The sequence below is a fragment of the Papaver somniferum genome, chromosome 3 (genome assembly GCF_003573695.1).
Source record: "Papaver somniferum cultivar HN1 chromosome 3, ASM357369v1, whole genome shotgun sequence".
Classification (NCBI taxonomy): domain Eukaryota; kingdom Viridiplantae; phylum Streptophyta; class Magnoliopsida; order Ranunculales; family Papaveraceae; genus Papaver; species Papaver somniferum.
In genome coordinates, this window is record NC_039360.1 from 421,826 (window position 1) to 493,914 (window position 72,089).

Sequence of the window (72,089 nt, forward strand, 5' to 3'; positions counted from 1 at the left end):
GAAGAGAGTTCGTTTGTTTCACAAAAAAATTGTAAAACCTCCATGTAACCGAACTCTAGGGTTAAAAACATAGAAAGAATTTTTTTTATACTCTAGAGTTCGGTTGGATCGCAGAAGCATCCAGTTCGCGATTCAACCGAACCTTATGCACTTATATCAAATTATTTTGTACGTAAAGTTCGGTTAGTTGCGAACCAACCGAACATAACGCTGAATGCCAGAACTTCCATTGATATGGAGTTCGTTAACCTGCGTTTTTGGATCAAATAACCGAACAACACCTTCAGATGAGTTCGGTTACTTGTTCATCCTCACAAAGGAACCGAACTACACCTTTAGGGGAGTTCGGTTACATGTTCTTCACATAATGTAACCGAACAGTTCGCAATCAGTTGGAAAATTATGATTTCTCGGAAAATTATGATACATTATCTAAGTTTGCATCGTACCTGTTTACCCAAATACTCATCTTCCGGTTGTGGTTGATAAAATCCATCATTTTCATCTTGAGTTTCACCTTGAGTTTCATCTTGAGTTTCTTCTTGAACAATACAATCACCATCTAAGAAATAAGCCATATCCGGATCATTTTGAAGATTTGCAAATATAGTATTAGAGGATGGAGATGAAGAATCAGATTCATCACTTGAATACTCAAATTGGGTGAATTGGAAAAAAATTTCATTTTTCATGTTTTTCTCATTCATCTTCTCTACCTCTAATCTCACAAAAATTCTACTCATAAAAATTCACTCAACTAATAATAAACCCATCTTTTAATTTAATCTCATTAATTGTTTTTTAACTAAATCATTTCACTAATCATAACCTAAAATTAATTAGGAGGGTAGATTAGGTATTAAATAAATATCTAGATAAGGGGTGACCTAGAATTACTTCCAATGTCTATACCAAAATAGAACCATGATCTCCCAAAAAAATCATGGTCCCAAAAAATGGTTAAAATTATACAAAAATCACTTATATAGGTTCGACCTAGCGATAAAACTAAAGTACTCCATCCACTGAACTGATTGTGATCTGCTGCTTTAATTAAAATATTGTTTTAATTGAATTTTATTTTCGTCCTCACCAAAAAATCATATTGCTTTCATTTGTTTTCTGGAGTATGCGTTAACAAGTCTCCGTTCTTTTTAGTGCACCACATATTTTTAATTTCCAAATAAGTATTAAAGAAAGATATCTATATTTACAAATAAATACTGATAATTAATATTATTGTCATTACAAAATTATCCATAAAAAAGAATTGTACCTTGTAAGAGGGCCCCCAAAAAAAAATTTCGCACAGGGCCCTCTCGGACTTGGGATCGGCTCTGGACTCAACCGAATCATGTAGTATCCAATCAGTTGTGGACAAGTTGTAGGTGAAATCTTAACCTTGTATGGCTTCTGGTTACACGGTTTTTATCCTTCGTTATTATGGCTCGTGTTCTGGCTTGGGACATCCAGCTGCATGGCAAAACAGTGTTTCTGTACTACACCAAGTATGTTTTCCTTTTTCTTCTCCTTCATATGATATTCTGTGACACTACCTGTGCTCTAATTATGCTTTTCGTGAGTGATACATAGGTGGACCTTTGCATTAGTCGTCTTCTATTTCGCGGTATGTGTTGTCTAACATTTTCTGTACTTCAGAATCAAAGTGCAACTTCCCGCATCTAACATTCATTTCTGCATATAGCTTGGCACAATAGCATCGGCACAAGGATGTTTGGTGAACTCGAGGAAACCTGTCAACCAAAAAAATGGAAAAAATAGTTCGGTAAAAACGAGTATGGCAGAGAGTAGTAATAAATCCAAAACAACCATAAATTTTTCGGCAAACAAAGTCAGAGCTACTGTCAAAGTGCAGAGCTATCATGAGCAGGACAGCATCAAGGAAATAGCTGGCTTTTGGGGATATCTGATGCAAACAGTCTATCAGGTTAGCCTGCCTAAAATACTTCTTTCCGTAGCAAGCCAACTAGGTGGCATTGCTTGAAATATGCAATTGATGCCAACCTTTCTCTTGCCAGACTTGTGCAGGAGCTGTGATCCTTACGGGTACCATCTTTTGGTTTCTTATAGTCCCATCTCTCGCTGTTGCAGGAATCGAATTGAACCTGGTGAGAAGTATAAGATTAACATATGTATACATTAAAGAGCTGCACACGTAAACCTCGTTATCTAGGATGTATGTAGTATCTACATGAGCTAATGCAGTAAACCTACAATTCAAACCTCATATATCACTAATTTCAAGTGTAATGACCTCTTTTTGGCAGTTAATGGGATGTATGCATTCTCTTAATGCAGTGTTTCTTCTTATTGACACCGCTCTCAACAGCCTTGTAATATAACAGTCATCTGGAGAAGGTTCACTCAAATCTGGAGTATATTTAATAAAACTGTGATAATGACTTGACTTACTTGTTTGTAGCCCTTTCCGTGGTTTCGATTTGCATATTTCTTACTATTCAATTGTACTTACGGCATTTTCCTATGGATCCTTCGCGCATGTGGTGGTTCATGGTAAGTAACAAAACACCTCAGCGAGTTTTCATCTTAACAGGAGACAAACAAAGCAAAAGCTTATCGTCTCGCTGAATTGATGGTTTCATTTCTTTTTTCCAGGTGGCCTTACCCATTCCTAGATTTATCAACTCCATGGGCACCTCTATGGTAAAACACTAAATCCCTCTTGAACTTGAGCTCTTCTATATATTCTGCTTTCGCGCTCCTACACTCACTACAATTTTTATCTACAGGTACTTCTGCCTGGCCCTAATTTATTCCCTTGCTATGGATTGTATGCTGTGATCGTAGTACTAAAGATTGGAGCATTCTCAAAGTGGTTCCCTCGTGCATTTGTGAGCATACCATAGAGCCTTGCTGTTCATGGCTTGATCAACTATTGAGCATAGACTGGGATTAATCACTTTTGTATATTCTTTCAGTGATAGGAAGGTGTTCTTGTGAGGGAATACTAAAACCTGATGCATTTGCTCCTCAGAATCCATAAGCCTATATGGAGTTGAATTCATAAATATTGAGATAGTTGTAACTGTCACTTAAAAGACTGACACTCTTGGTAAATGCTAATGGTACTATTGTCGTGAAATTTAAACTCAAAACTCCAATCCAATGACTAGTGAGTACAGAATCCAGCCAAATCAAAGACAATGATCATTTTTGTAATGTCCCTCCAATTTCGCAAAGACCCGTATTGGTGATATCCTTCCTGTGTCAAATTTATGATAGAACTTTCTAAGGTTTCTCCATCCACTGCCACTGCAACCTTCAAGAGTGAAGGTAACCGTAGTCCACCAAGGGACATATTGAACAAAAGCTATCACCCATGTAGACATGAGCCGAGACAAATAAGCTCAACTTACCAGCAGGTGGAGAATGGTGTGTAAGACAATGTGAGTATATTTGAGCTAACACTGAATGATGAACAGTTTTCTCCTTGTTTTGGATGCCAATTTGAGTTTTAGAATCAGTTCAATTGGTAAACCAGTGAAAGTATCTGGCGTAATCACTGATCAACCAAAACCCTTGGTAGTTGTTGGGCAAACAAACAAGAATTCTTGGGGTAAAGTTGAAAGAAACTGGAAAATTTTACAAGGATTTGAAACTGAAAAACAAAGTGAAGTTCTGGTTTTGTATTTTGTATTGCCAAATTATTTTTCCTTTGGGTAAAGCTCAGCCAAGTTTAGTCTCCGTACCAGCTGGGCTAATACAAATAGGTTGGATCGGGGGAGGCAGATGTTAGGAACCCTTTTTCTCCTACAGTTGAAAGTTAGGTAATTTGGTGGTGGGTTAGGAGAAGATCTAATTTATTTATTTTTATCTCTAGCAGTTTGTATTGCCAATTTTTTTTCTTCTTTTACTACAAACCGGTTATATTGTGGAGGGGCAGATGTTAGCAACTCCTTTTCTCTTCCAAGAAGGCTCACAGTTAAATCCAACTTGTACTGAAAACATTGACCCTCTTGGCCTTTTAATGCCACGGGGATGGACCAACTAAAGTATTAGCTCCAAAAACAACCAAACCTAATAGTCCACACCAACTAGCTCAACTAAGCTTTTCTTTGTTCATCACTCACTCACTAGTCAACAGCTTAAACACTAACCTTCACCATATGAGAGTTTATGATCACACTCTGATCTCTAAATTTTAGGGTTCAACGTTTAGATATCCTCTAGAGTAGTATCCATGACAGTACTAATTCACTGGTAAGACCTTCTGTGCTTCATCGTTGTAATCGGCTCTATTTTTGCTGCCATATGGATGCTCCTGCGCCATGAAGAGAATGATGATACAAGAAAATGTTCAATGAAATATGAGAGCTTATTATTGGTTTGGAAAAATTTTTGGTTGGTCCTGGGCCCATATAGTTATTTATAGTAGGGTCCAACCGGAATTTTCTTTTATCTGGAGGTCCAAAATTAATTGAAAACATTGAAATGACCATAATACCCTCTACTACCAAACGTGTCTGTGTCTACACCCTTATTATATTGAGTACATATCTGCTGCACTGCTTACAAATTTGAATACATATCTTATATACTTATAAATTCGAGTACATATCTTCTGCACTGCTTACAAATTTGAATATGTATCTTCTATACTACACTGCTTATAAATTCGAGTACATATCTGCTGCACTGCTTACAAATTCGACAATATATCTGTTGCTTATAAATTCGAGTAAATATTTGTTGCACTACTTACAACCTTATTATATCGAGTACATATCTGCTACATAGCTTATAAATTCGAGTACATGTCTGCTGCACTGCTTACATAAATTGAGTACATATATGTTATATTGCTTACAGAATTTGAGTACATATCAGTTTAACCTCACACTCAGGCGATCCAATGTCACTGGATTTTAATTTTTAATATCAGTTTCACTGCATTCAAATGGGCGTTCATACTGATATCAACACCTGCAACAATTCAATGAATTCATAAGTCAGTATTCGATGTATGTACTGCTAGATGATAACTTTAAGTGAATACAACAAAATCAAAGCAGTTGTTTCAGTACTCCATATATGTACTGGTGATAAACAAAGTAAAAAGCTATAAAAACTAGCACATATTTCAGTATTTTGCATACGTACTCATGGATCAAACAAAAAAAGTGTCAAAACTCTGAATAAAACAGAATCAGAAGAAGTTCTATCAGTACGTCATATACTTACTGCGTATTCATGAACTAAAAATCAACTGCATGTAAAGAAAAATTGATGAATCGATGAATATAACATAATCAAAGCACATATTTCGGTATTACATATACGTATTAATGGATCGAACCCAAAACCAGTGGAAAAACTCTGGATATAACCGAATCAAAACACATATTTCAGTATAATTTAATGAATCAACGAAAAAAATATAATCAAAACACTTTTATTTTAGTATCTCATATATATACTTCTGGATCAAACAAAAAAAAATGATGAAAATATAAATAATAACAAAATTGATTCAGCAGTTTTCAGTACGACATATATGTACTGCTGAATCATACAAATTAAGTGATGAATCCATGGGTAAAACAAAATCAAAGCCGATCTAAAACCTAATAAATTAATAAAAAACTGTAAATCATCAAAATCAGTTGGGAATACATCTATAACGATTACCAAAAAGTGATGAAAATATAACTAATAACAAAATTGATTCAGCAGTTTTCAGTACGACATATATGTACTGCTGAATCATACGAATTAAGTGATGAATCCATGAGTAAAACAAAACCAAAGCCGATCTAAAACACTAATAAATTAATAAAAAAACTATAAATCATCAAAATCAGTTGGGAATACATCTATAACGATTACCTAAAAGGAAAAAAAAAACATAAAACATCATGAAAATCGATTTGATCCTCATGATTCGGTCGAAAAAACAAATCAAAAAAAAAAACTAACAAAGAATCAAATAAGATGATTATAAAACATACCTGGAACAAACAATCTTCAAAAACAATCTTCAAAAACCATGTCGAGATTTCGAAGTTGCATCGAGAGGAAAGAGAGAAAAAAATGGATCTGAAAAAATCAGCTCTAGTAGAAATATGAAACTGATTATAAACCTCATAGAGAAGGGGTATTTCGGTGATTTTAAAAATTCACAGAAAAGGTCCCGCACGTGTATCGACCAGAGACTAAAAATTTGGGTCCAATTTTATTGTTTTCTTTTTATTATGGACCTCCAGTTACTGGGCTTTAGTGGGTGGACCTGCCACTAACTAAGAACACCATAATAGTACCTATAGGTAATTCCTACTATTCTCAACCCGATGAAGACAATGGAAATGTCAGTGCAGAGTGGACGCATCCTAATCATGTAGGATCTTACCAGTTGTGGACAAGCTGTTGGAGAAATCTTAACCCTGTGTGGCTTCTGGTTACACGGCTCTTATCTTTCATTATTATGGCTCGTTTTCTGGCTTGTGCCATCCAGGTGCACGGAAAAATAATGTTTTTGTATTACACTGAGTATGTTTTCCTTCTCCTTCTCCTTCATATAATATTTTGTGAAGCAATGGATAAACTATTTACAATGCAGTTTATATTCACTGCAATTGCAATGATCTAATTGTGCTTTTTGTGAGTGATATGTAGGGGGACCTTTATATTAGTCATCATCTATTTCGCGGTATGTGTGGCCGTCTAACATTTTCTGTACTTCTGGATTAATGAGCAAGTTCCAGAACCTAACATTTATTTTTGCATATAGCTTGGCACAATAACATCAGCACAAGGATGTTGGGAGAACTCGAGGAAACCTGTCAACGAAAACAATGGAAGAAATTGTTCGGTAGGAACGAATATTGCAGAGAGTAGTAAATCCAAAACAACCATAAGTTTTTGGGCAAACAAAGTCAGAGCTACGGTCAAAGTGCAGAGTTACCATGAGCAGGACGCCGTCAAGGAAATTGCTGGATTTTGGGGATATCTGATGCAAACAGTCTATCAGGTTAGCCTGCCTAAACGTTTTTTTCCATGGAAATACATTTTTGCTTAGCAAGCTAACTAGGTGGTTTTGCTTCAAAACTGGTGCCAACCTTTCTCTTGTCAGACTTGTGCAGGAGCTGTGGTCCTCACAGATATCGTCTTTTGGTTTCTTATAGTCCCATTTCTCTCCATTGAAAGGGTCAAATTGAACTTGGTGAGATTGCTAAATCCTTGTTGAGAAGTTAAGATTAACATATTATAGTGCTGCACACCCTAAACCTCCTTATCTAGGAAGTATGTAGTTTTTGCAAGAGCTGCACTTTGCATAGATTTGACTCCAATTGATCACCTTTGAGTTCTGCATCATGCAAGAGCTAATGCAGTAATCCTACAACTCAAAACTCATATATCACTAATTTCATGTGTAATGGCCTCTGTTTGGCAGTTAATGGGATGTATGCATTCTCTTAACGCTGTGTTTCTTCTCATTGACGCCGCACTCAACAGCCTTGTAAGTACAACAGTCAAACCTGGAGAAGGTTTACCCCGATTCTAGTTTTCTGTATCCAATAAAATTGCGATTCTGACTTGCTTCTTGTTTCTAGCCCTTTCCGTGGTTTCGCCTTGCATATTTCATACTATTCAGTTCTACATATGTCATTTTCCAATGGGTTATTCACGCATGTGGTGTTTCATGGTAAGCTAAACGAAACGCGGTAGGAGTTTTCATATTATCAGGAAACAAACAAAGCAAAAGTTCATCTTCTCATTGAATTGCTGGTTTCATTTATTCTTCCAGGTGGCCTTACCCATTGCTAGATCTATCAATTCCATGGGCACCTCTATGGTAAAACACTAAATCCATATTGAACTTCAGCTCTTCTATGTATTCCGCATTCGCCTACCAACACTAACTAGAATGTAATCTACAGGTACTTCTTATAGGCCCTAATTCACATCCCTTGCTACGGATTGTATTCTCTGATTGTAAAACTGATGAACGGAGCATTCTCGAAGTGGTTCCCTCGTGCATTTGTGAGCATAAAATAGTGACTTCCTTGCAGTATATGGCTTGATCAACTATTGCATGTACATAGAACGAGAGTTCTTAGTATTACTACACCTCACCAATTTATGAGATGAGATGAAATGATATCAGATGCTAATACACAAACAATCATTTATTTTTCTTATTATCATTGTGTGTACTTGCTATGAGTGTGACTCCAATATGGCAATTTGAACCCCAAAATCTAATGTGTAACTCCGTATCTACCGATCTAAATAAATCCGCTTATAACCACTTTAGAAGTTGTTTTTGACTTCTACAAACATAAAAGTCAGTCAAAAGTCAATTTGAGTATACAATTTTAGAATGACTTTTGGAAACAGAAAGTTAAGTTATTCTGAAGCAAAAATATTCTGTTTCTGACTTCTACTTATGGAGAAGCAAAAGCACAACTGTTTGCAAAAGTTATTTTTTGACTTCTAATAGTTAAAAATTTAAAACTCAGAAATGAATTTGGGTATTGAATTTCAAACGACCTCAAAAAATCCCAAAATTAACTTTTTGTGAAGCAAAAACATTTTGCTTCTGGTTTCTACTTCTGGTGAGGCCGAAGCACATCCTGTTTGGATAAATTATGAAAAGTTGTTTATGACAACTAAAAATTTAAAATCGTAAATAAATTTGGGTAGCGAATTTCAAAATAACTTCTAAAAATTAAAAAATTATTTTTTTGTGAAGCAATAAAATTCGGCTGAATTCTAGAAAAACAAAAACATTTCTGCTTCTGATATAAAATTCTCAAAATGGGTCACATAATTCAAAATGTAGTAAATGGACCAAAACCTGTCATTAGATGGAGCAGCAGCCGTAGATCTGCTTAGTGTCCCCATATTTCTCTGTTCGGTGAGCGTGAGCCAAAACTTACATTCGCTTAACTACTCAAAACAGGTCACGTTCCGATTCCAATAAACCAGCTAGGAAAATAGGGTTTTGGTTTTGATTGTTCAGATTACACTATGGAAAAATCAGCTTCAAGTTGTACGTTCTGGCTACCCAGGAAGAAACGGTTCTGTGCAAACATCCGAAGCCATGAATCTCAGTAAGACTCGAACCTCTCTCTCAATGTCTGTCCCTCCACTTTCATCATTATGTATTTGTGTTAACCTCTATTCTCCCTGTGTGTAGATTTTGTGGAAATCACAACCCCAAGTTCGAAGCTCAAAGAATCCCTTGCCCACTTGACCCATCTCAGTAAGAACTCTACTGTCTCTCAATCTCAGTAGACAAGTGTTTGATAAATTGTCTTAATGAATATTTTGACTTTATATATTATCTGTTTTTGGAAATTTGTTCTTGATGCAAAACCCAATACTGATTCTTACTTTGTTGTTGATTGTCTGTTCTTGTTGTGTGAAAAGTTTAATACTATGTGAAAATGTTGAAGCACATATCAAAGTCTGCCCATTTTTTAAGCAAGCACAGTCTTTGATGCTTCAACCTTTTTACAAAAAAGGTATTAATAGTGGTAGAGAAGAGGATGCTGTGTTGGGAAATGTGAAAGAGGTGGGTACATTAGTTAATGGGTCCGAGGATATTATCACATCAGTGATGAAAAGGAATGCTGTGTATAAAATGACCGTGTTTGAGTTTTATGAGCTGATTAGAAAGATTGAGGCGGTTTATGTATCGACATGTTCTGATATAAGAGAGTCATTTAAGGAACCGGAAGCTTGTGGGATATGGATGAACAGAGAAGAAGTAGACAGGTATAGTGTTTATATCTTTGTGTACTTTGAATGCATATGATGTCTATGTAATTATAATCTAATTTGGTGTTACTAACATCGTTGTAGAACATTTCAGGAATGTACCCTTTCAAGAGAAACATGTTCTGCAACAAGTCTCAGTTCTTGGAAACTTGGAAGAATTTGGGGTGTTGGAGAATCCTACAAAGTTAGACGGTGTCGTGTCATCTGAATATGCTAACAAGAGACCTGCCGTAGTTGAATTTGGAGCCGGTAGAGGATATCTGACCCAAACACTTGCGGATTGTTACGGAATAAACAAAATACTTTTAGTTGAAAGGAATTCCTGCAGGCTTAAGGTTAGTCATGTTCGTCAAGATTGACCTTCTCTCGTGTTTTTTTTCATTGTTTATTTGTTGCACCCTAGTAGCATAATATCATCCTGTAAACAAAGAGAGGAACCAAAACCTCAGAGGAATTACGGCAAACTAAGCAAGAGGCCTCTCGAGGCACAATATAGCTGACTTGGAATCTTGGACTCACAAGTCCCATCCTGGGATCCAACTTTGCCTCCCCCTGCTTTCTTAGAATTTCCTTCATGTGATGTGATATCAGTTTCATTATTTATTTGAAGCTGAAATCCATCCCCAACCATATTTATCTTTCAATTTGGCCTATACTTACAGATCATAATACTTATTTTAATGCTACACCGCTGCACCTGACATCCTTCTGCAATTTTAAAAATCAAAATTAATGATCAATGAAGAACAATATCACCATTTTTATTCATAATTTGCCAAATGATCACCGATACTAGAAATATCAGCAGGAAATGAGGAACGAATTTAAAAAATCATTTTCGCGCATCCACCTACTTAGTTGGAAATATTACGCTGTGCCATAAGTAATCGAGTAGTGTCATGCATTTCTTAAATGAAACAGTAAGGATTCTGAGGAGATTCAGAGAGCGTACCTGTTTTTTTTAGCTTTTTGTTAGTGCTCTGGTAGGATCTGTAATTTATTCCTAGCTTTTAATTTTTTAAACAAATGTAGGCAGATCGAAGTTTGCGTCAAAAAGAAAGTGATGTTGGAGCGATTGAGGATTGACAGTAAGTAAGCTTTTCAGAAACCCGTCGTTTCCAGTAGCTTTGTCGTGAACTTCTTAGTTCATCCAAATCAGATATCTACTATACCAAGCTTTCTCAGTCCATTGTTCGTTGTTCTTATATCGTGTTTCACACCCAAAATATACTCCACAGTAGAAGATTTGGACTTGAATGCTGTTGAGTCTTTGAAGGGGATTCCTTACCTTGCTATTGGGAAACATCTTTGTGGGCCTGCAACAGGTCAGTAGTTCTTTTTATGACAATATATCCCTAAAGGCCTAAAGATTCTCAATTATACTGCTTGAAGTTTGTTTTGGTCTTGTTCAGTTGCCTTTCTTATCCTACTCTTTGCATTTAGTTTATGTTTCCCCCTGTATTGTTATCTAAATCCTTTATATCAATGTAAATATATGGTGACTAGTTAATACATCCTCAGTATATGATATTTTGATTCTTACTCTTCGGTAGCTTCAGGAGTTATGACTGAAGAAAAACTACCCCATCATAACATTTCTCGTCGTTATATTCGTCAATAAGTAAGTCAGTATCCTATATTTATCTTACATTGTAATTCATTGTTACAGATTTGACTCTTAGATGCTGCCTCCCTAGGCAAACCATCGGAGATGTACATTCTAGTGATCCTTGCGACCTGAGAGGTCTTGCAATTGCAACATGCTGCCATCATCTTTGCCAATATAAACAATACATAAGTAATCATCAATCCTGCCACCTTGCAGTATATTTTTGGAGTTTCTTTTCTTTTGGGTTTGGTGGTATAAATTTCCTAGTGTGTGGATTCACTCCAATATGAATGAAACTAGCTTGTAATGATATTTTGTTCTGCAGATAAAAGCTATTTATCAGATTTGGGAATCAAAAAAGATGATTTCCATGCGATTACATGGCTTACCAGCTGGGCAATAGATGCGGATCACGGCTCAGATCTTTCTGATTTGGTGGATCAAGGATTACACTTGAGTTCCATGTAAGCAAACTTGTTTCTTTGTTTTTTTTTTGTTTCCGCTTATTAAAAGTTCTGATTAAACTGTTTGGCTTTTGGTTCAACACTGAGAAGAAAGCATGTGATGGGGTTGTCAGTGGTGTTGAAGAAATCGTAAAGAGTATGACAGCGATAGAGAGGGCAATACTAGGTTTGAAGTGCAAAGCTATTATCGATATGGGTAGGCTGAAGTGGGTTAAGCAGCTCAGTGGCTTCACATCAGAGCTTGTTAAGTATGTTCCATCTAGCATCTCTCCTGAAAACCATTTACTAGTAGCCAAGTACAGATAACACCTGCAAGTCATGTATTCAAATTTTACGACGTCACGAGTTCTCAGATTTGGTAGAAGTTAATTTTTGTCTGTAACGTCATCCATATTATTTCAGATTTAAAGAGTTTCTTGTGTGTAATCTCTATGATGCGTGTTCTCTGTTTGTTTGTCATTCAAACATTTACCTAAAATTATCATTTTAAGAAGATTGATATTTAAGATGAGATAAAATTGAAATTCAATCCGATTTTGCTACTTGTTCAGGCACTATTATTTCATTTTATTCTTTTTTTTTTTTTGGAATGAGAAGGTTGGAATGGATCATTACTGTATATCCATTTTATATGTGCACGTTTCAGTACAACAAGTGTTAGTGGGCACTGCAAAGCAGAAAATTGAATGGACAACCAAATTAACTCTAGTTTTCTAGTGTGCAACCAAATGAACTTCTGCAAAACAGTCACTCAGTGACAACATTTAGGTTTGCAGAGGTGACTAAAGCATCTTGCAAGGACCCGAGATTTTCATACATCCTACTGGTCGCAAGTTTTTGAATAACTAGACCAAATTTTATTGCCTGATTTGATCGGGCTGTTGACTAAACATACAGTTTTAAAATTTCCATCATTCATTCAATATTTTAATGAAATTCCACACTGAATCTTCTTTGAATTTCTTAACGGTATTTTTCCTTCATCCATGAATGTCTCCAACTCCCATTACCATCGCCATATGCCTTTTCTGTGTTTACATTTTTTATTCCCAAGTCCATCAGTGGCTTCTCTCTCATCATAATGCTTTTAAAAAAGGAAACTTCTTGCCACAATTACTACCATTATTAAGGAGTGATGATACACGTATCCCGCGGATCAAATCCAACGGCTGGGATTCTAGTTCTACCACTAGGTCTGATAGCGGGCTAGGGTTGGGAAACGGGGACCACTCACAGGGATAAACCGCGGTAGATTAATCATTTTCGATTATTAAGCTCTCATTCATTACTTCCAGTCTCTGCTGCCGTACTTTTTTTCGATATAAATTGAATTCTAGTGGTTTCTTCATCTATTCCACTGCCAAAATCACTATTCCTCCGATCTCTGGAAATGATTCTTGATTGGGTGTTCATCTTCTTAAACAACTCGACCCGTTGGATTTCGCTAAAACCGGATGACCCCTTCGAATCGTTCATGAATATCAGCAAACGTAACATCGAATCGTCCATGAATTTAAATCGATCAATTGACTCTGTAAGTAGTTTTATTTCTCCCTCTTTCTATTCTTGCTTCAGTAATCTTCTATTGGCTTCAACTAAGTTTCAACGGAGACATCAGAGAGACGGAGTTGGCTCCTGCAAATGGTTGAGTATTGGAATCTCATTTTGAAATCAATATCTTGAATCTTTAAATCTACACCAACACCCGAAAACAAAATCAGGATAAATACAGACCCATCAATTCAATTAAGTTCATAAACAAAAGGTCGAAGCTAGAGGGAAGTTTTAATAACGGGGAAGAAGTTGTAATCTGGTGATGAGTGGAAAACCCTAAAAATACGGTCATTGAAGTTGAGAGAGGGAAGTTCTAGAAACTATCATAAACCCGATTTCATTCATACATACGGTCTTCCAACTCAAAACTAATTGGCAATGAGGGAAAACCCGAAAAATTATAAACCGTAGGATCTTAAATGTCCAGAAAATATGGGACTAATAATTTCAACACATAGACCGTATGACTAGGAAATCAAAACCAACAATCATATCGATGAGAAGAAAAAAGGTGAAATTTTATGAGTTGCCGAAAAACCCGACAAAAGGTAGAAATGGGTTTTCAGTCTCCGGTGGTTCGGCAGAGAAACAGTGTCGGATTTGGCCCCTGCGAGTATAAAAAAAGCAAACAGAAAAGGTCAAACCAAAATATTGTTTTTCCAAATTTTTGTCGCTTCTTGGTCCATTGTCATTGAATTATGTCAATCCAATAGTGTGCCTGCATCTAACATTTTAGGCCATCCACATCCAATTTTGAAAACCAGAAAAGGGAGTGAAAACGACGTGTAGTTAAAAGAAAGAGACTTACTGTTACATCCTTCAACTTGTCCCCTTTATTTTGCCTTTGCCTGGCTAAATTAGGGCCTGTATAAATTAATTTGGGCCATGACAAAAATATTTGAAAATACTAAATTATCCTTTATACTAACTTTAATAATTCTAGTTATAGGTTTTGTTTTTTCAATTTCCATGATTATCAAAACCTAATCCTACACAACAATCCAATTCAATGATTGGGTTAATCCCTTTAATTTGTACCTTTAATCAATGACTTAATTATGATATTTTGAAATTTTCTCGTCATTTTTTTTTTCTGAAAATGACCCAGAATCGGTTGATGTATGCACTAACGTATACGAATTATGAATTGATGTATAACAAACAACAAAAATACCCTGAATCGGTACATATTACTCGTTACAAAAAACCGATTATAACAATCGGTAACTATTGAGGTACACATGTACCGATTCTTGTAATTTATTTATTTTTTCCTTATCAGAAAAATTCATATCCTATTATGGATGTTAAAAGTGACTGAGAACTTACATTTCTTCCATGTCTTTGATTTGTATACCAATTGATTCTGGTTAGACGATTCTAACAACTCCATTGTTCTCACAGATATACCTTTATTAATATTCCACTTGTGTTTTGTCTTTATTCTCTATAACCAAGAAACAATTAGAGCTTGTTTGGTTGTGTTTTCTATTTCAGAAAACACTGAAAACGGAAAACGGCCGAAAACGCGTTTAGTAGAGAAGTGTTTTTAAAAACTGTATTCAAAAACAGAATTTTTTTTACACTAAAAACGGAATACGAAGAAATATCGTTTTCATTTTCTGTTTTTTTCTTATTTCTTTGTCTCTTTACTCCTTGCTGACTGCCGGCAGCCAGTTTTTCATTCTCCAGTCCTCTCCTCCCTCTCTGTAACCTGCCATTGTTACTACGTACCATTCCATAGATATATAACTTTCCTATTCATTTGATCTTCAAGGTATATCATCATATTAAGTTCCATTTATAAGTTAGACCATAACTTACGAAGTCAATCTAAATCAAAAAATAAAATAATGTACAAGAAAGGAATGGTGAGTGGTGACTGTGAATTCTCCTTGATTACAGACCATGGAGTGCCTACTTAACTTGGTTGTCTTTGAACTGCTCAGTTCCACCTTTGTAAATAGGTGGTGTAGGTGTTTGATGAATTGCCACAACAAATACTCTGGTTTTTTAAGTATGTGAGGTAGCTACACAATTCAGAATTCATTCAGAAGGATATCCCTTAAGCTAGAACAAATATGCATGTCATTGTACTTGCATATACATACAAGAACATTACTCACCATTATGAGCATGATTGAATAGAATATGTTTTCAAAAACAATTTTCAAGGTTCATACCAAACACTTTTTTTAGTTTTTGAAAACAAACAAAACAAGAAAAAAGGGTATGTTTTAAAAACAATGAAAATGATTTTAGAAAACAGTTTTTAAAAACACAACCAAACAGGGTCTTACATTTTCCAGAACTCAATTCGAAACACAAAACTCATTTTGTCTTCATTCTCTATAATCCAGTGACTCCACTTTTTCATGGTCCTTTATTCACACTGACACATTTCATCATTAGTTTTTTCTTCTTCCTGGTTTAGATATTCCTTCCTTTGGGAACTAATCATCGATTAATCATCGATTCATTAATTTGTTGAGGGAGAAATCATTTACTACGGACTCGAAAACTAAAGAAGATTAAGACCCAGAATCGGTGTTGGATAATAACAATTAAAAATTAATCAAACAATTAAATAATATAAGAGGCACTTATCTGATTTTTTGTGTGTTCTCCTTAGTCAACTGTTAATGTCTTGAACATCCTGCTAAACATCATGGAAACAAGAAAACGGTAATGGTAGATTGAGGCGCATGTTCAACATACTGTCCTTAAGACAAGAATGCCCGGCTACACTCTAAAAAGATGATGCTATAGCCCTACGGGTACATCTGCCTCCAAGATACAACAATCTTAACAAGCTTGAATAGCACATTCAAACTTGTCCTTCTAGAACTTGGCAGCGGAAAACTCACGAATCGTTAGCACTGTAAACCCTCGTATCAAAGATCGAAAAAACGAAGAAGAAGTACTATTAACCCTTGGGGATATAAGAGAGGTTTTTCTATATATATGTGCAATAAAAAAAATTCTTCATATATATAAAACCCTAACCCGATAAAATTTGGAAGGTGTTTTTATTTTTGGAAAAACCTTTTTATTAGTAATTTTTTATTCACATAAAACTGTATTTTTTCCAACAATCCCCCACATGAATAAAAATACAATAAAACACTGAAAACAAGAAATATCATGAATAGGCATAGGTGTCCATAAGGTCTTGAACCTTTGCTTAGTGAGAGGTTACCTGAATTACTTATTAGCCAGTGTCCATTAGGCCTTGAACTGTCTAACATTTGGTGTAACTCGCGATAACAACCAAACATGATATCTCCACGGTTGCTGCCAAGCTCCGCCGTTGTGTCCATTTTGGCCCTGGACGTCTTGTTTCTCAGAATGCTCTAGAGAATCAGCTCATATTCTCATAGAAAGCGACCCACTTCCTCATTCAGATAGGTGAGTTCCATTAAGAGTGTTCACTGCTACACCCCACTTCAATCTTAAATTGAAACTATGGAACTCATTAAGACTTATTAAAGTCACCCTTCACATGCAGTCACACTATCACATCTACACCATAGGGAAGGGACAGAGAGAATATAATTCTCTGATAGTGTTTACCTTTACCTACCATAAATTAGTTGTCTCATTCGAAACCTTGATCTTGGGATCTCCAGTCGGCAAGGTTGAGTATCCTTCATGGCAAGTTTATTTTATATGAGCTTAAGTCCCATTCCCCCTCGATGTATAATTACGAACTATCTCTTTAGAAAATCCTTTCGTCAAAGGACCACTAATTTTTCTGTTGACTTCCCTAAGTCTGTGAGGTTCTCTTTTGACTTTACATGTCTACTGAGACCTCTTTTTGACTTCACGAATCAACTAAAATTACTTCATTAAAGAGTATAGTTGTCTTACCGAATTAGCCTTCTTCGAGTATGTCTAGACTTTGTCATTGCTCATTTACTTTAGACTCACATAGTCAATTGAGTTTCTGCAATGATGGCCACAGGCTTCGGTCACAGAGGAATATCTTCTAAGAAGCATCTTAGTAATCATTCGTCTTCCTCTTATGCTTGAATTAAAGCACACGAACTTTGATTTCTTCAATATACAAGTTCATCTTGTCTGTTTTAAGGACTTCCTTAGACAAACACTCCTTAAGAGGATACACACATAGGCTAAGATTTTTCATCGCCTGAAACAACAACATCTCTTAAGGTCAGTACAATATGTATTACATACACAATTTAAGATGTACCTCAAGTATGACAAGTCATATCACAAGTCTCTGATCAGATTATCCCAGTAATTCTTTTGAGATACTAGTGTGTTTGTATACCTGCTATACTGCACATTTACAACACACATTAACCGCATCGAGTTTGACAAAGACTAATTTCCTTCAGAATATCTTCTGGTTCACTTAGATCCTTTAGATCATATCAATCAACTTGGTCTTTCAGTCAAATCGTAAATATCACATGTACTATTCACTAGTACATTCTTTATAGCTACCTCAAAATTAAGGTTAGTGCAATATATATCACATATTTGTAATTAAACATGTACCTCATGCATTCCAATCTCTCGACCTCTAATCAGAGCATCCTGGTGATTTCCCAGGGTAAACGCGGATATGCACATTGTTTTACAACACATAAACACGTTAGACAGAAACTATGTCCTCAAAATTTCTTTTGATTACTTACTGATCCTTTAGACCACGTTAAAACACATTAGTTTCCTGCCAAATCTTCAACATCTAAGATTTGTTAGTGGTTGTAAAATATATAACAATGGAATACCGAAATATATGCATTAATATCCAGCAAATTTTATATGTGCGTTTGCAAACAAACTGGCCAAAAGGCCTTGAACACGTTAAGCATTCCTATGACAGACAGCCCCCCACATTTAGATGATTTAAAATTAGTTAAGGCTTACCTCTTGCTTTGAGCTAGTGCATAGCAGCAATGGGTACAACAACTAATCATCACAAAATGATCCTCATCTCTTTTTTGAAATTCTCAGCACAAAACATCACTTTAAAGGTGTACAAACTTAAGTAACTTCTTAAAGATAGTCACATGATTGTTAAGCCTAACGTGATTTCCATAGCACCTTTGCATGAGGAGATGCATTGTAAATTAACTTACTCGTTCTGCCAGGTATGTTTTTGCATGATGGAGGACTCACTTTCATTGACACAATCTAGTGTTCCAGTTCCCGCATCCATCGCCTCATCTTTGCACGCAATTTATTTACCTGACTAACAAGATCTTATGTGGTTTCCTGTGTGGCACCTAGCATAGCTTATACAAGCACAAGTCAGGGATTCAACACAGAGATTAATTGTTAATTAAGCTGAAAAATCATCAAACAATTCATAAGGATAATTGTTGTTTCCAGCTTCAACAGTCCCAGGATACCGGTAGCCCGCACTACTACTGGGAACTGGATGCTCACCGTAACCTGCTTGAGTAGTCCCATATGGCACATGACCACCAACCTGACCACCTTGAGCATATCCAGGTGCTTCATGAGCAGTAGGTTGACTATAACCAGACAGGGCGCCTTGCTGAGCGTAAACATGAGGTGGTTGCTGCGTGTACTCATCATCAAAAACAGCTGGTGCTGCACCGTCTGGAGAATATGTTTGCTGTGATGGGTGAAGATACATTCTCCACCCTCCTACCCCTTCCAAATTGAGAATACTATTTCCGATGTATTGGAGCAACATTTCACTTATTTGCGTGAGAGACTAGAATCAGCAATACTATAATTTTCCTTTGAAGTAAATTCGCAAGGTATTCAATTATGAGAAACTGAAACAGAATTGTACCCCTTAAGTACATTCAACCTCACAAAATTTTTCGTCCTCAACTCGTATTGCATTTCCACTAAAAGGCAGTATATCACTCTCATACAAGTCGGTGTTTAAGGTTGCATCTAGGACAGTCCATGACCATCAAATGATTCTGTAAGCCGAGGACGCTTCAACACAGACAATAAACACATGCTCCAACAGCTTTACTGACTTGGGCCTCTCTCACCCTACCTGCCAATGCTATATAGCACCTGATGGCTCCGGCAATCGCTTTACAATAATATTTTTGTACAACCAGCAGGTCCGGAACCCTCAACAATTCAATATAGGCCTGGAGAGTCAATTTTTAAGAAGGATAGGAACGGACGTCGAATAGGTCTTCAGTCATTGCGTAGAGCTTCTCCACAGCAAAGAACCTTCTACTAGAAGTCTCGAATTTTTGTAGGCGGTAATAACTCTCTCCAGAAGTAAGCTCAAACCACATCGACTGCCTTAAGTAATGCAAATTATCGTGTCGATCTAAATCCTCTCCTGTACAACCAGCCGCCTGCTCAGCCAAATTCCCCTGCACAAAATCCTCTCCTGTATAAGCAGCCGCCTGCTCAACCAAATTTCCCTTCAGAAGCAAGACCAGCGTGCATCTCAGCAGTCATAGCATCAGCAACTACTCTTAGTTTCTCAATTGGTGTAGCCCAAATATCAAGTTCAAATGTTGATACACCTCTGAAGGTACCAGACATGTCGTAGCTTTCTGATAATCAATGAACCGAACACCAACTGGGAACAAAGCAAGGGATTCTCATCTTTCCATCGTGACTCGGCCTCCCTGACTTCATCTCGATCTCGTCATCACCACGATCAACTCCAGCAATCACCGGAAGTATACCAACATTACTGCCATCATGAACAGCATCCCTGATGAACCAACATCTCAACTGGCATAACTCTTCATCACGAGCTCCTATTTCTCCATGTTCTACTTCATTAGTCACCGGTCAATCTCCATCTTTAATCTAACCAGTATCAAACAGAAACCATGACTCTTTTCTCTCGAGTTTCATTATATGCCATCAGTATTGGCAGCACCACCCTGCCGTGTCATCACAAACTAACGACTCTTCATCTTCTCTGTTTTCTTACTCGAGATCTTTCCAAGACTCCATTGCTGACATTCATCCGTAAGGATCCTTTCTTATTAGGGTTCAAAAATTCAACTCATGAAAAATCAAGACCAACGCTTCACTTTAAAGTTCAAAAAGTTTCAATCCCAGTGCTCGCAATTCTCGTACACTATGTTGTGTAGGCTTTTTTTCTGCTCACCAGCAACACCCAAAACAGGTATAAGGCTCACATGAATGAGCCAGAAGTTATCTTGTCCAAAATAAAATGGCAGCTGTTGCAGAGCCTCAATGAATGGCATGGATTCAGTGTCACCTGAACAGTCTTTCCGAGATAATCTCCCCTCCTTTCTTTCTCAAGCACCGACTGATATATCTGAAAGTGTCCCATCTTGGTTTAGTACTCGACGTACGTACACAAACCACTTAGTATTCATTCTTAAGCGGATGGAAGTAAAATCCACAGACACGGACAGGGAGTATATCTTCTAGGAGCAAGAAGTACTTGCTCGTTTGTAATCGGATTCCAAATACGGAAAACCGATGGACCAAGTAGATCCAAGCTTGTTGCAGCCTTAAAGTTCTCAGCTGTACCATCAGTCCACTCCTTCCTTAAACGTGTGTGGAGGTGAAGTTTTGATAAAAATTGACCTTCTTGGCGTTGATCCAGTAGTTTGATTTCAACTGATGCCCTTAACTTCTCCAGGGCTAGCTAGCTCAATGAAAAAGGATACGTACTCCTCGCTAGCATGATCACAGCCGTCTGAAAAAAAAAAACGTATCTTCCAATCATAACCACCAACTGCGAATTTGCCACTAGACTTGTATTTACCAACTCCCATTCCTTTGCATGAGAATATCCGTTTATCTTAAACTCATGAGAACCTTGCACAGTCTCATAAAACAACTGCGATGAAGAAATCTCCGACTTTGAAACTCTCGGACTTTTGCTTCGTTAGGGCCATGATGATCTTTAGATATTGAAACTGACAGAGAAAAATTGTTATTAAAAAAAATTCTTGTCTTAAGATTGTTGGATAATAACAATTAAAAATTAATCAAACAATTAAATAATATAAGAGGCACTTATCTGATTTTTTGTGTGTTCTCCTTAGTCAACTGTTAATGTCTTGAACATCCTGCTAAACATCATGGAAACAAGAAAACGGTAATGGTAGATTGAGACGCATGTTCAACATACTGTCCTTAAGACAAGAATGCCCGGCTACACTCTAAAAAGATGATGCTATAGCCCTACGGGTACATCTGCCTCCAAGATACAACAATCTTAACAAGCTTGAATAGCACATTCAAACTTGTCCTTCTAGAACTTGGCAGCGGAAAACTCACGAATCGTTAGCATTGTAAACCCTTGTATCAAAGATCGAAAAAACGAAGAAGAAGTACTATTAACCCTTGGGGATATAAGAGAGGTTTTTCTATATATATGTGCAATAAAAAAAAATTCTTCATATATAATACCCTAACCCGATAAAATTTGGAAGGTGTTTTATTTTTGGAAAAACCTTTTTATTAGTAATTTTATATTCATATAAAACTGTATTTTTTCCAACAATCGGTTCATATGTTATGATATGTATCCCGATTCTGTTGTAAACGGACTATATATCAATTTATGTGTACCAATTTCGGATGTTCTTCAACCCAGAATCGGTTTACGATTATATGAACATCCATCGATCGTGGGTTGTTTTTCAAAATTTTTTATCATGTTTTGGCGATGAATCAAACACCAGTTGGTTTCTATATTAAAAAGATTTATCATTTATTAATCAATCAAATTAACACTAGTTAAACAAGGATAAATAATATTAAAAAACATAATTGGTTAAGAGGTGTTCCATTTTATTTCAAAATATCATTTTTGTCACGTAGTGATAAGACCAAATTAATTGTTATAGGTCATTTGTGTTAATTGGTTCTTTTGTGTCTGAAAGTTTTCAATAAAATTATCCAAAATATCGGTTCCTTAATTTCTCAAAGAAAGAACAAAGAAGAAAAAAAAAAAAAGAAGAAAACAATGGCTAATTCACAAAGGGTAATACTTTATGCTCTCTTTGCTATGTTATCAGTCTTTTTCTCTGTATCACGTTCATAATTTCATTCAAATATTTAATGTTTAGTTCGCAAATAAAGAGGAAAGAAAGAACTGGTACAAAAGGTTGCATAAGACTAAAAAGAGCAACAAAAACAACAAGAAAATGGTAGGGTTACCGCCTGCTTAACCTTTTGTTTTTTGTTCTTGGACTCATTGTTTTACTTTAATCAACTAAAGTCTCATTTTTTTCTTTTCCTACTGTTTGTGGGCACAACAATAGTTGGAAACATTTGGAGATTGAGAAAGGGTTAATACAAAGATTATAATATTCCAAACAAGAGAAGAAAGAGAAGATTTGATTTGATTGTTGTTTTTTTGGGAAGAACAATAATATTAGTGTCTTTTTTTTCTCTGACTAACTAGGTTGTTTTAATAATATTTGTCGGTATTACAGAAGGAATTATTAAAGGAACTGTTCTACTACAGTGATGAGGATGGCAAAGGAGTTACTTTACATGGCAAAACAAACCAAACCCTAATTTCTATCTTTCTATCTATACAAATATATCTCTCTCTCTTTAACACTCTCTGTATCTCTCTTACTTATCTTGTTTTTGTTGTTTTTCTTCTTAGACAGGTCAAAAGGCAAAAACAGACCGGACCGAAGACAAAAGTTCAAATCTAGCTGGGCGAACGGACAGGATGACATCATATTCCTTGATTTTTTAGATCCACATTTCGAATTTTGAGTGTATAGCACAATATATTCTTTTTATATCTCGTAAGAATCAACACATACTTGTTGTCGAGAGAGATTTGATTTCTACTGTAAAAAACACTATGGGTTCTTCAGATCATCATTCAATAAGAAAAGTGTTTAATTTATTTCCAGGAGTTTCATTTATTGGTGAGATGATTGTCTTCCGTTAAAGATTAAGGTTTCTTATGGATCGTGGTTTGAGGTTATAATCAGATATTTCCACTGGTTTGTCAAAATTAGCTTTTCTTATGGATCTGTTCATGAAAAGTAGAACTGAAGATCAACAAACGCGTTTACCATCTTTCAAAAGAACAAAGAAGACGAAGGAAGAAAAAAACAATGGCTAAGTCACAAAGGGTAAATAGTTTCTCCTCTCTTTTCTGTTATCAGTTCTTCTTTTTCTCTGTGTCTCGATCATGACTTTCATTCAAATATTTAATGTTGTAGTTTGCAAGTAAAGAGGACAGAAAGAACTGGTATAAAAGTCTGCGGAAGAGTAAAATGAACAAAAAACAAAAAAAAAAATGATACAATGCTTAATTTTTTCTTCTCTTGGACAAATATTCATTGTTTTACTTTAATCATCTCAAGTCTCACTTTTTTTCTTTCCCACTGTTTGTTTCAGCATAAGTGGGCCAATAATAATTTGAAACATTCGGAGATCGAGAAAGGGTTAACACGATACATCGGTTAGTTTCGTAGCAGGCATTTTATCAACAATTTATAGTCCTCTAAAATTAAAGAATTAATAGATGTATCTGGACTGGATAGGCTAGAATATTCCAAACAAGAGAAGGAAGAGAAGGTTTGATTTAATTGTTTTTCGGGAAGAACAAGATTGTTGTCGTTTTTCTTCTCTGACTAACTAGGTTGTTTTAATAATGTTTGTATTACAGAAGGAATTATTAAAGGAATTGTTCTACAACAGTGATGAGGATGACAAAAGAGTTTACGTGGAAAAACAAGCCAAACCACAACATGTAATTCCTCTCTCCCTATCTATCTATAGAAATATGTCTCTCACTCTCTTTAACTCTCTCTGTATCTCTCTAACTTATCAGTTGTTTTTTTTTTTTCTGATAGGTTAAAAGGCAGAAACAGACCGGACCAAAGACAAAAGTTCGAATTTAGCCGAGGCGAACGGACATGATGACATCATATTCCTTGATTTTTTAGATCCACATTTCGAATCTTGATGCTTCAGGGTATAGCACAGTATTTTCTATTTTTTGATATCTTACAAGACTGAACACAGACTTGTTGTTGTGAGAGATTTGATTTCCACTGTAAAAAACTAAGGGTTCTTCTTCATAAGAGAGGTTCATTTATTGGTTATCTCAACACTGTAAAAAACTAGTATCTGGTACATCATTAAATAAGAAAAGGAGTTTCATTTATATATTCAGAGATTTTCGGATTTTAGAAATCTTTTTTTTTATTTTTTTGTCCGAGATGAAACATTAGGGTTTCTTATGGGAGATCTGTTAGATTATTATCGGTGGTTTATAAGATGGAGATTGATAATTTCTCCTGGTTTTTTTGTTTGGTATTGTTGATTTTGGTTTCTCTGGTAAACTCACTGCTAAATATAAAATTGGGTTTTGAAATGTTTCTAAAATATGAAGCTTGAGGTTGAAGAAGATCAAAATCGCTGCTGTGGGAGAAGGTGTGGATGCCGGTGAAAATGTAGACTAAACTCAACATTGTCGATTCCACAACGGAAAGGGAAGAAGATTAATTACGAGATTTATCAGATACAAATTGGGCTGAAGCTGCTGATAGTTATCATGAAGCATAGAAGCTTAAAATTCATGGAACAAATCTCCAAGTAAGTGATCCATTTTTCTTTCTCCCTCTTTCTTTGATATAATGACGACCGAGTAGGTGTTAAATTTTTGGGTTGGATTCGGAAATAGAAATGGGCCCAATTTGATTACAAGTTTAAAAAAGAAAATTCAAAAGGTAATTTTTTATGCAAGATTACTGCAACTTAATTTTTTTATGAAATTAAGTGATAACAACTTCATTCATGTGATGTTTCTGACAATACTTTTTTCTGCTACCACTTCCCATCTTCATCATTATGTATTTGTGTTAACCTCTAATCTCCCTCTGCGTAGATTCTGTAGAAATCATAACCCGAAGTTCGAAGGTCAAAGAATCCCTTGCCCACTTGACCCATCTCAGTAAGAACTCTACTGTCTCTCATCTCAGTATAACAAGTGTTTGATAAATTGTCTCAATGAAAATTTTGACTTCATATATTCAATGTTTTTGAAAATCTGTTCTTGATGCAAAGCCCACTACTGATTCTTACTTTGTTGTTGATTGTCTCATCTTGTTTGTGAACAGTTAAATAAAGAGATAAAAAACTAACGAGTTATTACGATTTTCCTGGGCTACTGATCTATCTCTCTGTCTTTCATTCTTCAAAGAAGTTTCTATTACAGAAGACAAAAGGTCATTGAATAAACAATGGAGCCTTACTCGCAACAACAGGTAACCATTAAAAACTATCAACTTTCTACGTTTTTTTTTCTGTGTAAGTTTATTTGTTTATTGAACTGTTCTCTTCTTTGATTGGATGAATGCTAGGTTGAAAGAAAAATAGGAAAAAGAAACAACAAAAGAGAAAAACAACTTTAAGAAAAACAAGAACAAGGTAGTAATTGTATTTCTGTGATCTCTATCGTTGAGAAAGAAAAACTTTACACCACCTTTTTCTCTGATCTCCGTCTTTCTTCTTCTTTTTTATATTTAATCAGGGTGGGCACAATAACTCCTACAACCCCAAAGAGTTATAGAAAGGACTTATTATACCGAAAAGGAACACGTTAAACTTTTTTATTCTTTATTTAATGAAAACATAAAATTTCTGCTTCCTAGTACTTTTTCTTTGACTATTTAGGGTTTATAACTACTCAACGAAGTCTTCTAAGATAGTAGGATAATAAAAAGGTATTTGTACCCCTACCAAACCTCCCTAAGTAAATTCCTCTCTCTCGTCAGGATAATTCTTATGCTTCTGTTTTTTTTTTTTGTTTTCTTCATATGTCAAAACTTATGCCTTTTGTTTATTAAAAATAAAAAAAAAACTTATGCCTTCATTTTTTGTTTTTCTTCGTAGATCAAAAAGCAGGAATGGTCCAGCCCACCAAAGACCAAAGTTGAAATTAGTTGAAGGAGTGGCGTGGCATCATATGTACGGTCGATCTAAATCTGGAGTTTATGCTCAAACTGTGTAGCATAATAGTTCCTTATATCTCAACACAAACTCTATGGTGTTGAGGGAGAGATTTGGCTATTCCTTTCTTTTTCTCCACTATAGAAAAACTATTTGGTCTACATGCAGATCATCATTAAATAAGAGAATATGTTCATTTATGAGAAGGAGTTTCATTTACTGGTTTATCCAGATAATAATTCAGAGATTTAGAAATCTTTTCTTTTTTTTTTGTTTGAGATGATTGTCTTCCGTTCCGCAAATATTAGGGTTTCTTATGGGCAAAAATTAGGGTTTCTCATGGGGAGATCTATTAGATTATTGTTGGTCGTTTGCGAAATTGTAAGATGAAAATCAATCATTTCTCTTCTGGGTTTTTTGTTTGGTATTGTTGATTTTGGTTTCTCTGGTATACTAGGTAAATTTACTGCTGAATATAAAATCGGTTTTTGAAATGTTTCTCAAATCTGAATTCAATGATTTATGTTGCTTTCTGATCCTTATCAATCTTGGTTAATTTGCTAGGAATTCTTCTTAGGATTTTGAGGTTATCATCAGAGATTTCCACTGTTTTTTTTTTGAATCGGGACTAACACTCGGTCTTGACGAAGATTCTCCCGATCTCTCAACTATTTCTTGTGTTGGGTTTGGGATTTTTTTTTATCTATTTGCTTTCTCCCTCTTTACGATTATATTTAAGAATGGGAGATCGGTGGACTTGGTGTTATGATTGTTGCTGCGTAAAGTAACATGTTAGAAGATTTTAGTGCAGATTTATGGATGGGAAGTGAGTAATTTTGTGTTTCAAACTATCATTTGGCTTTTGTTCCATCGACAATTATAAGTTTTTCGAATTGTAGATTGATCAAAGACGATGAAATAATTTCAATTGAAAAACGAGGGAAGAGTTTACGGTTGATGAAGGAGAGGAAGTTAAGAAGAAAATGATGTGTAGATTTTTGAATTAGAATTAAGTTTCGATTTTAGATTTTAGGATTTTATTTTAGATGGAGGATAAATAAGACATTTGCTATTACATCAAGACCCCATAACCAAGTTTTTAGTTACTAGAAATCCATGTGAAACCCAACTGTTGGAATGTAAAGCCGCTGTATTATGATTATACTAAATAGAGCAAGTGATTGAAATTTTTCACAAAATCCAAATAATAAATAAAATGAAAAAAAAAGTTAAGCACCAACATGTGAAGAAAATGAGATTGTATAGACTATTTGTTTATATTTAATTTTTCATTACTGTTAGAAAAAATTAATGAATTTTCGACCGTAATAATTTTGTTTTCACTTACGCGTTGAAGAAATGAAACCATAAAGACTGAAAATTTTGAAATGATAAAGACTCAGCCATAATAGGATTTTCGGCTAGGTTACTCTTGAATCTTAACCTTAGGTGATTATAAAAGTAGAAAAACAACTCAAATTTTGTTTGATTTTCAAACACTAACTATAAATTTAATTGAACCACTAACGTCTAATTAGTTAGTTAATACACTTTTTGATCGAGTACACTTCGGTTATTGTTAAAAATAATAGGATAAAAGGTTATTTCACTTATTGTTAAATCAAAGGTTATTAAAATTACTTCTTTTATGACCTTATTTTGTCGGCAATGTTCTCAATGTTCAAAGTGCTGGGCTTGGACTGAGCCACAAAGGGTTAGGGAAGGGCAATTGTAACTACTAGTACTAGCTGCTTCTTCCACTCCTTCGATATGAGATGTCTCATACAATTTTGCTCCTGCTCATCTTCCACTGCATCTGTTACTAATACTACTTCTTTAATTACCTTCAATAACATTATTCGAGCATCTCTCGAAAAAGGGTCTCCTCGAAAAGCTCTATTGGATTATCAGACTATTTTCAGCTCGACTTCTGTGTTGCCTGATTTTCAAACCATTTCTCATGCACTTGAAGCTTGCAAAATTTTATCAGATGACAGAACTGTAGTACAGTTCCATGCCAGAATGTTAAAATCTGGTTTTGATTCATACCCATCTCTTTTAACTTCTTTGATATCCATATACGTTTCTCATAAACAACTCGTTGATTATGCTTGTTGTCTGCTTGATGAAATTCCCAAGTGGGGTTTCAGTCTTTTTTCTGTGAATTTGGTCATTGCAGGCTATTTAAAGGCTGGGAAGTTCGATAGTGCAAACCGACTGTTTCGCCAATCACCTTATAGGGATGTTGTTTCATGGAACTCTATGATAACCGGCTGCGTTAGACATGGCAGTCTAAAAGAGGCAGTAACTTTATTTCGTCGAATGCTCAGTTCTGGTATTGAACCAGATGGGTTTACCTTTGCATCAGTTCTTACAGCTTGCGGTCGACTTGGAGCTATTAGTAATGGAAAATGGGTTCATTCTTTGATGACAGAAAGACAGATTGAGCTAAATTATATACTGAATTCAGCATTAATTGATATGTATTCAAGATGTGGAAGAATTGAAACTGCTAAGGAAGTATTTGAAAGCGTGAAACGAGAACATATATCTGTTTGGAATTCGATGATTACAGGATTAGCAATGAATGGACTTGCTTGGGAAGTAATCGAAATCTTTACTCGTTTAAAGAGAGAAGATATTAAAGCAGATTCAATCACCTTTGTTGGAATCCTATCTGCTTGTAGCCACTGCGGACTAGTCGAACAAGGTCGCCAGTTTTTCAATTCAATGAGAAAGAATTACTCGATTGAGCCTGAGATTGAACATTATGGAGCAATGGTTGATCTTTTGGGCAGAGCAGGTCTCTTGGAAGAAGCTCGTGAGATGATACAGACAATGCCAATGAAGCCAGATGTAGTTGTGTGGAGATCACTGTTGAGTGCTTCTCGAATTCATGGAAAGCCTGAGATTGGTGAACTAGCAGCTGGAAAAATGTCGTCTGATCTGCGAAGTGGAGATTATGTGTTGTTATCAAACATTTACTCTTCGGCAAAAAGATGGGATAATGCTGAGAGAATGAGAGAAGGGATGAGAAAAAATGGATTTCGAAAGAATCAAGGATTGAGTTGGATTGAAGTTAAAGGTGTTATTCATCAATTCAAAGCAGGTGACCGGTCGGTTCCTGAGTCCGATATGATATATAAGGTTTTGGAAAGAGTGAATGCAAGGATCAAACTTGATGGTTATGTTCCTGCAATTGAGTTAGTATTAATGGATGTCTCAGAGGAGGAAAAGGAGGGAAATTTGAATTGTCACAGTGAAAAACTTGCAACTGCTTATGGGGTTTTAAAAACAAGTCCGGGAACTGAAATTAGGATCTCAAAAAACCTTAGGACTTGCTGCGACTGTCATTGTTGGTTGAAAATGGTTTCAAGACTATTAAACCGGGTGATTGTCATGAGGGATCGCATTCGTTTTCATCGGTTCGAGAGTGGTTCATGTTCTTGTGGGGATTACTGGTAAGTGGCAAGTGCATGACTTGATAATAATTGTCCCAGCTGGGAACCTGCTTATATTCGTAACCCCATAACTAGAGAATCTGTTTTTCTTCCAAAATTTAATAGATCAATATCAAGGGCTTACCTTGATGATTTTCTGTTTAAGCGGATTCGGTTATGTTTCTTCTACTAATGAATACAAGGTTCTTAGAATGTACAAGTTGGCATTAGAAGAACTTCCAGTTGTACAAGTTAAAATTTACACTCTTGGAAGTGGCAAGGGGTGGAGACACATGGGGAGACATGGAAACCGTTTAGAATACTTTTATGCACATATGGTGTTTTTGCCAATGGATGCAATTATTGGATGCTCTAGACAGGGATAATCACAGCATTTAACTTAGCTGATGAAATTTTTGATGAATCGTCTGCTTGTTCGCTTCCTGGGATGCCTGGTTGGGATCCTAGACTTGGGTTATTGGGGAATTATATGATTGCTACCGACCAAGACAAGACCAAAACTGTTAGCATATGGTTATGAAAAAAGAAGGAAGATGAGGCATGGAGTTGGAGTGAGGAGTTCAGTTTAAGTGATTTGGATCCAGGCAGTAATCTAGTTTCCTGGCGAAGTTCTATGTTACTCGGATACCAAGGTCACGCGTTATGATCCAAAACCTCCTTACAAAATGCTGCTTGTGGATTTTGGTAAAGATATCCGTCAAGCAAAACCTCATGTGAACACCTTGGTTTCACTGAAAGCATTAGGAGAAGATACATAATGCAGTGATCAGCGGATGCAGCGGCAGTAGGAAGAAAGAGATCTGCACGTACCTATATAATCTGGTATGTTTTCATTGTGATTTTCAGATCATTTATATATATATATGTAATGTTACCTATTCTAATCTAAAAATGGTACTTAATGAGCTGTCCCTAGTTTCCAAATCAATGTTAGTGTGTGTTACTACTTACTACATTATGAATATCAGCTTTCTTTGTAAATTTCCAAATTGGTACTGAGCTACCTTGTTTTTCTTTTTGTTCTTTCTTTATCAGTGTCCTAGATTAAATTTCAGTGTGATACGTATTTTAGTAAGCTAGTTTTGTTCAAAGAAGAAGCTTAACAATAGACTTGGTTTTGAGAGCCACTAGGTGTAGATTTTGGGAATCCAAATATGATGTTCGGTCGATTTTTCTTTTCATATTATAGCGATAAAGTCACTTTTAGACACCAAATTTCACCATAAAATGATTTTAGTGTTGTTAAAGTTGGGTAATATGAATTCTATTCTGGTTCAAAAATTCTGAATATGGTGTTTGGCTGCATATATAGATAATCATATGTCCACAAAATCTAGTGTATGACCGAAATGCAGTTGCTGGCCTCTATAAATCCAATTCCTTAGAAGAAAGAAATGAGTTTTGTGTAGTTCTCCATGTTTTTCCAATAACTGATACTTAGCTTCTCAGGGGAGGAATGAAGGAAATAGAATTAGTCAATTAGGTGAAAGAAACGGACAAGCCGAATGATTTCATGATGTTAATGTCGTTTTAGCATTTTCCCTACTACTGGTACTGCTTTCTTCTTCTATTTGTTTACTTTCTTGCTCATAATGGAACTCCTTGCTGAAACACTTGACAGGTAGTCCACTCTATATGTAGAACTCCTTGTCGCTTAGGCCTGCTAACTGTTTAATCTCATTATGACTATAACTGCATATAATGTAAAATAGCCAGGTGTTTATGTAGTTACAGGTAATGTCAACCACCTTTCCGTGTTCGTGATATGAGGCGGAGAGTGATTACTAGTCATTTAGCTGGAAGCAAGGGTTTAGTTTTGCTTAGATATTAAACCATGTGGCTTTATGAAGAGCAGTACAGTTCTGTGTACAAAACTCATGAGGGTTGTATCATACTCTATTGTTGTGACCTGAAGACTTCATGTGTGGAGATTCTTATGAGTGTAGTTACACTAATTTATCGACCATAAGAACTTCAAACTTCCTCACAACTAATAGACGAATAACCACTGAGCAAATGTTTCATGTGCAACATCCGTCAAAGCCACCGTCACATTTAGCAATTCTTGCCCAGCATGAAGTAGTCAGTACTGGTTTATGACAAGAATTTTGTGAAATATATATTGTCAGTTCTGATCCATGTAACATGGGTATGAATCATTCTTCCATGTAACAGGCCTTAAAAGAAAATGGAAAGATTCTCCCTCAATTCCAGGCAGAGGCATATTCACCTCATATCCAGCAAATGGCTAGCGGGCAAAGCATTTTGGCCTTTTGTCCATGGGAATTAAGAAGCTCCCCATTCTTTAGCTGGATAGGAGGATCTACTGGTGCCCGTCATCAATATGTTTGTTTGAAGTCTTTTTTATAACATCATTTGTGGGTTTCTGCATGAGGGTGTTGGAACTGTCAGATTGGAAAATGCCAACAAGAGGATCCATTTCAGAGTTAAAAGATATTGTAAAATTGACACACTTCAGGTATTCTTGTTGAGAATTCGAGTACATTCACTTTTTCTTTTCTTATCTATATTCAAAAATAAAGTGATCTGTTCTCAGATTCTTAATTCTAATGTAACATGCACAAGGAGATGTAGACTTGCAGTCCATATTAACATGTCTTAGGAGCATAATTTGATATTGGATATATGTCATGTATTCACTAGACTGTCATCCTGGAGCAGATGGAGCACCAGTTGTCCTTACTGGTCCATTGAATTGGATGCCCATACGCCACAGCTTAACAGGTACCCGACCCATGTTGTCAACCGTGATTCTTTAGGGTTAGCAATTTTGCCGAGTAGGAAACCATAACCGCCCTAAACTCCTGCAGTATCTTGTATCCCAAGTAATATTCTTCCGCCACTTGTATATATAAACTTCTCTCACAGAAAACAATCAAATCCTCAAAACCCATCCCTGATCTTCTTCCATCATAAAACCCAACCCTAATCTTCTTCGTTTTCAAAACCCTAATCATCTTCAGAATGTCTTCCGCTGCTGCTGTTACTGCTAATGAGTTTAAACTCATTGGTCCTCCATCAATACAGAAGCGAACTGTGTTATTTACTAGTTCCTGTGAACAAATAAAACTAAGAATTTTGGATAAAGCCTTTTGAATTGGGTTAACAATCCTTTGCTGTATAAATTACTGGAACCCTGTTTGAAATTAACGTATTTTTATTGATGATCCTCTCCAAAGACAATTGAAAGCTTTTTATAGTAAAATAACTTGTGCAACAAGTTATGGCTAAAAGGGGAAATCAACTAAATATAACCTAGACATATAAGGAAACCTAGTGTAGCTGGGATTGGTACCGCAACATCCCACCCCCCATGTAAACTGGCTTGTGCTCAAGCCAAAAGAGCTGGAAAACGTAGCGTTATCTCATCTGCATCTTCCCAGGCAGCATCCTCAGGTGCATGGTTCTTCCATTTAATTAACCATTGAGTACCAGCCTGGAGACCCTTCTTGTACATTCTGCGATCGAGAATGGAGTCTGGTTCCCACCTGTCATAATCAACAACATCTGGTAGTGTAGAAATAACTGTGCTTGAACTCCCAAGTTTCAGTTTCAACTGTGAAACGTGAAAAACTGGATCAATGCGGCAAGTGTCTGGTAACTTCAAGCGATAAGCAACTTGGCCAATGCGCTCAGTGATTTGAAAAGGCCCATAAAATCGTGGAGATAGCTTGGAGAAGGACTGACTGGCTGCTGTAACCTGCCTGTAGGGTTGAAGTCGTAGATAAACAAAATCATTGAGGAGAAATTCCCGTTCAGTACGATGTTTATCAGCATACACCTTCATTCGAGTCTGTGCATCAGTCAAATGAGACTTCAAAAGCTTGAGTGTATGATCTCTGGCCTGAAGATTCTTGTCGACATCATGAACAGCAGACGAGCCCGAGACATAGGAGATAATCGTTGGTGGTTGACGGCTGTACACAGCTTGATAGGGAGACATGTTGATGGCTGAGTGATGACTCGTATTATACCACCATTCCGCCCATGGCAACCAGGTATACCAATCTGTAGGCTTAGTACTAGCAAAACAACGCAAATAACACTCCAATGTACGATTCGTAACCTCCGTTTGACCATCAGTCTGAGGATGGTAAGCCGAACTCTTGCATAACTGAGTTTCTTGAAGTGTGAAATAAGAGTCCCAAAAACTGCTCATAAAAATGGGATCTCTATCACTGGTGATAGTCCGTGGCATGCCATGTAAACGAACTATCTCACGTACAAAAATACCAGCAATTGTAGCTGCTGTATATGGGTGAGCTAAAGCCACAAAATGTGCATATTTAGAGAGACGATCAACTACAACCAATATGGAAGTCTTACCTTGAGATGATGGAAAACCGTCTACAAAGTCCATAGAAATATCCATCCAAACATCAGAGGGGATTGACAATGGTTGTAATAAGCCAGGAGGAGCCACAGATTCTGACTTATTACGCTGGCAGACTTCACAGCGAAGGATATAGTCCTTGATGGCTTTTTTCATACCTTTCCAGTGAAAGTTGTGTTGCAAACGTTTGAAGGTACGTAAATATCCCGAGTGTCCTCCAATGGGTGAAGAATGAAATTCATCAAGGAGTTTAGTACACCATTCTGACGAAGAAGCAACAACTATTCGGCCTTTAAAACGAAGAATACCCGCAACATATGAGTAATTCCTTTTGGAAGCTGGGTTGAGTTGTAAGGCAGTAATTAAAGCACCTAGTTCAACATCCGAATGACATTCAGCAACAATGGCATCAATGCCAGAGAAAACCGGTGTACTGATGGCTAACAGTTCAGGAAGCACCATCCTGGATAAAGCATATGCGGCTTTGTTAGAGGAACCACTTCTATAGATGATTTCATAATCATAACCCAATAATTTAGTCACCCATTTTTGTTGCTCAATAGAAGAGAGGCGCTGCTCCAAAAAATATTTAAGGCTTCTATGATCTGTATATATCTTAAAATGGCGCCCCAAAAGATATGGCCTCCATTTATTGACAGCTGAAACAATGGCAAGCATCTCCTTGTCATAAACAGATAAATTCAGATTTTTACCTGTAATGGGCTTGCTATAAAATGCAATAGGACGGCCAGATTGCATGAGAGCAGCACCAATGCCAGTACCCGAAGCATCACATTCCAAGCAGAATTCTTGAGAAAAATCTGGAAGAGCTAAAACAGGCGTTGAAATTAAGGCCTGTTGAAGTGACTGGAAAGCTGTAGTAGCGGCAGCAGACCAAACAAAGGCATCCTTTTTAAGAAACTTTGTTAGAGGAGCACTGATTAAGCCGAAATCCTTCACAAATTTCCTGTAGTATCCGGCTAAACCCAAAAAACCCCGAAGTTCTTTAACTGTTTGAGGTAGTTTCCAAGACAGAATGCACTGTATTTTTTCCGGTTCCACAGAAACTCCCGCAGCAGAAATAACGTGACCAAGATATCCCACAGAGGATGTAGCAAAAGTACATTTTGTTTGCTTAACAAACAACTGATTAGCACGGAGAATATTAAAAACAATTGACAAATGTGTCACATGCTCATCCATGGTGCTACTATAGACCAAAATATCGTCAAAAAACACCAAAACAAACCTGCGCAAGTAGCTTCGGAAAACATGATTCATAAGACTTTGGAAAGTAGATGGTGCATTGGATAATCCAAAAGGAATGACCAAAAATTCATAGTGGCCATCATGAGTACGAAAAGCAGTTTTAGGAATATCGGCATCATGTACACGAATTTGATGATAACCAGAGCGTAAATCCAGCTTGGAGAATATTTGCGCACCCTGCAGCTCATCCAACAATTCATCCACCACAGGGATTGGGAAACGATCCTTCACTGTAACTTTGTTTAGAGCACGGTAGTCCACACACATACGCCAGGAACTATCCTTTTTCCGGACCATCAAAATAGGTGAAGAATATGGGCTAGAGATGGATCTGATGAACCCAGCCTGTTGTAACTCCAAAATAATCTTCTCAATTTCGTCTTTCTGAAAGTGAGGATAACGATAAGGCCGAACATTGACTGGTGTAGAATCTGGAAGCAAAGGAATGCGATGATCACGGGCTCTGGCCGGCGGCAATGTAGTAGGAGTGGCAAAAATATCTGCATACTGAGATACCAAGGCCCGTATTGGAGGATGCAGCGCCTGAGAAAAATCTGCAACAGCTGTGGATGATTCCAAGCGAAATAAACACCCATATGGCTCAGTGTGTAACAAACGTTGCATTGGTGAAGCGTCCATGAGCAAGACAGTCGAGGACTGAGTACCCTGTAAAACAACGGTATTGTTATTAGCAGAAAAGCGCATGAGTAATTTATCGAAATCCCATTCAATATTTCCCAAAGTGCGTAACCATTGGACCCCGAGCACAGCATCACAGCCACTGATCTCCAAAAGATGGAAGTCCACAACAAAGTTGTTGTTTTGCAGCGTAAGAGGGACTCTGGAGCAAGAGCCCTTAGTGTCCAAATGACCACCATTACCCACTGTTACACGCAAAGGGGTAGTACCATAAGAGATTGCAAAACCACACTGTTTTGCGATAGCCGGATGCATGAAGTTGTGAGTTGAACCAGAATCCACCAAGAGTGTAATAGGCCGTGACTTAACAAACCCAGTTACGCGCATAGTGTTAGGAAAGGTTGAACCCAAAAGCGTATGTAAGGATATAGTAGGGGCTGTGTCATCAGGCAATAGTGCAGGAGAACTACTAGGTTCAGGGGAAAAGGCCGTAGCATCTGTATCTTCATCCTCAGGGATGGTCACAGTTGATGAAGAGCCCATCTCCAGAAGCAAAAAACCTGGTTTAGCATTAGGACACACATGACCTGATTGAAATTGTTCATCACAATTAAAGCAAAGACCTTTTTCACGTCTAGCTTTCATCTCTTCCCAGGATAACTTCTTGTACCCAAAAGGCAACGTCGACTTTGGAGCTGGTGAAGTGTTGATGGCTGAACGAACAGGAGGAGGGCGGTACGGTGTGCGGAGTGGAGGTTTATAAGCAGCTGCATAAGCCTCTTCCTGGTGAATGGCCTTAGTAAAAGCTTCATCCAAAGTTTGTGGTGCCAACAAACGAACTGTAGTGCCAATGTGGGGCTTTAAATCCTTGATGAAGCACTTAATCAAATATTCATCCTCAAAGTCAACAAAATTACACAAGTGCTCGAACTCCGGAATAAATTGTCTGACAGGAACCTTTTGCTCAATTTCCACTATGACTATTCGAGCATCCACAAATTTGTCAGGTGAAAATCGATCACGGACCAAAGTGCAAAATTGATCCCAAGTTGTGACAGCGACTCGTTTCTTCCTCCAGCGAAACTATTGATTAGCCTCACCCTTTAGGTGTGCACTGGCAACAATAATTTTTAGGTCATCCTCCGCAGTGTAAACACTGAAGTATTGATCGGCATTGAAGATCCACCCATCAGGGTCTTCACCAGAGAAAACTGGAAACTTGATAACAGGTCTCGGGGCGTCGCGATGTGGTGGTGGGATATTAACCTGTGGTGCTGGACCTGGAGGCTGTCTTCCAGCTCGCAGTTGTGGTAAAAGCTCCGTGAACACAGCTCGCAAAGATGTCTCCAAGGACGTAGTAATGGAGGCCGTGAGTTGTGCATTAGCAGCAGCAAGCTCACATGCACGATCTTCTCTTCTCTGACGTTCTTTGGTACTGTCAGCCAGGTGAAGATTAGTGATTGTGTCCGTTAGGTTATCCATGCTTTCTTGGAAGCGTAATGATATGTCATCCAGTTTGGTTGTAACCTCGGTAATCTGATCATGCAAAGCAGTAACTTCCTCTGTGTACTTAGGCATCATAAAAAAAAAAAATTGCGTCTTTTTGATCGATTCTGCTCTGATCCAGATGTTAGGATACTAGTTCCTGTGAACAAATAAAACTAAGAATTTTGGATAAAGCCTTTTGAATTGGGCTAACAATCCTTTGCTGTATAAATTACTGGAACCCTGTTTGAGATTAACATATTTTTATTGATGATCCTCTCCAAAGACAATTGAAAGCTTCTTATAGTAAAATAACTTGTGCAACAAGTTATGGCTAAAAGGGGAAATCAACTAAATATAACCTAGACATATAAGGAAACCTAGTGTAGCTGGGATTGGTACCGCAACAAACTGTTTCACCTCTGTTACTACCATTTTTCTAGTAGCAACAACCAAACGAACAAGATCATTGGATCTAGTTCTAAACCATAAAACAGCAAGTAGAAGATGAATTTAAATAAATAAATAAATAACAATAGTTTCACACAACCATAATTTACGTGGTTCGACATCGGAGTGTCTACATCCACGGGAGGGTAAAAGAGTTTTATTATGATCTTTATCTGTTACAAGGGTGATGAACCCCATTAATGATGATGATGTTCAGTGAAAGTTTCAATAACGAAGGTATAACGAAGATGTAACGAAGGTATAACGAAGATGTAACGAAGGTAAAACGAAGGTTCCGAAGGTATAACGAAGGTAAAACGAAGGTTCCGAAGGTATAACGAAGGTATAACGAAGGTTCCGAAGGTATAACGAAGGTTCCAAAGGTAAAACGAAGGTAAAACGAAGGTAGAAGATAGAACGAAGGTATTAATACTACCCAGCTATTATTCCTCTCTTCAGAGGTATTGGGTTTCTCTCCCCCTCTCTTTCTTATCTTCCCCTATTTATAAGGAAAAGGGATGTTAGTTATTTACAAAAATGACATCCGCTTAGATTCTAAGCTAACTTAGAATTGATTCGGTGTGCGCCGTTGTATGCTTATATCCAGCTGCGACTTCTAATCAGCGTCCACGTGTACGATGCATGATTTGGTATATACAATTTGCCCCTTTTCTTGAGGGTCGATGATAAGCGATCCTTAAGAAAAATTCCTCTCACCATAATCGTTCATGCTTCGATTGTTGTTTCCTTCGGCCGCTCCTTGTCGAAAGGTTCTGTACTCTTGTCGTACTGGTACAAGCACTCTTCGTGGCTTGTTCTTTGTTGGTATTTGGCATTTGACATTTTCAATACCCGGCTTGGTGCTTGTCCGTTGCATGCTTCAAGTTGAAAATGCTTTGTGAGGCCGGTTGAGCAGCAACAACCTATACATCGTAGCGTCGACAACTTTTACTTCACAGCACCGTATTATTTGGGGTCACAGGACCTCGTAGGATTACTCAAATTTATCTGGCACAAAAATGTAAGTGGACAACATTTCGTATTAGTTTTTTGTATTATAATAAATAAGGTAAATTCATCTTATGAGTAGTAACAAATTTATTTAAGTATTTGTATGGTTTGATTTTGCCCCTGCATTGTGGGGAATCGTAAATCCATTGTCGCTGAGGTAAGATGAGTGTTTGAACCTGTCACCCCGTTGGCCAATCTCGGGCCAGGATATTACCGAACGGTGGGGGTTGAAAATCTCCCGGAGACGTGGTGTAAAACTGAATGTTTTGCAAACACCCGTTCCGCTGAGCTGCCAAAGGCATGTCATGTTGGGCATCTCTTTCTTATGGAAGCCTTCCCCCTGGTCGTACACTCATAGACGCTTATGGGGGAGTCCGGAGAGATTACGTGTGAACACTTTACCCAGTATGAAGATATGAGACCGGTGGTGCTTGCCCCGGTTCTCCATTATCCAAAAACGTATCCAATTTATGGAAATGTATGCATTATTCCGCATTGAAATGTATCAAATGCATATAACAATGTATGCTAATATAAACAAGATGCAAGGAGTCTGAATATTTGCAAACTCTTTAGTCGTGTGTATGCCCCCTTTTGGTTTCGGAAGGTCGTTCTTAAAGCTTGCGAAAGCAAAAGTATCTGATCTAACGTAGGATGCTTTGGCTGTCGAATTTGAGCTGCCCCTTGAACTGTGCTTTTGAAATGATTGCCCCGACGAAGAATTTATTAACTTCTCCGTTGCTGTCACCTTTTCTCTATTGCAGTTGCCAAAATCATGATTTGCTGGAGATCTGTAACAACCAACACATGCTTCTGCGTGTATTGCCGTCGGGCATGTTTGAATGAAAAAAGTTTCGAGGTTACAGTAGAAGGCTTGTTTACTTGGTATCCACGTGAGATATTTAATCTCATATTGTATTACCCGCTCGTTTTAGGATCGGTCCATGACAAGAAATTATTTTATTTCTTGTGCTTCAAGATACTCGTTAGTAATACCAACATTATGAAATTATTTAATTTCAATTAGCAACTTGAAAACCGCCAAAAAGACCTCGAGATTGACCTTTGTTTATTGATTGGGTTAAAATTATTAAACCCCAAGGACACTTTAGGAGCTTGTAGGGAATTGTATTGTCATCATCATGCATCATCGGAATTTCACCGAAGCTATATTTTCGGAGTGGGGCTGACACCATATTGGCCAAGCTTCTTATGCTTCTCAGTAGTTAACTAGTGCGGTGTCTGGAGCAATAATCGCCGTCTTCGGCAAGCATCATGTCTGCGCTACTTCTCATTTATTGTACAGACGCCTTCGTCTTCGAATCGTCGTTGCAAAGCTTTGCACTCTCCATTGGATTATGCATCGTTGATGTCTTTGGAGCATCCCCACCGGATTTTGGATCATCGTGAATGCAAAAGAGATATCTTCCTATCTCTGTGGTAAGAGATATCTTCATTTACGAAGATCATATCTCTTTTTTAAGGGATATCTTCATTCATGAAGATATGAAGTTCAGGGAGATTGCTCCGTAAACATTGACCGTCCTGCTCGACCATCATATTCTGGATCATAGTTGTGAGCCTTTGGCTCATTGTTAGTCTTTGGATACTTGAAATAACGCAAAATGGGATGCTGAAGAGACCCTTATCATAAATCATGTGAAAATACATCATCACAACAACCGCCTTGTTGTCATTGCATGATATATTAGACTTGTCTTATATAGACAACGAGACAATGAGAGTTGTCTTATATATTAAACATATTGCAGATTCTCTAGCTCTCCTTGTCCGAGTGGCGTCATTGGAGTACAGTCTGTATGCATCATAGGGCAGAGCTGAGCGCCGGGAGAACTCTTCTCAAGTTTGCTTTCAGCAGCGTTATTGGAATGAAGATCGAAGCTGGGAAGAAACCGTAGGTACACCATCGCTGGAGTGGGGGAACGCAGGTACATCAGACTCGTGCCTCGTCGTTAGAATTGGCATCTTTATGGCATCGTAATGGTGCCATCGATGGCATCCCATTTTACGTATGAACGAGGTTCGTACTTTGCGTACGAACGGAAGTATAAGAATCATTCTTATAAAGAATGAAGCATCAGCTCTCATATCATCATACTAAGCATTGATGCTTAGTTTAAGGCAAGTCCATCGTACTGATACAAAGCGTTCGTCATTCGCTTCGTAATTTGAAGGTTTTGTCATCAGCTTCGTATTTTGAAGCTTCGTGTTTTGAAGCTTCGTCCTTAGCTTCGTGTTTTAAGGCTTCGTGTTTTAAGGCTTCGTGTTTTGAAGCTTCGTGTTTTGAAGCTTCGTCCTTAGCTTCGTGTTATAAGGCTTCGTGTTTTAAGGCTCGTGTTTTGAAGCTTCGTGTTTTGAAGCTTCGTCCTTAGCTTCGTGTTATAAGGCTTCGTGTTTTAAGGCTCGTGTTTTGAAGCTTCGTGTTTTGAAGCTTCGTGTTTTAAGGCTTCGTGTTTTAAGGCTTCGTGTTTTATGATGACGTGTTTTGAAGCTTCGTGTATTGAACCATAGTGTTCAGTATGAAGCAACGTCATCATATTTGCATATCGTTACCAGGTCCTTGTATTAGGTATGTAATCCCTGAAACTTTTGATACTTCCATAATTAGTGAATCAAGCCACACTGTCGATATTGGACTTAAGATCATCTCTTTAGGATTCACATCATTGGCTTGCCTTCTTAAGATCAGCGGACTTAAGATCATCTCTTTAGCTTGCCTTCTTCGCTCCTTGAACTACTTTTGACAAATCATCTCTTTAGCTTGCCTTCTTCGCTCTTTGAACTACGAGACACTTTGTAGTCCGGGTTAACTTGGATTATTAACATCGAGCATCATATGACTTCGAACCTTGGCTCATCTTCTTCAGGCCTTGCATCTTTGTCTGCGGATTTTGAATCGACATCGCAGGATTATGACAATCAGTTATGAAACATTGGCGTCAGTCTTCGGTTCTTCAGTTCATCTGTATTCGGCTTCGGGTTTTGGCAAGCACTACTGGCATCGGACTTTGGCTGGTGCTGTGGTGGAAGAAGAGTCATTGGTCTTGAGTTGTACGCTGGTAGACCTTGCATCATCGTCACTAGACTGCAGCAACCTCGTTTATTACGATCGTGCCAGTCATAGACCTCCCTGAAGTATGCTTCGTAATTAACTCTTGTAGAAAGTAGGTTAACTCATCGTCGTCTACATCAGACTTGGCATTTTCATGCCATTGTTGACGTCAGTCTTGGATTAAACCGTGGCTTCTAGTTGTATTCCGACACATGCTTTTAACTAAGCTTGAGCCAAACTCTTTTAGTTGCCTCCACTGGTATTTTAGCTTAATTTATAGTCCCTTTTGAGCCGGAGCTGCATTATCTGGATATGGAGCCGAAGATATACCGTCATGTTGATAGACCGAAGCTGCACCACTGGGGGTAGAATCGTTCTCTTCGATGTACCAAAGAAGGTTAGACCTGTAATAACTTATTGTAATCCCTTGAGTCGAACAAGCAACATCACAAAGTATTAATACTTTAGTATTAATACCCTGTGCAATCGTCCCTGTTGGACTTCGTAACTTGAAAATCATACTTTGGTTCACATGCGTCATCTTTGGACCAAAACTGAGCTTTGCATTTTTGCTTCCAGGTTATACGCCATCGTCATGTCCGGGTTTGCATCAGCACACTTTGGATATTGTAACAAGACTTTAGCTCTTCGTTTCCCAAGACTGTCGTCATCAGATCATGTATCTTCGTTGGTTTTGCATCGTCATTGACTTTCAAAATCCATCGACTTTTGATTGGCCTAAAGATCACTGCAAATTCTCTTGGTCCTCTCTTGCTTGGTTTTCTAGCTGGCCACTTCGAGGAGTAGCATCCTAGCAAGACTTTGGATTGTTGTGGGAAGACTAGAATCTTCCTTGTCATCAGGGTTGCCGTAGTGTGCGGGTTCACTTTGTTCTTTGGTGTGGAGCATCTTCGTTTCTTCATGAAGTATGGTCGAAGAATAGCGGGTGCATGTCACCATTGAAGAACCTTCGTTGTTGGTTCCTCGTCAGCAGAGCCTGCGTTGGTGGAACCTTCGTCAACTGAGTCGGTATTGAACTTTGAACCTTCGTAGTGTGCGGGTTCACTTTATCCTCAGACCTTGCATGACTTTACATCGTCGGTATTGAACTTTGAACCATCGTACATCCTTATATCTTCGTCCTCTGGTGGACTATGTACTTCATCGTCCACTTGGGTGAACTCTGGCATTGGACTTCGATCCTGCCATCATCGTCTACTGGAGGAACTGATCTACATATATATAGCATCTCATCGTCTTGACCACCTACTGTTGTGGTTACGAGGAGTCTTTACAGCATCGTTGAAAGCTTGCATCGTTTTGGTGTGAACCATAGGCAGCGGCTTCAGGTCGTTTTTATCTTGAATTCAACATTTAGCTTGGTGTCTTGTTGCTCTGGAAGGTACTCAATCCAGCCGTATCATCTACTTGCCTTTTGGATGTAATGATACTCCTCCTCAGAGATTATGTACCTACATAAAATCAGAATTGAAACAAAGGGTCTTTTTGCTTGGCTTGATCTTCCCGGGACTTTGCTTCATCGGCACCAGCCCTTGCCTCTTTGTCTTCGGTATTTGTATCATCGTTATCAGCATCGTCGGTTTGCTCACATCTTTGTCATTAGTGACGTCATCCAGCTTTGGTCCATCATCTTCGTATTTTGGCTCTTCATTTTCGGCCTTGGATCATCGTGGCGCGGCTTTGTCTCTTCGTCATTGGAATTGAGACATCACGGCAAGACTCGCATCTTCGGCATCAGTCTTTGTTTCATTGTTATAGTTTGCGCCAACATCGTCGTCGGACTTGAGCTGTGCTAGGCTTGGGTTACGTAGAGGGACTTATATGTGCACGGACCAAGCTTTGAATGCCTTCGTCATCCACAACCGAATTTGGACCATCACTGCAAGACCTTGTACCACCTTCGTCGTTTGACTTTGTATCGAGTGGATGATCGGGATTGTATATTCAGACCAAGCCTGCGTTGTCAGACTAGGACTACATCTTCGGACCAAAACTAGGCTTCGTTTTCGCAAGACTCTGCACCATCGTCATCGTTGGCCTCCAACTTTGGTTCATCTGCGCATAACCTTGTCTCATCGGCTGACTTTGATTTGTCTGCATGAGGATTTATATCATCGGTCTTCTTGCATTTTTTGTCATCCTGGTTGGCCTTGGCTTCTTCATCTAGCTTTGCAGTCTCGTCTTGTTTGTAGAAGCATCATCGGCGGTTAGCATGTACGAAGCATCTATATCATCGGCGCCGCAGGCTTCGGATAATTGCAAGTTGCTCGTACGTCGATTCATACTTGGTTCATATTACAACATTTCTGCACGTTGGCTTTTACAGCTCCAAATTTGCAGCAGCAGTGACGATGTCTTGGCTTCATGGTGGCTTAGCTATATCTTTCCACAATGACGGGTATTTGTTGTGAGTCACAAACCTGCATAGAGAATGAACACCGAAACTTGGACTGACTGAATCCATTAAAGTAAATGTATCACGATATCAGCTTGTATACTTCGTTCTATTTGCATGTCAACTGCATATTCTGGTGACTTTGTATTTCAGGTAGCCTGTGTATTCAACTTATACGAGTTGTTGGACTTCGGGTTCACTTGGATCATCCATATTAAACTTCATATCATCGTTGGCGGATTAGTGGGATTAGCATCACTCGTCATTTGGTCGGCATCTTTAACTGAGCTAGTCTGCACCTGATTGTCCTCATATTGCGGCAGCAACACCGGTGAGTCAGCAACGACTTTAGTTTTCTCCAGTTGAAGCTGAGTCTTCGCTGGTACTGATTAGCTTGCATAGCTTTTCTAACGAGAGACTTTGACTTATCATCGTTGCTCCTGCTGCTAGTGATAATTTGAGTTGATCTGTATCGGAGTGTAAGGAATATCCTCGCAGGGCCGCCTATCATCATAGGAACTGCATCATTGGATTTGTACTGTGGGTGAGCTTTGTACTTGAACTGCTGGTCCCTACCTCCTAATGAGTTGGTCTTCACGTCGGGAAGGTGCATCATCATATTATGGGAATGTAGCTATCATCGTCATAGGCTCGGCTGGTACTGATTAGTCTGCTCCTACAAACCTTTTCTAATGAGAGATCTGTTTATCGTACAATCACAAAACTTAAATAATCATTAGGTAGTTAGCTTGGCTATATAAAGATGGCTCAATCCCAAATTTGATTAGTTAATAATCGAAAGCTAAAGGTTCGAAATCAACGGAGAAATTTCACTCATCCAATCATGAAAACCATAGGGATTTCGAAAAATGAATGGAGTTGGGATAAAAAACATCAGAACTATGGCTCATACTTTTGGAGAAAACATTATAAAGCGCTACAGTTCATTGAATCACTTTTTCAAATAAGACAAAGACAACGTAAGAAGTTCAGTTCAAAACTTAGTTTTCTATTTTAACCAAAATCAAAATTTGTGCTGCAAAACATTATTCACATATGTAATCAATTGACATATTTAATTTCATGTAGATGTAAATTTGGCTGAATAGAAACTCTTGACCGAAGTTCAAGAAACAAAGAAGACATTCGTTTGAAGAATTTCACTAACACCCGTCAGAGAGATTTTAGTGAGAACCCAATTGAGAAAATTTCATAGAAAAATAAAAAATAAACAGATCGGGAACAAAACCCACTTTACAGTACAAAGCAGTATCAATCAAAAATCAAAAATTTAAGGAAATTGATAAAAATGTTAAAAGATAATAGATCTGTACAGGTAGAATAAATTCTTTACCTATACCCTGTTTCTAGCGTCAAATTGTTACTACCATTTTTCTAGTAGCAACAACCAAACGAACAAGATCATTGGATCTAGTTCTAAACCATAAAACAGCAAGTAGAAGATGAATTTAAATAAATAAATAAATAACAATAGTTTCACACAACCATAATTTACGTGGTTCGACATCGGAGTGTCTACATCCACGGGAGGGTAAAAGAGTTTTATTATGATCTTTATCTGTTACAAGGGTGATGAACCCCATTAATGATGATGATGTTCAGTGAAAGTTTCAATAACGAAGGTATAACGAAGGTATAACGAAGATGTAACGAAGGTAAAACGAAGGTTCCCAAGGTATAACGAAGGTTCCGAAGGTATAACGAAGGTTCCAAAGGTAAAACGAAGGTAAAACGAAGGTAGAAGATAGAACGAAGGTATTAATACTACCCAGCTATTATTCCTCTCTTCAGAGGTATTGGGTTTCTCTCCCCCTCTCTTTCTTATCTTCCCCTATTTATAAGGAAAAGGGATGTTAGTTATTTACAAAAATGACATCCGCTTAGATTCTAAGCTAACTTAGAACTGATTCGGTGTGCGCCGTTGTATGCTTATATCCAGCTGCGACTTCTAATCAGCGTCCACGTGTACGATGCATGATTTGGTATATACAACCTCCAAGTGGAAACGCTTTCATAGACCTAATGGTTAATAACTTCAACAATTTCTCGAAATCGACTGCTCTTCCTGCTCCTATTCCCTATCATCTTAGAGGTTTTACAGAGAACGGATCAGCAACATATGTTTCCAGTGATAATCCATTAGTTGATTTCTTCTTCCATGTTGTTCCTGATACGCCACACCAAAGCGTAACCCAGAGATTAGAAAAGGCTTGGAAACATGATTCCTTAACAACTTTGAAGTTGCTCTGTAAATTGAGAGGTGTGAGAGGAACTGGTAAATCAGATAAAGAAGGGTTTTATGCTGCGGCGTTATGGCTTCATAAGAATCACCCTAAAACCCTAGCTATTAATCTTAAAGCTATGGCTGATTTTGGGTATTTCAAAGATTTACCTGAGATTCTATATAGATTACTGGAAGGGATTGAGATCCGAAAGGAACAAAAGAACAAATGGACGATTGAGAAGTATAGTTATCCAGTTGATCCCAAGACTCGGAAACGTGCTTACAAGAATCCAAATCCGACTGTGAACGGTGCACAGGGAACAAAAAGAGTAGGAAGGAAAAGGCTACTGAGTTGTTGAAGAGTAGGAGGGAAAAGGTTACTGAGTTGTCGAAAAGAGCCCTCCAGAGGTATGAAGACGATGCCGAATATAGAAACTTGCATGATAAAATATCTGATCTTTTCGCCGAGTTTTTAATCTCTGATTTGAAGTATCTGAATTCTGGTGAGATTGGTAAGATCAGTTTAGCTTCGAAATGGTGTCCTTCTTTAGATTCTTGCTTCGATAAGGCTACTCTTTTATGCGAACGTATCGCCAGAAGAATGTTTCCACGTAATTCGAATCCTGACTATGAAAATCTTGAAGGCCGTGTTTGGCACCTTTGACAACATAAAACTTAGCTAGATTAGAGTTTTCTCTTACTTAATTAGGATTACCATAAAATAGTTAAGCAAAAATGTTGTTTGTTTTTCCATCAAATCCCGTATTGGTGTATGTTATATTTTGTTTGTCTAGAATTTAATTTTACTAGAAAAGATTTAGTCTTACTTATTATCATAAAGGGAAAATATATAGGATAATTAAAAAAAGGGTGAAAAATGGGTCAAGTGAAAAGTTAGTTTAATTACCTATTTTAAAAGAAAAATAACTGTCTATTCTTGGTTGGGATTTTGGTATCCTGGATATTTGGGAGAATAGTGTAACCTTACTTTTTTAGCTTATTAAAATTAGGGAAGGTTATGCTATTCCTGTCCAAACTTAGAATAAAAAGAAGATAAACACCTTTTGACGGTTATTTTGGAGATAACCCAACCTAGAATAGGATATCAAAGGTGCCAAACGCGACCGAAGAGTCTCATTATGCTTATCGGATTCGTGATCGCTTGAGGAAAGAATACCTGGTTCCTCTACATAAAGTGTTGGAATTGCCTGAAATTTACATGAGTTCTAAGATGTGGGAATCGTCGCCGTATAATCGTGTTTCTTCTGTTGCTATGAAAAAGTACAAGAGTTTCTTTGAACAACATGATACGGGAAGGTTTAATATGTATCTAGAGAGTGTTAAAAAAGGAGAGAAAAAGATTGCTGCTGGTGCATTGTTACCTCACGAGATCATTGCTTCTTTGGATCACAGTAGAGATGGTGATTGTAGTGTTGCGGAGCTGCAATGGCGTAGAATGGTGGATGATTTGTCGAAAGTGGGAAAGTTAAATGACTGTCTTGCAATCTGTGATGTATCTGGTAGTATGGCAGGAACACCAATGGAGGTCTGTGTTGCTCTTGGTTTGCTAATATCAGAATTGAGTCAAGAACCGTGGAAAGGAAAACTTATCTCTTTCAGTACCAACCCCCAATTTCAGAATATAGTAGGTGAAAATTTGATATCAAAGACCGCATCCATTAAACGGATGGAATAGAAAATGTCAACTAATTTCCAGAAGGTGTTCGACCAAATACTGAATGTTGCAGTGCAAGGAAAATTGAAGGAAGATCAGATGATAAAGAGGCTTTCTGTGTTTAGTGATATGGAGTTTGACCAAGCTTCACGGAGTAGTGGCTTTAGCCACTACGGTTACTACAATCCAGCTACAGCCTAGGAGACGGACTACCAGGTGATACAGGATAAGTACAGGAGGTGTGGATACATGAACGTGCCAGAGATTGTGTTTTGGAACCTTCGAGACTCTAGCTCAACTCCGGTATTGGGTCAGAAAAAGGGCGTGGCTTTGGTTAGCGGGTTCTCGAAGAATTTGTTGAAACTTTTCCTCGAAGGTTCGGATTTAAGTGAAATTACACCCGTGAGAGTTATGGAAAAAGCAATTGCTGGTGAGGAATACAACAAACTTGTTGTAGTTGACTGATTGATTTGTTATCCTCAATTCAAGAACCTGACAAGCATGTCAATGCTGCAAACTGTGCTCTGAGCGCTATTTATTTAATGTTTCTTAAGTTTTTTTTTTAGGGTTTTTAGATCAACTTGTACTGTCTGGGGCTACATATGCTTAACAATTTGAGTGACAGCCTAATAGTAGTCTATTATGCAATTCCAATGAAAGTTTTATGTGCTTTTCCTGCATATCAAAACTTGAATCATCTTGTCTTTGGCTTTTTGTTTGTTTTTCATTATGCGAGACTCTTCCCTTAAAATCTAGCTTGTAATCTGAAATCATGCTTAAAAAACCTGGCGTGATTGGGGTATACCCAATAAGATAAGTAGTGTATTTATAGGATGGATTGTATGATGATATGAGCTTTGGAGAGTATATGGAACTATTTGTATGTTGTTTTGTGGAGAGAAGTAGTGTATTTATAGGATGGTAGCCAAATTTGGCCGTTATAGTGCCCAAGTACAAGTCAATCAATGAAATTGTACTTGCAAAAAATTTGAATTTTGAATTCGCCGGCATTGTTTTATTTCACCAGTATGCCGACTATGTCAGGCCGGCAAGGTCGGAATTTTGTTACCATGCCGACCTGATGATGGTTCTAGGCATCAGGAGACCAGTTTCTTGTGTGTATCCGCCGGAACTGTATTGGGTCATTAGCATGCCTGCTAGGATTCGGCCGGCAGGGTTTGAATTTTGTTACCTTGCCAACCTTATAAGATTTTAGGCATCAGGAGACCAGTTTCTTGTGTGTATCCGCCGGAACTGTATTGGGTCATTAGCATGCCGTCTAGGAATCGGCCGACAAGGTTTGAATTTTGTTACCATGCCGACCTTATAAGATTTTAGGCATCAGGAGAAAGGTTTTTTTGCCACACATAGCCTGCAGGGTCGATAACATATTACCTTGCCGGCAAGTAAACAGCCGGCTAGGTAGGAATCGTATTACCTTGCCGACCCTGGTAACTACACAATTTCCGTTGTCAGGGCTGACAGTATGACAATTCACAACCTTGCCGGCCCTGGGAAAGTCGGCAATGTAACTTAAAAGAAGCATGCTGGCATAATAATTGAAACTTTACATAGCTAAACAAACCATTTATTCAACAACTAAAAATCCAACACTTTTTGTCCAAAATACGAAAACATGTCCCATAAACCTTAATAAAACATTTGTCCACACCATTAACTTAAACATTTGTCCACCACGACATAAATAAATAAACTAGGAAAGCATTCATTCACCACGACCACGGCCCGTTTAGGAACACTATCACTGCTGCTACCTTCACCACCACGACCACTACTACTACCTTCACCATCACGAGCACTACGAGTCCTCTTTTTATCAGCCTTCATCCTGGCTTGTGCTTCTCTCCTGGATCTTTATTCCCTCTTTACGTCACCCTCAAGTTTCTTGAACAATTCATGGGCATCCTTATTGTCAATATTGCAAGCATAGTCAATGTTCTTGCTTTGCTCTTCAATCGACAAAGTCTCTCCTTTGTCTTTCGCGCAACACAACACCACACCCTCACAAAGGTCTTCAAATGCTCCTTCTATTTTCAATTAAACAACAAACAATCAATAGAATTATTCGGTAATGCAATCAATCTTAAAATAGTAAGAGCAACTCTAAAATACTTACAAAGAACTTAAGAATTATTGCTGGGTCTTTCAATGCCATCTTCCTCTTACGAGCCAATTCTTCAGCAATCATTTCCCTAATCACAATAGGACGAGCCCAACCCAAGTACCACGCCATGTATTTCTCACTAGCTTCATGACCGGTGGTCACCTCATCCAAAAGACTCGTATCGACTTTACGGCCACGTCTACCGTCCCAATGTTCTTGAACTGGTGCTGGATCGTAAGCGACGTTAATTTTTTTTGGGACGTGGTGCATTCAGCCATGTTCACAGTAAAGAACGACTTTTCTTCATCGAAATGAGGTTCTTCTTGGACGTAACCCAATTGTCGCATTACCCGATGTGGATCGTACATTGAATATCCATCATATATAGTCATCAAGGGTCTATAGTATAATGCAACTTTATCTCTCCTTTGGATTAAAACTTTAATTCTATCATTTCGATACGGATCAAATATCACCTCCTCCGCAGTCAATTTGTCGATATCCATTCAGAGTTTGATAAGATTTTGCGACATTTCCTTATCCTGAGTACCCTTAAAATTGTACCTTTGCCCTCTTGGATTATCAACCGCAATAGTCTCATCCACTTTGACGTAGGAGTTGGTTTTGAACAAAGAAGGGAAGTGCTCATATATCCAAACCTATGCAAAAAAAGATTTAGTAAGATAAGAATCTTATTTTACGAGAATTTTGCAAATATAAATGATTTAGACAATAAAATTACCTGGAAGAGACATGTGTTTCCGTTAACTTGCTTAGTGAGTGCTGTATAACATTTTGTCAACTCATTGTTCAAGAAGTCGACCACCGCAGTACCCCAATAATACTCACGCATATTATCTAAGGGATCCAATATTTGCAAGTAACTGGCCTCGACCAAGCTTCCGAAACTGTCGGGGAAGATAATTTTTCCCAGGACGTATAGAAAATAAACTGACGCGGTAGCATTGATTCGTACGGGTTCACCCTTCCTTCGTTATCAAAGATTTATTTTGTGTTCCATAATTTGTCCCTCAACTTCTTCAGATTAAACTTCTTTCTTATACGACCATCTTTCATCTCAAGAACATACTCCGTCTCAATCTGATTCCAACCGAACAATTTCTGGCTCAATTTGTAAATATCCTTGAAAGAAAACTTATTATCGAATCCCTCAATGACTGCCTTTCCATCAACCTAGAGGCCTAGAATTTGTTGAGCATCATCAGGAGTTATCGCCATCTCACCGAATGGGAATAACATTGTATCAGTCTCTCCGTAGAACCTCTCATATAATGCAGATACGATAACTTTATCATGCTCAATATTCGAACTCTCCACCGCAGGCCACAACCCGGAGTTCTTGAAAATCACTTTCACCTGCTAACATTCTTTGTCAAGATCCCAAGTATTAGTCACTGAATACGAAGCTTGGCGCCTCATGAGACGGACGACATGCTTGTGATCCTAAAAACCAAAAAAACAAAATGAAAAGAAATACAAACACTTGACGCAAATTAAGATAGTTACACACTTGAATAAAGAACAAAGACAGATTGAGATTACTTACGATAGTATTATGGATCGTACATTCCCACCACCATCTCTTGGGGTCCCCCTTGGAAGCTCACCTTTTTTTTTCCAGTGTAAGCATCAAGTGACGGGGAGGCATGTGAGAATCAGCTGATTTAGTGATCACCCTCTTCTTCGTTCCGGTTTCAGTTGAAGTTGAAGTTTCGATTTGTTGAACATTAGCTTGACTTTGTTCTCCATCGCCTTCTTCTTCCTCCTCTTCAACAATTTCACCTTGTATATTCTTACCTTTATCTCCATTATCATCATCATCATTATCATCATTACCTCCTCCATCATCAGGCATGTCTTGATCACCATCATCATCGTTACCTCCTCCAGCAGCCGGAGTGCTTTCATCAACATCATCAACATCACCTCTTCTACCAGACGGAATTGATTGGTCTTCATATGGAGTCTCGTCTGAATCACTGGGTACAGATGGTGGTTCAGAATTATTCGTTATACGGATCTTTGTCGTTCCCGGCACAACGTATTCCCCTCGATGTGTTAAAGTCAAGAGTTTTTCACCAACACGAGGAGGTCTTGAAGGAGGACTAAGAGCTTTCCGAGCTTTCTTCTTTGCCTTCTCCAACCTGAACAAGAACAGTTAAGAAAAAAAATTACAGGTTAGCAGGGTCGACATATATAACCTATCCGGCGGAACAACGGCCTGAAGGGTCGATATCTAAATTACATGCCGGCTAAACTACAACTGGAAGGGTATCATTAAAATAGCATGCCGGCTTATAAAAAAATATGAACACAGGAGATGCAAGGATTTTCCACATTATAGGTCGGCAAGGTCCATTACCCATACATGGCCGGATGACAAACCGCCGACATGGTTTTATATAAATACCATTCCGGTTTTAAAAATTCAAGGCGCCAGGAACCAATATATTCAAAACAAGTAGCCGGCAGGGTAAAAAATAATAACATGTCGGCTTCATTTAAAAACTGACGTCGGAAAGGTCTACATTTGAATAACCTGCCGTCCCTGCTAGTAGCAGTTGCAGACACTAAACATCCGGCAAGTTCTTCAACCAAAGAGCCTGCCTGCCAAACCCTAACTATGAAAAGCCAGCAAGGTCGATAACATAATACCTTGTCGGCGTCGCAACTGCGAATTCATAATTTAGATTTTTATGATCTAATTTAACATGCAAACATCAAATAGAAGTACTAAAACGAGTTTAAGTAAGCCCTTACTTCCTTAAGCGCACCATTTCTCGTGTTTGAGCGGCTGCGAATTCTCCTTCTTCAACCGTTTTGTTCTTCACTTTCTTAGCAACCAAACTTGCAATTCCAGGGTTATACTCATCGGGTTTTCGATTAGCTTCTTTCATACTAGTTGCCTTCCGTCGTGGTGGATCCATTGATGAAGATTAATCGGAGTTTTCGAAACGACGATTTCAATGAATTAATCGACGAGTTTTGATGGTGGTGGGGGTGAGGGAGCCGGTATGTTTGTGGAGGAGAAGAAGAACAGAAGAAGACGATGAAATGAAAAGATTAAAAATGATTTAGGGTAATAGATTTGTAAAGGGTAAGGGTAGTTTTGTAACTTACCCATTAGGACTCCCCCTAAAACCTTTAAAAAGAGTCCCTTTAAAATTTGGTATACTCCAATTAATCTGGGTATACCCCAATCAAGCCAGGTTAAAAAAGTAATAACAGTGGAAGATAACTTTATGCTCTGGACCTGTACTAAAAATATTCCAGTTATCACAATTCTTGTACTCAACTGAGCAGATTAGCATTGATGTGTGCTGGGCTACGGATATCCTCCCTAAATCCTCTTTTATGTTACCGATGTGTGTTGGGCTGCAGATGATGCTCAATTCGCTGAGGGATAAAAGTTGCATTGTTTAATTGCAAACAAGTGGTGTTTGTTATCCTGGCGAGATTGGGGTATACTCAAACTAATTGGGGTATACCCAATAAGACAAAATCTGGTTATTTTGAAGTAAAACCAAGCCACCCCTTAACCTTGTATTTTCTAAATGGCTAATATGCCATTGGTTAATTAACACTAAAATTTTGATTAGATTAATTAATTAGTTTAGATTAAAAAATTTTAATTATGAATTCAATAGATTAAACCTTTCATCTGTCATATGAGTTCGATTTCGATCAAAGAATTTGGTTTTGAAAATGCATAAGGTCGGTAAGGCAAACGTTTGAAAAAGGTGCCGACCAAAAGTTGTCGGCAAGGTCTACTTTGAATAAGTTGCCGACTAAGAGAGGCTGGCATGGTTTTCGGATGAAGAATACCCCGACCGATTTTCGGCCGGAAGGGTCTTTGAATGAAGAATACGCCGATTATCTTGGGCCAGAATTTTACGGTCGGCATGGAAAATTTTACTAAAATGCCGGCGATAATATGGTCGGCATGCACATAATTTTTTAACACTGTCGGCTAACCTGTAGTCGGCATGATAAGGATTTATAACCATCCCGACATGTACTTATACCAAACAGAAAACAAAATATGGGAAGATGTAATTCACTTTATTCATTCAATTTTGGTTACTACATTGATTGAAACATAAAACCTAGTCCTTGTCGATGGAAAAACGAATTCACTTAGCATGTGCATCAAGCCTTTGAACCCCTAGGCGACCTTAGTGGACGAGTTATAGTCTCGTGAGGGCTTACATAGATGTATACCCACAAAACCTGTACAAAAACTTCTAAAGCCATCAATCATCCTCCGACGAAGACGATACATCATCCAAGTAGTCCGGGTTATCCTCCGGGATTCTTTCGGCCAAGAAGTGATAGCTTGCATCGAACGTGAATGCTTCCCCATTTACCTCCAAGTAGCGCGCTTTCACGACTTCGTGATACAAAAACAAACTTACATTTGTTAGTGGTGTTTCATTGGAAGATAAAACAACATGGGTTACGTAAAACAAGCCACAAAAATACTCACAAATTGTGCAATGGACAAGGTGAATGGGAGAGTGTTAAAAATCCGAGGTTGGAGAGTTAAAAATGCAAGTATCGCATTTTCAATGACTAGGTGCCTCTCAGGCACTTGTTGAATACTTCTTGCATTTGGATTCCCAAAGTCTTGGATAAATTTTTTGTGTACCCTAGCCCAAAAGGTTATGGAATCCCCCCTTTCGGAGGATTGACGTCTAAGTCGTTTTTCCGCATACCATGCTTTGGTGATTGCCAAATCTTCATTTGAATCAAATGAAGTCATTATTGTTTAGCTATTGTTGAGTTAGATGGATTTTATGATGATATGAGATTTGGAGAGTATACGGAACTATTTGTATGTTGTTTTGTGGAGAGAAGTAGTGTATTTATAGGATGGTAGCCAAATTTGGCCGTTATAGTGCCCAAGTACAAGTCAATCAATGAAATTGTACTTGCAAAAAATTTGAATTTTGAATTTGTCGGCACTGTTTTATTTCACCAGTATGCCGACTAAGTCAGGCCGGCAGGGTCTGAAAATTGTTACCATGCCGACCTGATGATGATTTTAGGCATGAGGAGACCAGTTTCTTCTGTGTATCCGTCGAAACTGTATTGGGTCATTAGCATGCCGGCTAGGATTTGGCCTACATGGTATGAATTTTGTTACCATGCCGACCTTATATGTTTTTAGGCGTCAGGAGAAGGTTTTTCTTCCGTGTATCCGCCGGAACTGTATTGGGTCGTTAACATGCCGGCTAGGATTGGTCCATCAAGGTATAAATTTTGTTACCATGCCGACCTTATATTATTTTAGGCATCAGGAGAAAGGTTTTTTCACACATAGCCGGCAGGATCGATAACATATTACCTTGCTGACAAGGAAACAACCGACTAGGTAGGAATCTTATTACCTTGCCGACCCTAGTAACTACATAATTTTCGTTGTCAGTGCCGGAAGTCTGACAATTCACAACCTTGCCATCCCTGGAACAGTCGGTAATGTTTGTGATCCGCAAGTCACAACCCGGAGTTCTTGACAATCACTTTCACCTCCTCACATTCCTTGTCAAGATCCCAAGTATTAGTCACTGAACACGAAGCTTGACGCCTCATGAGAAGGACGGCATGCTTGTGATCCTAAATACCAAAAAAAGCAAAATGAAAAGAAATACAAACACTTGATGCAAAATTAAGATAGTTACACACTTAAATAAAGAACAAAGACGGATTGATATTACTTAAGATAGTATTATGGATCGTACATGCCCATGAGTCTTTGTATCCAAAAAGAACTTTTCCACCATTTCTTGGGGTCCCCCTTGGAAGCTCACCTTTTTTCAGTGTAAGCATCAAGTGATGGGGAGGCATGTGAGAATCAGCTGGTTTAGTGATCACCCTCTTCTTCATTCAGGTTTCGGTTGAAGTTGAAGCTTCGGTGGGTTGAACAATAGCTATAGTTTGTTTTCCATATCCATCTTCTTCTTCTTCTTCTTCTTGTTCTTGTTCCTCTTCCTCTTCAACAATTTCATCTTGGATATTCTTACCTTTATCTCCATTACCATAATCATCATCATCATTACCTCCTCCAACATTAAACATTTCTTCATCACCATAATCATCATTATTACCTCCTTCAGCAGCCGGAGTGCTTTCATCAACATCATCATCACCTCTTCTACCAGATGGAATTAATTGGTCTTCATCTGGAGTATCGTCTGAATCACTGGGTTTCGATGGTGGTTGAGAATCATTCACTACATGGATCTTGAGCGTTCCCGGCACAACGTATGCCCCTCGATGTGTTAAAGTCAAGATTTTATCATCAACACGAGGAGGTATTGAAGGAGGACTAAGAGCTTTCATAGATTTGATCTTTTCCTTTTCCAACCTGAACAAGAACAATTAAGAGAAAAAAAATTACAAGTCGGCAGGGTCGACAGATTTAACCAATCCAGCGGAACAATGGCCGGAAGGGTCGACCAAAACATATATGCCGGCTAAACTATAGCCTGCAGGGTATCATTCAAATAACCTTCCGGCTTATAACAAATAGGAACACAGGAGATACAAGGATTTTCCACATTATAGGTCGGCAAGGTCCATTACCCATACATCGTCGACTGCCAAACCGCCGGCATGGTTTTATCTAAATACCATTCCGATTTTAAAAATTCAAGGCATCAGGAACCAATATATTCAAAACAAGTAGACGACAGGGTAAAAAGTAATAACATGCCGGCTTCATTAAAAAAAACTGTCGCCGGCAAGGTCTACATTGAATAACCTGTCGGTCCTGTAAGTACCAGTTACAGGTATTCAACAGCCGGCACGTTATTCAACCTAAGAGCCTGTCGGTCAAACCCTAACTATGAAAAGCCGTCAAGGTCGATAACATAATACCTTGCCGGCGTCGCAACTGCCAATTCACAATTTAGATTTTTCTGACCTAACTTAACATGCAAACATCAAATAGAAGTACTAGAGTGAGTTTAAGTAAGCCCTTACTTTCTTAAGCGCACCATTTCTCGTGTTTGAGCGGCTGCGAATTCTCCTTCTTCAACTGTTTTTTTCTTCACTTTCTTAGCAACCAAACTTGCAATTCCAGGGTTGTACTCACTAGGTTTTCGATTAGCTTCTTTCATACGAGTACCCTTACGTCTTGGCGGATCCATTGTTGAAGATTAATCGTAGTTTTCGAATCGACGATTTCGATGAATTAATCGACGAGTTTTGATGGTGGTGGTGGTGATGGAGCCGGTAGGGTTGTGTAGGAGAAGAAGAAGACAAGAAGAAGATAAAATGAAAAGATTAAAACTGATTTAGGGTAACATATTTTTAAAGGATAAGGGTAGTTTTGTAAGTTACCATAAAATTTCCCCTAAAACCTCTAAAAAGAGTCCCTTTAAAATTGGGTATACCCCAATCAAACCAGGTTTGTTACAGGGAAGTGGAGACTGCAGAGCAGATTTTTATTTTTCCATTGTACGAGTCATCTAGATGACTAGATTACCAATGTACTCAAGCTTTTCGCAGATTTGTAGGAGAATTGGGATACTTCACGTCTGTAGAAGATCTTTTACCTGCCTGCTCTGCTCGGTTGGAAATTGCTTACGTCTGTGCTTACATGTTACATAATGACTTGGCTGGCTAAATTTGATATTATAACTATTGAATTTATAGTTTCCGAAATCGGCATGTGATGCCATATTTTAAGCTGGCAAACAAATAATATACAAATAGAAATAATCAGTATAAACCTTTTTTTTATATAGTATTATTCATTTTTGTGTGTCAGTTTGACTTAATTACGTCTACAATTAGGGGTTAGAGATATCGTCATAGCTTACATAGCGACGCTATATAGCATACCTACCAGTTTATACAATCTCATAAACGTAAACCAAATGGTGACATCAAGATTTTCCAAGCTACTAGTTTCAGTTATATTTTCTTTCCTATTCATCTCATTTTCATTTGGAACTTCAAGTTCAGTACATGGAGACTTTCTACATTGCCTTTCCCTCCGTTCTAAGACTTCCATCCCAATCTACACATCCAGCAATTCTAACTACTCATCCATATTAGAATCGACTATTAGTAACCTGAGATTCAACTCAACCACGACTCGAAAACCCAACCTCATAATCACTCCTTTATGTGAATCCCATGTTCAAGCAGCTGTAATCTGTTCTAGAAAGAGAGGAATTCAGATTAGAGTTCGTAGTGGAGGCCATGACTTTGAAGGACTCTCATATACATCTAATGCTCCATTCATTATTGTTGATTTGTTCAAACTTAGAGCGATCAATGTCAATGTAAAGAATAGAGTAGCATGGGTTCAATCAGGAGCGACGGTCGGGGAACTATATTATAGAATCGCGGAGAAAAGTCCAAGTCTTGGATTTCCTGCCGCGTTTTGCGCCACAGTTGGTGTTGGTGGATTCTTAAGTGGAGGTGGGTACGGATCTATGTTTAGGAAATACGGCCTTGCGGCTGACAATGTTATTAATGCTCGAATAGTTGATGTCCACGGGAAGATTTTGGATAAGAGATCCATGGGAAAAGATCTGTTTTGGGCTATCCGAGGAGGTGGTGGAGGGAGCTTCGGGATCGTTCTTTCATGGAAGATCAGATTGGTTGATGTTCCACCTACTGTCGCTCTTTGTTCAGTAAAGAAATCCCAAGAAGATGGTGCAACAAAAATTGTTCACAAGTGGCAAGAAGTTGCGCATAAGCTTCCGCAAGAGGTCTTCCTTGACGTGGATTTAACTGCGGTGAATGCTACTGGGAATAACAAAACACTCCTGGCTTCATTCAACTCGGTATATCTTGGGGGTGTTGAGAAGTTCCAGATTGTGATGAAAGAGAGATTTCCTGAGTTGGGATTGGAGACTAAGGATTGCATTGAAATGAGTTGGATTCAGTCTGTGCTCTTTTCGTCTGGGTACCCTTTAAATGTTACACTTGAAGTGTTACTAAATCAGACACAACCGAAGACATTTTTTTAAGATAAAATCTGATTATGTCAAAGAACCCATTTCTGAAATTGGATTAGAAGGGCTATGGGAGAGACTGCTAATTGAGGAGCTGACGTTTTTGACCTTCATACCTTATGGTGGAAGGATGAGTGAGATTTCAGAATCTGCGTCTCCGTTCCCGCATAGAAGTGGAAACTTATTCAAAATCATATATTTGGTGTCTTGGGATGAGAAAAAGGACCATGCATCCAAAAAGTATATTAGTGGTGTTCGAAATTTGTACAAGTACATGACTCCGTATGTTTCAAAATCTCCAAGAGAAGCATATATCAATTATCGGGATTTTGACTTGGGTCAAAACAGTAAGAATGGCAAAGCAAGTTACTCACAAGCAAGTACCTGGGGACGCAAGTATTTCAAGAACAACTATAAGAGATTAGTGCGTCTGAAGAGCAAAGTTGATCCGGATAATTTCTTCAGACATGAACAAAGTATTCCAAGTATTGCATATTAATGAATGAATAAATATTGTTGTAAGACCAAAAACCTTGATTATCTAACAAGAACATGTACCACTAGTCTGTTGCTATGATGTCTAGTATATATGAAAATATGTTGGTTACTATCCCGACTTCCCTGAACTAGTTGGGCTGAATTACTATATAGATCCGTTTCAAATTCATACTAACATGGAGTTTGTCATAATTACTATTGATGTAAATTAGGAGTATATGAAAAGATTTTTGTGAAAGGGAGAGCAAAATGTGATCCGAGGAGAGCAATGCTCGTAGTTAATCCATTAACTAGGGACAACTCGATACTTTTTTCTAACTAGGTCTAAAATATCCTTACAAACCATATGTAATCTTCACACACGCTTATAAAATTGAATTAATCTCTTCTCTTTTTGTATGAACAATCATGAACCCTAAAAATTTTACTTCCTTTTTTCGAAAAATAAATATAAATCTTTCGTCTGAGACTTCTGAAACGTAGAAATTGCCATGTAAGATATATAATATGATACTCCTTTTTATTAACAAGTCTCAGGCTCCTTTTTAATTCTTCATAATAGTATAGTTGCTTACAGCTTATATGCAAGCTGTGTTATTTTCGATCAAGCATATACTGCTTTTTATCTTCCTCTATCCCGATCGTATCAACGTGGGTAAATTTGAGATGTGTTCCTTTACTAATTTGTTCATACATGTTGTTAGACTAAGCGCTTAAAACTTAAAAGTTTACTGATGTTTAACTTCTTAAGAAATTTTTGACTCATTAAGAACAATGATGCATATTATTTCGAAATCTGAACAAATAAAAACGTATCTATTGTAAACAACTTTATAACGCAATCATCTTATCTTGTACACTATATAGCCACCGGGGAATCAGTGACTTAAATATTTTGACCTTCAAGAACTCGTCCATGAGAGATGATTTCTTTTTCTTGCTTTAGATTTTAAAGTTTCTAGGCTTCATGAATCTTTTTACGACAAAGAAAGACAATAAAGAGGAAAATAAATCTCCATTATACACCTGTGTGAAGTGCTTGTGTGCTAGTAAGGGTGTTTTGGACCAAGTTAGAAAAATATACCGAGTTTGTCCTAATTAGTGGGTCGATTACGATTTTTGCTCTCTTCAAATCACATTTTGCTCTCCCTCCAACAAAAATCCATGAAATTCCTCATTTAATTGGGAGCTGGATGTTTTAGATGGAGACTAGTATAGTGAATAAACAAATGAGGGTCATTTAGAAGTAATATTAAAAAAACTCTTAACCAAATATTTTGTATAATTATAAAATTGTCCCTTTTTGAATAAAGTTAATTTATTTACTGAGGGAAGATCCATGGACACTCTTAGATGGACAAGTTCAGACATGATTTGCGCCAAACAACAATGAATTTGAGTTTAATATTTTGATGATATGTTTTCTTTTTTATGCTAGGCATAGGCTCGTCCTACCCCCTGGCAGCGTAGCCACCGGCTTACTCCCCACTGAGCGGACTCGGCCCTCTTGAACCCATGTTAAAGTTAGTGTGATTTAAACTTGAGAGGAGACTCGAACCGTTGACCTCCTACTTGAGAGTTAGGCTCCTGGCCAACTGGGCTAACCCATGATGGTTTTGATGATATGTTCCTCTTATAAAACTCTACATTCCTACAAAAAAAAATGAACGCAATTCGAGATAGTAAACCTCGCCATCTACCGATCTAAATTCAACCGTTAACTTTGAACGACTGATATTCAAAGGGGTAGATGGTGGTTTTATACATCTCGAAATGCGTTTATTTTTTGTAGGAATGTAGAGACTTATAAGAGGAACATATCATCAAAATATTAAACTTAATTTCATTGTCGTTTGGATTTTGCGAAAAAAATGGTGCAAATCATGTCTAAACTTGTCCGTCTAAGAGTGTCCATGGATCCTCCCTCTTACTTAATTATTTTAATTATCAAATATGGGTTAATCATTTTTTAACCTTTTAATTATTTTTAATATTATTTATTTTTATGTTTTCGAATTAAAAAGAATAACTCTTATTTTTATGAAAAGTCGTTAAGGTGCTGAATCATGTTGACTTTTCATGAAAAGTCGTTAAGGTCCTGAATTATGTCGACTTTTCGTTAAGCCAAAAATACTAAAAAAATTCATGAAAACTCGTCAAGATATGTAATTGGACCATAACTATAGTAGTCGATAAATTTGTACCATGACGAATTAAAAGAGTCAAAATGGTCCCTAATTTTGAAAGTGAAGACTTTTCATGGTCTACTTTTTAAATCTTTTTAAAAGGGTCGTCTGCTTAAAATTCAGAATGAGAGTAACTGTAATGGAAAATTGTACGAGTCTATTTGTTTCATAATTGGCGAGGTCGTCATGATTTGTTTTTAACAAAAAAAACTTATCCAGGTTGAAAAACCGGGGTTCTAACAACACCACTCAATAATTCGATTAGCAATCTGTATGGACTAACTCCGAAATACTTTGCTAGAGAATCAACTAGACAATCAGACTCAATCTAGATTAAAGTATCTCAAGGAGTTAATATCTCTTACTTGTTTTGATTTACTCAAGCTAAAACAATAGCGAGTCTTTAATCAAACACAAGGAATAACTTGGACGGTACCAAAGACCAATGTCCAAGGATCAATCAATATCAATCAACAACCAAAGGTTGGATTTCCAATTGATGATTTTAATGCACAACCTGTATTATTTCAATTATATAAAATATAATGCGAAAGAAATAACACAGGCACCAAAAGTTTTGTTAACGAGGAAACCACAAATGCAGAAAAACCCCGGGACCTAGTCTAGATTGAATAAACACTGTATTAAGCCGCTACAGACACTAGCATACTACAAGCTAACTTCAGACTGGACTATAGTTGAACCCCAATCAGTCTCCTACTGATCTAAGGTACAGTTTTACTCCATATGCCTCTGATCCCAGCAGGATACTGCGCACTTGATTCCCTTAGCTGATCTCACCCACAGCTAAGAGTTTCTACAACCCAAAACCGCAGACTTGATAATAAACAAATGTGTCTCACACAGAAAAGTCAATCAAAGGATAAATCTTCTCCCACAGAAAAACCCTAGGTTTTTGTTCCGTCTTATGATATGAAATCAAGGTGAACAGGAACCAATTGATAATCCGGTCTTATATTCCCGAAGAACAGCCTAGATTAATCAATCACCTCTCAACAATCTTTCTTGACTACACAAGAGGATGTCGAGGAATCACAAACAGTGAGACGAAGATGTTTGTGACTTATTTATCTTTCCTATCAGAGAACTCTCATGATCTCAAGCCAATCAATAGATTGTACTCGTACGACAGAAGATGCAAGATCAGATCACACAACTAGGATAAAAGTAGTATCGGTCTGGCTTCACAATCCCAATGAAGTCTTTAAGTCGTTAACCTGTCTTTAGAGAAGAAAACCAAAGGTTAGAGGAGAATCGACTATAGCGAGCGCACTAGTATCACACAGACGTGTGGGGATTAGTTTTGCACAATTCTAGATGTCTCCTTTATATAGCCTTCAAATCAGGGTTTTGCCTTAGTTACAGCACTAGTACAAACCTTCACATAGGCCACGTTTTTTGGTTTACAGCCTAGCCACGTTTTGGGTTATTTGCGTGGCTACTGGTCATCAACATAACTATAGCCACGTTTTGTGTTACCTTGTAGCCATAGTGCACCATTTGGTCATGGGTTTAATCATAAACCCATCAACTGTAGCCATAGGGAATTGTTTAGACATACTTTTCAGTCTAATCCCATCACATGTAGCCATAAATGCGAATATAGCAATATTTAGGAATTATGTATGTGTCAAATGTGTAGGTTTGCAATAGAAACAATTATCAACCCGTGACGAAAAGATATCTATTTAGCCAGTTTTTGTTTATGTGTCCATAGTACATGGTTTTTTAAACATTTACAATTTAGAAATGGATACATTTTAAAAAAACATGACAAAATATTAACATATCGTTCCTTTGACATCTGACTTAGGTTACAACCAGTTTTAACCCCAAACGCACCAAATCCAATCTGGCGTTTAATCCATCTTTAATGCAAAAGAGCAGCAACATTAAGCCATGTACAGGTTCACAAAAACTTGTTCCCTGGATTAGTAGAAATTATACATAACATCATTCAGACATACAATTTGCTAAAAAAACAGAGCAAAGACCCTCAAACAGTAAGATGTGGCCATTCAGGATCTTATAGGAGGCATGATAAGAAATAAACTTATAAAATTCAATTGAGATAGCCCTAGCGACAAGTTTCTTGAATGGAAAATATCATCCGGATAAAAAGAAATGAAATACGTTCCTTATGGGTAACTTCTAATATATATCTGGATAAGTTGAAAGATTTCACATTTACCCAAAATAAGCAAATATTCAAGGATGAACTATTTAGTACAACAAAACTAGACAAAGGAAAAATAAAAATGAGAGCAGAAGGAATATCATTCAACTCAATATACCTCAAACATTTGCCTAGAAAATATCTGTGGATTACTACTCGATGCACCACGAACTGTACAAGAAGAATAGGGTATTTGGTAACTAGGAAGTCCGGTAGAAACTCCCTGTTTCTTGAGAACATCAACTGTCACAGTTGCTCCATTTCTAAATTCTCATAATATGGTATATCCCTACATCAAGCAAAAAATACAATAAAATCCAAACTTAGAGAGCATCTAGTAACGGAAGACAACAAAAGAGATATTTAACTACCTAGACAACTGCACAGGATCACATACACATGATGAATCCATTTTAAAGTATGTGGTACTCATTGTAACATAAAAAAAACAACAGAGAATGTGAAGTTCAAAAAAATAAATCATCATGCAACAACAAGGGCAGCTATTGGTTTTAATAAGCAGTACAATGAAAGACAACGAGCACATGTACAATATTTTCAAAATAGTCTGCTACCATCGCATAATTTTGATAACGACTAAAATAAAAGACTGGGATTTCTATCAAAAAAGAAAACAAAACACTGAAAAAATTGGCCTCTTCTAATATATTAATCAATATTTAACATTCAAGTCAAAGTGAGCCACTTCGAGCAAAACTTGGCCTCTTCTAGTATATAACTCAACATTCAACTAAGAATATGTTAAGCTCTTTTAGAGCATTCAGATGTACTACTGCTTAAAAGCAAGACTGAATTGGCGGTGGAAGAAGTTACTGCATTCAGACACACAAGTTCCTTAGTTTGTCACCTAAAAAAAATCGGTACTTGAATAAAAGAAGGCACCGACTCAGCCATTTAGTGTATGACTTATCCAATCCCTTGTACCATGGACTCTCTCCATGCCATACTCAAGTCCTACGTAAACTCCAGCTACATCCCCTGCAAAGTGCAATATAATTCAATCAATTTATACATTTCTATTGATGACAAAGTAATGCATGTAAGAGGATGACAATCCAAGGCTAAAGAATAACTCCTCAAAAATCATCTGCAGATGTATACACAGACTTACCCCAATTAGCACCCTCCTTTCACATCTTCTTTACCTGCGACAAGAATGAGTTTCTATCAGCATGGTTGGGAGCGGAAACAAAACATAGTACAGTCTAGTATATGAGTCATGTGACTATATTGTCTAAGCTAAGTAGATAGAATGGTTATGTAATAAAATAATACGTTATGAAACCGAACTTACTATGACACTGTAGTTTAACTGGATTATACATATAACTTACCAGTTTCTCTAAGCCATTACTTGAGACACTCCCTACAACAAGCACTGACATAACATCATTCAGTACGACAACAAAATCATTTCGCAATGAGAACCTAAGAAACTCGGGTATTTCGTTGGTTTCAATTAGCTAGAGAATTTTGATGCTAGATGCACTTGGTATTAAAAAAAAACTTAATTATGCAAAGATGGATCTATAAAATTGATAGAAGTTCTAAGCTTTAAAAATAAAAGGTAGAAAGGCTGAGATTGTCCACAACACTCCTCAAATAATCACAGCCCCTCTACCTTCTAACCACTTTCCATACTACAAAGTTGAGCCCAAATTCGAATAATGATCTCCAAAGAAGTGAAGCACTTTTAGGCTTAGCATTTGTATTATTGAATATATTCACTGGATACCAACTGCATCTATATCAGCAAAATCGATAATCACAGTATTCAAATTCTTAACCATAGGTTGAAATAGCATTGCACCTTACATCTATGGTTTCTTCATTTCCTGGATTACTAACGAATCCCGATTGCAATAAGAAAATATTCACAGTACCTCCTGATAAACACAAGATGAGAGTCCATTTTTCCAGTGGAAACCTCTTGTAAATCTTCATCCTTGAATAAAAAGGTAGCATTGTTTCCAAAAGAAACATAGACGGATCAATCAAAAGTGATTAAAATTTAAAAGTAACATTCAGATTCATTAGAGCCAAGCCAACGGAACAGACAAAACTTTCAAAACAAAGTACCATTTAAACTCAATTAAATTACATAAAATTCAATTTTTGTTATCATGGATTGGTTTATATCTCAACATACATCCGAAAAGCCAGAACTTGAATAACAAATTAATCTATTAAATATTTCTTTTGGAAGACAATGAAATCCAAGCATCAACCCTAATAATGAATTAGACCAAATAATATAAAACATAACAAAGCCTGATTAGAAATACAAATAGATAAGAGAATCGAAACCTAATTCATCAAAATCCAAACAAATAAAAATTTCTAAGAAAAATTAATGAAAAATCCCTAAATCGCAATCACTAACAAGAAGAGACCTTAGATGAAACCACCAGGAGAAACTGCAATAAAGTGAAAAGCATAGAGTTGAAATATGAAGAAGGTAAGTTTTGAATTAGAAACCAGGCATAAGATTCTGGCTTTTCAAGAAAGATATGTTTTTGATAAATAAAAAAAAAATGCGGAGCTTCCGAAGCTGCTTGGTTTGGCGGTTTATGGAGAGATGTGATGAAGCCGAATAGAGAAGCCCAAATATTGTTACTAGCGCGCCAAAATTGCCGCTATGTTTTTTCCCCTAAAAATTATTGGGCGCCAAACGAAATTGTGGTGGCAAGTTTACCTTTATGATGAGGTGGCAATCCATATGCATTCTATGAGTGCATATGTGATTCTTATTGGTTGAGTAAATACTATGTGGATCACATTTGATATATGTTGGCTAATTGGGTGAAGAATGAAGGTTGTCAAAAATTTGCAATGTGGATCAATTTACAGAACCTCCATTGTGATTCAAATTTGTAATATTTAACTTGTCGATAAGGAATTACCTCATATTAGATTTCGTGATTATTTTAGCAAATTGACATTTTCAATACATGTATCCGTAAAATAATAATGATTCATCTATTTCTGTAATTTGTTTGGTTATATGATCATTACTCGACCGAGTGGGAAAGGGTTAAGGTGATTTGGGTAAAATTTAGTTACATAATCAAAACTCGACACTATGATTAAAATTTTGATCAAGTTGGACGAGTTTGACGAAAAAGAAGAAACGGGAATCCTCCATGGATGTAACTAAATTATGACCCAAATCGCCTGAATTCTAAAGGATAAAGTTCTAGTTTCTTCAATTTTACTCGAACTCGTTTCAGCTCGATCAAATTTTCAATTAAGTGACTAGTCTTGATTATGTAACTAAATTTTGACGCAAATCGCCTGAATTCGAAAAGATGAAGTTCCAGTTTCTTCAATTTTACTCGAACTTGTTCAAACTCGATCAAATCTTCAATTAAGTGACGAGTATTAATTATGTAACTAAATTATGACGCAAATCGTCTGAATTCGAAAGGATGAAGTTCTAGTTTCTTTAATTTTACTCGAACTCGCTCCATCTCGATCAAATTTTCAATTAAGTGACGAGTCTTGATTATATAACTAAATTATGACGCAAATTGTCTGAATTCGGAAGGATGAAGTTCCAGTTTCTTCAATTTTACTCGAACTCGCTCCAGCTCGATCAAATTTTCAATTAAGTGACGAGTATTGATTATGTAACTAAATTATGACGCAAATCGTCTGAATTCAAAAGGATGAAGTTCCAGTTTCTTTAATTTTACTCGAACTCGCTCCAGCTCGATCAAATTTTCAATTAAGTGACGAGTCTTGATTATGTAACTAAATTATGATGCAAATCGTCTGAATTCGAAAGGATGAAGTTCCAGTTTCTTCAATTTTACTCGAACTTGTTCAAACTCGATCAAAACTTCAATTAAGTGACGAGTCTTGATTATGTAACTAAATTATGACCCACATCTCCTGAATTCTAAAGGATAAAGTTCCAGTTTCTTCAATTATACTCGAACTCGTTCCAACTCGATCAAATTTTCAATTAAGTGACGAGTCTTGATTATGTAACTAAATTTTGACGCAAATCGCCTGAATTAGAAAAGATGAAGTTCCAGTTTGTTCAATTTTACTCGAACTTGTTCAAACTCGATCAAATCTTCAATTAAGTGACGAGTATTGATTATGTAACTAAATTATGACGCAAATCGTCTGAATTCGAAAGGAAGTTCCAGTTTCTTTAAGTTTACTCGAACTCGCTCCAGCTCGATCAAATTTTCAATTAAGTGATGAGTCTTGATTATGTAACTAAATTTTGATGCAAATCGCCTGAATTCGAAAGGATGACGTTCCAGTTTCTTTAATTTTACTCGAACTCGTTCCAACTCGATCAAATTTTCATCATAAATACTCAAATATTATCGATTTATTATAATTGAAATGACGAATTCTCAGTACTACATCATTTTTTATTTTTGAAACCAAACTACTAATTAATAATGAAATTATGTGCAAAGCTAGAACCTATAATCAAAATTTTAATCCGAATTGCGCTATTAAAACTGCCGAAAAGATATCATTGCAATTCCACTATAACATTTACTTTCAGATAACGTAAAATATTATGTAATTAAAGACCGACTTGATTGTGAGCGAGACCAGAAATTACCCCAACAGTTACAAATATTGTAGCTCTAATTTTAATTAAATTTGGGTAGCAATATAATTTTATTATACTCACAAAATAATCAAAGCTGCTTAAATTTTTATTATAATTTTTTATTATAACAAAATAATTTTATTATTTAATTTTCTTCAATTTTATTTACCCTTTTTATTGGTATTGGTCAACTGTAGTCAAAGCTGCTTAAATTTTTTTTATCGCAATATATAAAAAAAATAGAAAAAAAGACGCATGGCTTTGATGTCACCGATGGAAACAAGAACAATATCTTCCTCACTTCATCCCTATCTCTCGGTAAAACTCTATCTTCAGAATCTGGCTTTAGTGTCACCGATGTAAAGAAGAGTTTTCTCCCTAATCTAGATCTAGCGTATCTTCCTCACTTCATCCCCATCTCTATATTCGGTAAGAAAAAATTCTTCGGAATCTGATATAGCAGAAAATTAGGGGTTATTCAGAGAAGATTTTGTCTGCAATTTTGGAAATATTTCAGCATCGCCGTAGGATGGAAATCTGATGTAAACAAGAATATTTTGACAAGGAATGGAAGAAGAACATCTAGTGGGAATAATCTCGGTCAATATTTTTTTCGATTTGAACCTTAACAATTTCATTTGGAGGGATGAAATCAAAAGAAAATCCTTTTGGGAGGGATTATTCCCGCTTGCTGTGAATCTGTCCGCCTATATAAAGAGCCCTAAACTGGTAAAGAAATTGCATCGAATTTCATCTTCATCTTACTTAGGTATGTTTTCTTCTGGATTTCTCTTCAGCTAGAAAGGGAACCCTAAGCTTGATTTTTTTTTAATTCCTAATTGGTTTAATTTTGTTGACAGGGAACTTATCTGAATCAGATTGTGGTTTTCTTAAAGGTATAATTCTCAAATTTGATTTTACTTAATTACAATTCTGTAAATGCATTTTCGTGTTTTTTATATCTTGGGTAAAATAGTTATAGGTTATGAATATTTTCTTTTGATACTATGGGTTTTACTCTTCATGGTTTTGTTGTGGATGGTTAATTCCCTAATGACCTAGATGTTATGTATGTTCAATTTGATTTTGATGTTACAATTGAGATGTGCTCATTATTTTCAGTCTTAATGTGTAAATTTCCATTGAGATGTGCTCATTATTTTCTCTCTTAGTATCAGGTGCAATTGTCGCAGCTGAAGCCGAAGAAAGCGAAGGCGAATAATACGTTTGGATTGAGTGAGTACTTCCATGTGGATAAGCCGAGGATGAGGATAGAATGTTTGTCTTAGTTTATGTTTCTCGTATTGTTGTTATGTACGTATATTATCTTGTATGGAAGTCAGAATTAGGGAAAACTTAATGTATAGGATCTTGTACAAAGTTAGTAGTATCCCGTACCATAGTTGGACATCTAGGTATTATGTTTGAGTTCTATATTTGGGTCAATCGTAAATTCTTAATTATGTTCATGTATATGCAGTTTCTGATATGTCTACACACAAGAATTCGAGTTGGGATCCAGATCATGATGATGATGAGTATGCTGGCAATGAGACTGCAGCCTTGGAGGCTCTAGCCTTGCAGAATGGAGAAGAGGATAAAAGCGAAGATAGCGATGATGGTAGCTTCAGTTATGATAGCAGTAGCTCCAATTCTGATGATGAATCTTCTGAAAGTTATGAACATCTTGGTAATGTTAGACATGTTATACTAGCCTGATTTCTATTTTGTACTTAAATAAAATGAGCTTGCTCTTACACCAGATTTACTCTTATTGTGGGGTTTTAAACTATAAAAAGACATAGGGGATCCAAAGAATAAAATAAAGTCTAAAGAGAACAATGTTCGAGGTCTAACAAGGCTAAAGAATCTAAATAAAAATTGGAATGGCCAGAAACGTGTTATAGAATTTGATAAGTTGGGTCATTTTAAGGGGAAGTGCAAATCTGAAATTGCTAGTTACATGGGTGTAATAGTACGTCGAGACGTAGGTCTCAGGCACTTGAACTGGAAGAAAGTAAAGACAGAGTTGAGGGATAAGTTATTGGAAGAACTAGTGGTATGTGTATACTGATTCTATATTTAATGTTAATATTATATTTGTTACAAATTTTTTCTCTGCCATTAGCATCCAATTCGTATTTCGCAGCGGTTTTATGAAATTGAGGGGACTAGGAGAAATCGAATTATGAAGTACTTCGGTGAACATTTGTGCAATTCTAGAAGAAAACTGTATGTAAAGTTTATAGTGCCCAATTTGGGTAAACTTGTTAAACTCAATACAATTCCTAAACAATATCGTGTGTTGTTGAACCAAGAACAATTGACAACTTCGTAGAGTGGAGGCTGTCTTCTGAATGCAATGTTGTATATTACACGTTTTAGTATTATTATCAACATTAATTTCATTAACTAGTCTAAATTCTTTTTGCAGGTTTTTAAATATAGTGTTTTGAGAGTTCCATATGTTGATGTTAATATAGCATATTTGTTTGCAGTCTGGAAAAAACAAACAAAAATCTCTTGCATCTGCCACTTAACTCTCCGAACGAATCTCAACTAAAAGACGAACTTTCAACGGTATGTCCTTTTCGCAGGTATTTAAACCCTTGGATTTTGATAGTTGAATTTGTTGATGTCAATATAGCATATATGTTTTGCAGATTGGAAAATACAAACTGGCTCATGTTTCATTGAGAAACGTCATTGCATTGGGTATGGTTCTTCCATCGGGGCCAGGTCAGTTAGTACATGGAGATGCACTCAAGGATGATTGTGTAAGAGTATCGGTTGAAAAATCGATATTCAAAAATCATTGTTTGTCAGTCCCATCTACTTATCTCAAAACAGTAGAGGATGCTGAAGGATCTGTTGTAGCTTGGCCAAAAGAGTTTGTGATCTCTTGCTCTACTGTAAGTTGCTTTATTCCTTAATTTAGTCTATCTATTTAAACAAATATGCTTGTGTAGCTATAACTGTTAACATGGTTTGAGGCAGTTACTAGAGAACATTTAAGTTTTTACCTTATGCATCCTGAGCATATAACTGTTAACATGGTTTGTTGCCTTATACGTCCACTTGCTTGTTGCAGGGCCTGCTACTTTCAGACACTGA

General features: G+C 37.2%; 2 protein-coding genes, 2 long non-coding RNA genes and 4 pseudogenes across 4 annotated transcripts; all 8 read left to right on the plus strand.

Annotated features, from left to right (window-relative positions):
* The first annotated feature begins 1,409 nt into the window (after window positions 1-1,409).
* On the plus strand, window positions 1,410-1,761 carry LOC113360824. The gene is made up of 3 exons (XR_003364813.1): window positions 1,410-1,508; window positions 1,594-1,627; window positions 1,706-1,761. It is a non-coding gene; the product is annotated as an uncharacterized LOC113360824 (long non-coding RNA).
* Window positions 1,762-1,776: 15 nt separating this feature from the next.
* Window positions 1,777-2,888, plus strand: LOC113358886 (annotated as a pseudogene).
* A 568-nt stretch (window positions 2,889-3,456) lies between these two features.
* Window positions 3,457-8,223, plus strand: LOC113358887. The gene is made up of 8 exons (XM_026602607.1): window positions 3,457-3,668; window positions 6,655-6,688; window positions 6,770-7,009; window positions 7,112-7,201; window positions 7,433-7,498; window positions 7,593-7,684; window positions 7,787-7,834; window positions 7,920-8,223. Exons 1-8 carry the CDS (start codon window positions 3,457-3,459, stop codon window positions 7,930-7,932), a joined length of 795 nt encoding a protein of 264 aa, XP_026458392.1. The 3' UTR covers window positions 7,933-8,223.
* A 633-nt stretch (window positions 8,224-8,856) lies between these two features.
* On the plus strand, window positions 8,857-12,346 carry LOC113360825 (annotated as a pseudogene).
* An 11,414-nt stretch (window positions 12,347-23,760) lies between these two features.
* LOC113360826 lies at window positions 23,761-24,368 on the plus strand. Its single transcript, XR_003364814.1, has 3 exons — window positions 23,761-23,800; window positions 24,008-24,091; window positions 24,195-24,368. It is a non-coding gene; the product is annotated as an uncharacterized LOC113360826 (long non-coding RNA).
* Window positions 24,369-28,025: 3,657 nt separating this feature from the next.
* Window positions 28,026-32,282, plus strand: LOC113355113 (pentatricopeptide repeat-containing protein At5g50990-like). The gene is made up of 2 exons (XM_026597892.1): window positions 28,026-30,578; window positions 31,932-32,282. Exon 1 carries the CDS (start codon window positions 28,066-28,068, stop codon window positions 29,758-29,760), a length of 1,695 nt encoding a protein of 564 aa, XP_026453677.1. The 5' UTR covers window positions 28,026-28,065; the 3' UTR covers window positions 29,761-30,578; window positions 31,932-32,282.
* A 14,166-nt stretch (window positions 32,283-46,448) lies between these two features.
* Window positions 46,449-48,838, plus strand: LOC113358888 (annotated as a pseudogene).
* Window positions 48,839-58,402: 9,564 nt separating this feature from the next.
* Window positions 58,403-60,117, plus strand: LOC113360827 (annotated as a pseudogene).
* The last annotated feature ends 11,972 nt before the right edge of the window (window positions 60,118-72,089 follow it).

Excerpts from the sequence above, each read along its gene's own strand:
- LOC113358887 (XM_026602607.1), top strand. The coding sequence starts at position 3,457 with ATGAACAGTTTTCTCCTTGTTTTGGATGCCAATTTGAGTTTTAGAATC. Across the intron at positions 7,010-7,111 it reads TGATGCAAACAGTCTATCAG|ACTTGTGCAGGAGCTGTGGT; the intron begins GTTAGCCTGCCT and ends TTCTCTTGTCAG. Across the intron at positions 7,685-7,786 it reads CACGCATGTGGTGTTTCATG|GTGGCCTTACCCATTGCTAG; the intron begins GTAAGCTAAACG and ends TTATTCTTCCAG.
- LOC113355113 (XM_026597892.1), top strand. The coding sequence starts at position 28,066 with ATGAGATGTCTCATACAATTTTGCTCCTGCTCATCTTCCACTGCATCT.